Genomic DNA, 69285 nt, shown 5'->3' on the forward strand with positions numbered 1-69285 from the left:
AAGCCTCCTTATCAAACCACCTACTACAATTTCTTTCATGAATGTTCAAGTAGAAAAATTGTGTAAGAGAGTTGAAGAGAGCTCATTTAGCTTCACTAAAAACTTATCAAAATCAATGCCACAAAGCTCCATTTGTGCTGGCGTTCTTGAGTTAAAAGCCTTTTTTTGTTATCAGCATAAGGTTTTGTTGAGTTTAAATCTGACTGAATTATTGTCTTTGTAATAATTTGGCTCAAATTTTGTATGTCTTCATCAAACCAACTCTATTTTTAATTATTTGGATTGCAAAAAGATTCGTGAATCACTTTATCAAATTATACAAGTGACGTGATATACAACTAACTTTTCTCCTAAACGACATCATTGTAACCAAATTTAATTTAAGAAAAATACCACTTCACAATACTGAAAACAAAACCAACCAACTTAAACAATAAATATCACATTGTAATAAAGCAATTCATAGTTGTGTGTAATAAAAAGAGAAAACCAAATCAAAACACCACCAGAGCTCGATCGTCATTGCTGGAGCTGGAGTCGTCATCATTGGAGCTCGAATCATCATCACCAGAGCTCGAATCATGCATCATCGCCGGAACTCCTTATGTTTTCTGAGGGAAAAATCACAAGAGTCGCTTTTTTCCACTCTCTTTCTCGTGTCTTTCAGGTAAAATTAGAAATGAAGGAAAAATACGGGTCCATATAATCCTGCATGACCCGTTTCGGTCCATCCCGCAAAAGACCCAGTCCCGCAAAGACCCAATTTGCGGATCTAGAAAATCTCATCCCAATACCGTACCGCAACAGTCCTTTACGGGCCAGGCCCACGGACCAGATCCATGATTGCCATTTCTAACCAAAACCGGTCCACCTGCAGTAACGTATGGTAAAAAGCTCCCTCTAACAAACCGGTACAACAAATTCAATGAAGGCAAATGCTCTTCTACTATGTAGCAAAACCTCTCCCTCTAACAATCCATGCAGATTGCAGCGCCTACTAACTTCTGTTTCTTGGACCATGGTATAATCCTAAGTTACATTCCCTCGTAGTCTGTTCATTGATACGGCACTCCAGAGCTGTGAACCATTGGTTACTATCTTCTCAACACTATGCAACTGTCTTGATTGCTAAGAAGCTCTCTCTTTCAAACAAAAACAGGTTCCTGTTCTTCTTAATAATTTTCAAGATCCACGGAAAAGCATTGTCCTATCTCCACTAAGACAAACGTGTTGTTTACATAACCCAAAAGGTAGCTAAAATTATCATGGAGTCAATAACAATAATATTAATCAATAAACCTGATGATTTGATAAGATCATGGCAAACAACGGGATAGGGATATGGCACGTTGGCTCATGTATTAGTGGCAAGTCTCCCACTTGTTCAACATGTTCTCTAGTTGTTTAGTTGGAAGTTATTTTGTTAATACTTTTATTTGTGTATTTAAGTGATAGAGTGTTTTATTCAATGGGATATGAAAAGAAAATCGCAGTGAACTTGTGTTCTTGTTCTCTTAAATCTTTGGGACCTAACATGATTTTACAAGATTAGAGAGCAAATCCTAGAAGGAGTATCCACAAAATGTTTTGTGCTTTTGAAATTCCTAATATGAAAACCAATCAAACATATATTTCTTCTTCACCTCATTAGATAAGCATAAATCTTCATGGTTTCTTCTTTGGTAAGCCTAATTAGACCCCACATCTACTACTCTTGTTGAAGGTATACCAAGCCTCAAGGATAAATCGCGTAGCCTCTCTGTTGCTTCTTCCGGTGCCTTTACACCAATAGGCATTCAAATGGTTATAGGCGTTTCAGGAACTCTCAAAGACATGTCCTTCAACACAAGGAGGCAAGAGCACAAAACACACAAACTTAGTTATACCACCTTCAATGTAGTGTATCTGTTTAGCAATTTTCTTACAGTGCCCTTGTTTATTTTAGTAGATTTCTAGAAGAAAGGCCCAGTTTCAGTACTCTCATCTCTTCTAATAATGGTGTCAATGGCATCATTAACTCTTATTCCACATAGTATGATCAGCATTTGTTCGCAATTCCAAAGTCAGGAAGATTTGATATGAAACAAGAAAACAGAAAAAAATAAGAACTTGTAACAACCTTAACCGGAAAAAGATTTAATTTTCAAAATAAACCTTAACCGTTGAGCGGGTATAGAACTTTAGTAACCCGGAATTGAAATCCAAAATCAGGAAGAAATCATTAAAAAAAATACCGGGATTCCAAAAGTAAACCGATGGAATACCAGATTAGACCGATATTTGGACAAAACTGAAAACGACAACTGTTGTCGAATCAAGTTTATGTCTACCACATCGATCCCGCAATCAGGGTCGTCTCCTCCTCCATTAAACATCTCTGCTAGATAGATAAACTCCGATCTCTCTCTCTCTATATCCGACGACTTGTTGTTTTGTAAAGATGCAAGCTTTCTACATATTCGTCGTCTCTCTGCTTCTCACCCTTAACTACAGGGTTCGTTTCCTTTTATCGAATCTGAATTTGCGTGTACAAATCTATGACTTATGGATCTAATCGAATGTTTGTGATAGGGAGAAGCTAGTGGCTCTGTTTTCTTCATCGATGGATCCAACAACCAGTATCTTCGTCCACCATCAGCCGAGGTAATCATTGGTCTTTGTTACATCAATAATAAGATCGCCATTGTTCTTTGTTAGATCAATTAAGATCCCGTTAAAGAAGTAACATAAAGATCCATTCTTTGTTCCAAGTCTCACCATGTTGGAGTTTTGTTTTTTGTTTTTGTTTATTTGCTATTCATGTTTGTGACTTGGTACTTCTTTTGTATTGGTTTCTTACATACTAACACATGGATGAATCACTTTTGAGTGTTTGGGGGTAGAATCAACTGGTGGTTAAATACATTTATTTATTTTCTTCGTTTTGAAATGAAATCTACTACAGGCGCTTCCCATGTCGCTCTCTGAGATATCTGCATCAGTGTCTGCCTTGTTGGGTTTTGCACCTCCATCTACTTTGACTGCTCATGGCTCTTCCAAGGTTTTAAAGTTTGCTTCTTTTTCTTTTTAATTTTGGTTTAAAGTCATGTACTTGATCATCTATTTTTTTGTTTGTTATATAGCTGAACAAGATTCTGAAGCCTAATCCATTTGAGAGGCCACGTGCTGCTTTTGTGCTAGAAATCGCCGGAGCACATGGTATGCAAAGGAAAGCTTTTACTTTTCTGACATTAACCAACTTTTTTCTTATTTCTTAAGTGTTTGTTTTTTACTTGCAGATGCGCTTGTGGAAGACCATTCTTTCTTGGGAAATGCCATAAGAGGCAGTATCAGTTCTGATTCTTACAATGCTGATATTGAGCTTCCAGGTGCCCTGATAGCTTTAATACAACAAGTTTCTCATAAGCATTACTAGTTTTCTTCATTTAGGTTTAAGTCTTGCTTTGAATATATATTACTTTAATAATCTTTTCAAAACTCGGCAGAAAGTGGAGTGGCTGTTGTGTCTGTCAATGAACCCTCGTCCGATGTGACTGACAAGGACATGAATGAGTTTGTAAGTTCAAAATTTCTTTTCTTCTAAGTGCAGAACAGATAACACTATTTGTTGGTCTTTCTCATTTTATTGTTTTCACTAGCTAATGGTGTTGCTATATTATCCCTAGGCATCTTGGTTGGGTGGTTCGTATGTTACTGGCTCTGCTGAACCATTGACTGGATTGTTGAGTATTCCTCTAGCTGGTGCTGCTAATGTGGAGTTCCATTTGGAGAAGGTGACATTGTTTAATCCATACAATTTTAGTTACATGTAGAAATTGTGATTTGTTTGAAGAAGGCCTTTTGACATTTATTACCGTGGGCAGGAAGCAGAGAGGAAATTTGCACTGAACCTTTTGGATTTATATAAGAATATCAGAGGAGCAGTCAATCTTCATGGTATTGAACAAGCTGCTGAACTAACGATTGGACGCTTTGGCGGTATCCATGTAAGACCGTTCACTAAAAGTGTCTATATTCTATCATCTTGTTCTTCTACTTGTCTTTTATTCTGCAAAAGCTTGTCCATATGTCTAATATAATGGAAACTACAGGCTTTAGCACAAGAGTATGGACAAGGTATGGCTAAGCAAGGGATGGATGTATTGCTTGCCACACTATCAAAGCTTTTCGATCTGTTAGAGACATCTCACAAAGGTAAATTGTCTATGTGATTTGATAAACTCATTTTTTAAAAAGAAAGTAGTTCTAGACTGTTTGTATGTAAGCTTAAGATATGTTATGGCTTGTTGCAGGCCAAATTGTTGGAGTGATCGTCCTTGATGAGAGAGTAAACCAAGAATCAGCTAATCTGCTGAGCGTTGAGTCTTCATCTCGTTCATCTGCAAGGTCGATGGCTGAGGTAGAGGGAGTTCCAAGTGGAGCCATTATCGCTCAAGTTATACTTGTTAGGCTAACTCTTGCATGGTTAACTGGAATCATCCTTCTCATTGCAACTCTCCTTGGGGTAAGTTCACATAACTCCTCTTCTATCAGTGGACTACCAAAGCAGATTCTCATCCGTTCTTGCTATTCATGGCTGTTGCAGGTGTACTTCCTTATGTACATGCCTTTGACCAAGGACACGCTCCTTTATTCAAACGTGAAGCTCGATTAAGTCGTAAAATAGAGCTCAAGTGGACACCGATGAATCTTCAGGTTGATCACTTACATCTTTTTGTGTGTATTACTCCTTGTTTCTCACTTGGATGCATTTGAAACCAGTATTATTTGAATGTTTTAAGAGAAGGTTGTCACTTTTTTGTGGCCGGACCAGTGGATGTGTTATCTTGTATATTGTTGCAATAAGGTTTCATTCTTGATTTGTTATTTGTTTTCTTCTTTTACATACAAGCGAGTCTCAGTCCTGATATTAATAAAGCACGATTTGGACGCATTTCATGTAATCTTATGTTTCCTGTAATAACCTCTGATAATGGAATATGAATAGATATTACATGTATCACTTGTAAGTTTTTTGCAAAGATCTTTGAATGTTCTCTTAGAACCCAGGGAAATATATCAGGTAGTCCCAAGTATGAACCTTCACCTCCATCCTTCTCTATTCCAAGAACACTTGTAGAATCCTGTTTTGATCCAATTTAGTATGACACGGTTCTTATTTCGTTAAAAGCAACTACAAGAGGTTGTTGCATCATTGAGACAAAAGTTAACAAACCACCTCAAGAACATGACACGACCAAAGAGAAGAGTTTCTTTATTCAAAGATGATGCAGATAATTGGTGATAAAGGTCTACATCAAACAACAAACAAAAACTACAAATAATTTATTGGGGACAAAAGTATTTGATGAAACTCATGTTTCTGTCTGACTCTCTGATCAAACTAAAATGTTTTATGCAAACTGTCTTTTAAATTTTGGAGGTTCACAGACTCGTCTTGGGTTTGGCTTTGTAGGCAATGCGTCTGGTCACAGTGCGCATTGTCACGAATTCCTCTGCAGAAGACGGATGTATCCCAACCTGTGTTTTGTTCACAATGTCAAATTTAAACCTTCAGTTAAATAAAAAAACATAAAACTGGTTGAAGTGAAAAGTGTTTTTATTTTACTTACAGTGCTGTCAAATTGTGCTTTGGTTGCTCCACACTTGAGCGCAATTGCAATCCCCTGACATTGAGGAATACAAGACATGTTTTAAAAAGCATGAGACACCACTGGATCAAAGGTCTAGTCGATTCACAAGCTTTAAAATCTGTGCAAGGCCCAGTAGTGGCTTATAATATAGAAAAACTTGCCTGCATGATCTCAGCTGCATCTGGACCGCACATGGATGCTCCAATAACCTTGTCAGTCTGCTCATCAACTATTAGCTTCATCAATGACTTCTCCTGCCGTCTATCAACCAAAGACAAATATGCAGAACGTTGAAAACCCATGAGAAGATTCTAAAAAATGAAATCAAGAACTGTCTTGGTCGACTTTGTGGATTTTTCTATGAATTGCATAGAACTTTAAATGCTTGCATACCCAGAAATGGTGTTCTTCATAGGATTAAAGCCTGAGGTGAAAACCAGAATATCCCCAGTCGCTTTTTCTACTGCCTCTTCTTCGCTGAGACCCACCACAGCTAATGGTGGTATGCTGAAAGACAGAAGACAGAAAATGTAAATAAAAAAAACAGCGAAACTTCATGGAAGCTTCAGACTGATTTGGTACCACTGTGAACACATATGCCAAAATGAGAGAGATATATTGTGAATACTTTTCAGTTCTTTCCAGAGTTCAATATTCAAATATAGAGTGCAGATAGTAAACACAACTGATATTGGTGTACAACACATAACACTACGGTAATGAGGCACTAGTGTCTTTAATATGAGACACAGTAAAATATCCTCCTATGAAAAAGAAGGCTTACCAAAATACAGCACAGGCTACATTGCTGTAGTCTGCTTTAGTAGGCTTCCCACCAAAAACAGTGTTCTGCAAGCATCAAAACATATCCCACTTAACAAATAGATTATAGAATTAGACAATCCCAAACACAAAAGCTAAAATATTGGCGGTGGTAGGAACTCCTCAAAGGGTTTGTGTAGTAAATTATAAGTGCAAGGTTAGAAGCACAAACCGCAAAGCAGGTGGCCTCCATTAAGGCAACAGGCGTTAGGTTGATCCGGTTTGTAGCATCTCCCACAGCCCATATGCTAGGTATGTTAGTGCGTGAATACTCATCAACCTGAGGATAATTTACTGAATTAGTAGCTGCAAGAGTATAGTTTTTACTTAGAAAGTCGAGGAAAAGTGTTCTTTAGGATAATATGAACCTTCACAGCTCCAGCCTGATCAAGTTCAACACCAACAGCTTCTAAGTTCAATCTCTTGGTATTAGGATTTCTGCCTGTTGCATATATAAACAAAAGATACATCCTTAGAAAGCTCCATGGAAAAATGCAGGGACAAGAAAATTACTCTTGACATATACAAACAGAAATTTGAGAATCTCATAATTATTGATAGATAGAAAATTTACCAGTGGCAAATAGCACCACATCCGCCATGAACTCTTCCCCGTGAGAAGAGATTACTTTGATCCCCTCGTCTGTTTTTGTCAACTAAATTGAAAGATGCAGTAAGTTCAGAAAAGGATGAACTGTAAATAGTAAATGATGAATGAAAAGTAACAATCATGCTAAGATACCTGAGTCAAACTTGTTTGCGGATGCAGATTAACACCCCTTCCTTCCAGATTTCTAGCCACAAGTGCCCTCATTTCGTCATCAAAGCCCCTATGAAAGTAAAATTCAGAATAGTTACGACTGCATTTTCCCTGAAAAGAGATTGCAGGAGACCAAAAAGAAAAAAACAGAAGCTTATGGAGCACCTTAGTGGAAGTTCCTTCCTAAAGAATAGATCCACTGTACCACCCATTCCACGCCATATTGATGCAAACTCCACAGCAATGTACCTAAGTAAAAATGGTAAACAGAATCGGGATCTGAAACACTGATACATCAGGTTGAAAACATTGAGGGAGACATTACCCTCCTCCAAGCACTACCGCACGCTTAGGAAACTCTTCCAAACTTAAAGCTTCATCAGATGTAATAGCCAGCTCCTGTAAAAGACAGTTTATGTACAACTATCAACGACTTTCCTTACATAGCAGTTCATAGTTATGTTTTTATTGAAGATAAGAAAAAGATAAAAGACAAAAACTCACATGTCCAGGAATATTGGGCTTCTGTGCCCGGCTGCCAGTGGCGATCAAAATGTGCTTGGCGGTGTAACTTATTTTGGTACCATCGATCTGCCTCACCTCAACTTCGTTGGGACCAACGATTCTTCCTTCACCTTCATACAACTTCACAGCAGCATTCGCCAACAAACGCTTGTAAATATTGTTCAGTCTCAAAATCTCATCAGTCTGCAACACATATGAAAATTTACAGACAGGTTAATACTGCTGTTACCACCAAACAAAGTCACAGGACACTAGTGCAAGTGTATCATGAAGTATAGCAATTCAGTGGATATACCTTCTTTTGCAGAAGCTTCTTCCATGTGAAATCCACATTCTCATTGATTTCCCATCCATAGTTTCTAGCATCCTGACAGAATATTCCCACCAACATATGTCATCAACCAACCAACATACAATAGCCAAAACGATAACTTGGAAAGGCATAGAAATGATGGATAAAAGGAACAAAAAAAAATCAAATTTGTTGAGTAACCTCAAGTTCACCACCATAAGTAGCACCATAGACGAGAATCTTCTTGGGAACACAACCACGAATAACACACCTAAAGATTAAAAAGATGTCGTCTTTATAACAGAAACAAACAACCCAAACACAACTAGTAAACAAAGTAGGTCACTTACGTTCCACCAACACCACCAATCTCCTCAGAGCTAATAGGGTGAAAGGGAAGCTCACATATACCAACCTATTAATATCAATATATAATTACGGATTATTATTATTATTATTATTATTGACAATAACAAAACAGATGTTATCACTGTTCCTACTGATAATTCACCTTAGCGCCATTATTAGCGGAAAACCTAGCTGCACGAACACCGCCGCTCCCCGCGCCGATGACAAACAAATCGAAATCATAGTGAGCCTCCGTGGCTTCCTCAGCCGCCACCGCCTTGTCAAGCTCTCCGTCAGCAAGCATCTTCCTCCCCATGATTGTGCTGCTGAATCAGAAACCCAAACTGCAAACAAACAAACAAAAACGATGATCAATCAGAGTATCAGAACGAAATGAAAAAAAAAAACGAATCTCGAATCAGTAAAAGGATAGATCGAAGATGTGTACATCTCTAAGAAGAAGAAGAAGAAACTAAGATCGTCTAGAGAAGAGAGAGACACAGACACGATTGCCTTTTTGTACTGTTTTTAGGATTTTTTTTTTCCTTTTTTAAAATCAAAATCATTTGATGCTTTTTTTCCTCGAGCGTTCATACGTTATATGATGACGTGGATTTAATATCTGAAAATCTTAATTATTTTTTTTTTTTGTCACCAACTTACTGCTCTGACCAAAACATATGGGAGTGTTTTGATGATCTATCGAAAGCGACTTCCAAGTGTAAAAGATGGAATCTTCAACAGTCAAGGGTCGAGATTGAACGCTGCAAAGGCGTATAGGTGTTGTCATTGTATTTTCTGACGTGGCTTTTCTATAGCCAAATGGAGTTTAGTGAGACAAGAATATAACAACACCCACAAATTATTCTTCTCATCATCGTGTTACTACTACTAAAACTAAAACAAAACAAAGACAAGACGTGCTACTAATTCTGCAAATCATAAATTCTCTCTCACCAAAATGATTTCTATGCTAATGTTGTGGAAAAGAACATTTGTATTGAAATCAACAAAATATCTTTTGTGAAATAAATGTAATGTTGATGCTTCATATGGGCTGTGCTAATTGATAGATATGGGATGATACAAAAAAATGGTTAGATGGTCATCAGGTAATGTGCACACAAGAAAAAAATTATAAAGCTGAAGCTATATAACATTTACATATTAATATGTTTGACATGTACAACTTAGCCTCAGCCTCAGCCTCGATCATGTCTTGACAGTGTGAATCTTCTTTTGACCCCTCTTAATAGAGTGCCACCAATTCACTTTGCTTTCAAAAGCCGTGAACCTTAGAGTACGTCAATTGCCACATGTCAGTCAAAATAATTTCAGTTGTGCATTGTAGCTTGAGGTAATTTCAGTTGTGATCTCTTGATATCTTGCACCTGGTCTTGTCTATTATCTACTCCATATGTAACATTTTAAGAAGATGATATTTATTGTTGCTTTTTCTGTTTAATATGGAAAATCTGAATTTAGGTGTTAGCTTTGTTGATTAAAAATGCTTTCTATATCTTTTAAAGACTTCTTAAGATGCTAGAATTAAATTTGGCATGTTATCATTAGACATAGTCCTTGTAATTGGTTTGTTGCCTAAACCATTGTTGGCCATTTTTTGTTATGTCTGAATGTGATCCTAATTTTTTTTGGTATGGTCGGATAATACCAACTGTGCTTTTGATTTTTTTTAAATTTTTTTAATAGTTAGTGTGGTAAATTAATTATTTTGAAGAACTATATGTCTATGTCTTAAACTACATCCAATAAATGATTCATCTATGTCATATCTGTAATTGGTATGCGTGTGGATAATATACATTTCCAAAGTTACTTTGGAGTACCTGGATAATATGTAGTTTGATAAGAAGAAAAAAATGTAATTATGATAAAGCCATATAGTGTTTGTTTGAACCAACTGAAACAATGAATGATTTTTAAAATAAATTTTGTTCTATGCTACGTAATGATTTGATTTTATTGGATAAGGGATGTTTTACGATATCTTTGCTTTGAATCCATGGATTGTTTTACTATTGTTAGAGCATGGTTTATTTATTCTTTCAATTTGGGTGAAAGAACATGTTAAACACACTTATTTTATCATTTGTGAGGTTGAGTTGTTAAAATCATGTTTCCTTAATTGAGTATATATAATTTAATTTTTCTTAAAACATTTTCCCTCTATTTTCTTTCCTTCTTCAGCAATTCACGAGCTGCTCTCTACTCTGCCTCTCTCTCTGTCTCTCGTTCTCATCAAATCTTAGTTTTGGTAAAGTGAAAATCTTCGATTTAGGGTTCTGATCCGATCGCAAATCTTGAACCTAAATGGATGATCAATGGCGTCCAGGATCACCGCATTATCACTCTCCGCCGCCGTGTCAAGCTCACCACGGAGACCATACTGCTGAGGATTGTCACAATGAAGCTGATCGGCTCTATACGAGAGCTCGAATTGATGTCATCGGACGTCAACTTAGTGGTGTACCGCCTCTGCCTCCATTTTATCATCATTCTACTCGTCCTCGAGGTTGTTTTCCCGAGCCATTCTATTTGCTTTATGCGTAAGCTGGCGAATGATTTTAGTTTCTTTATCATATAATTTTTTGCTTTCTTTAGCGTATAGAAGGTGTTTGTATTATAGGTCTTACTCTTACTGCATAATAACTCCATTTTGTATAATATTTTAGCTAAGTGGAAATAGTTTTTTTAGCCAAGTTGTTGCCTAGGAAACATATATTGATTGAGAACACATAGGTAACAGATAATAGATTCCATTCTATTGATTTGTATGCTTACATTCAACTATGTGCAGGATTACTAATGAGGAACTTGTACTTTTATGTCTTGTGCTTCTGCACATTTGCTGTGGTGAAGGCCGGTTCGAGTCCACAGAACAACACTGGTATCAGACTTGATGCTTTGTTTGCGATATTGGGGGATTTCGGCTACCACCCTGTACTCGCTGAGACTTGGAAAGGGAATAGCCCTTGCGACAACTGGTTCGGGCTAATCTGCGTTGAAGGTCATATCAAGTATATATTTCTCATGTCCATGAACTTGACTGGCTCCATCTCTCCACGGTTTGCGGATCTCACATCAGTACATGTAATCGATCTGTCTCAAAACCTTCTCACTGGTACCATTCCCTTCGAGCTGACCAAGATGAAACTGAGGTTCCTGGATCTTTCCCACAACCAGCTACACGGGAAAATTCCTCGTTTTCAGACACTAGTTCCAGTCACGGAAGGAAATCCAGAGATTGTGACTGCGGCGGGGATCATTCGTGTTCCTTTAGGGAGAGGTGACAAGGAAACTGCAGGCGTTGGGGGATTTTACGTTTGGATTATGGTTCTTGGTTTCGTGCTTATTGGAGGAGCAGTCTTCCTTTTCTATCTTGCTAAGAAACTAAACCACCCGGTCTGACTGATTGTGCTTGTCAAGAATGAAGTCTCCAACTTTTATATAGTGTATGTTATGTCTAGTGTTGTTGTTGTTTAGTAAGAGATACTCTTAGTTTGACAATGATACTATCACTATGTCATTACCCAATATAAGATTAAAATAATTTTTGGATCGCTTCTGTGTTTCCTCTACATTGTATGTTATGTCATAGTATCATATAAACAGGTGGAAAGGAGCTTATCACAAATAAGCAGCTCCAGTTTTGAATAATCGCCATGCTCCAGATATGTTCACATAATACGTTTCAAGAACTTTTAGTTTAGAACTCAGAAATCAGAAGAAGGTTGTTACAGCATGAAGACTAGTTATGTTAAATAGCTACGGCATGGTGGTTTTTTGAGGTTTTGACTGGGTAACAACATATAGTGAAGAATGAAGATTAGTGAAGAGTAAGAGCACGAGTTTTTCTTCTCTGCTTTACTCTTGTTCATATTTGATTGGGTAATCTAGGGTTAGAAGATTACGTGAGAGGAAAGCTATTTCTGTGTTAATCGCTCACTGGATGGTATAGTACTAAATACTTATACTAAGAAAGCTAGAATATAGTCTCTTCAGGCATGAACTATACAGTTTGATATTTATGGATGGAATCAGTTTATCCTAAAAGTCATATACATATGTCATGTGGTTCTTGGATTAATAATTTCATTTTCTATCCTTACTTTCATAGTTTCCTCGCTGAATAAAACTTGACCATTGTTAAGAGGTACAGGAAATGTTATAACAATTTTGTTGATCTCTTACTTTCTTGTCATAATGTATGTATCCTTTCTTTGTGTAACTGATTTTGTTACAGTGGACACACTTACAGTTTTTCTTTTCTTTGCATTTTGTTTCACCTTTAACCTTTCATATTAGTATGTTTTTATTCATATGTCTTTTGTCTTGGAAGAAGATGGAAGTGAAAAGTTGACCAAAGTAAAGAAAAAAAACTGTTTTAGTAACAACTAACAAGTGGTTTATCCAGTGTGGCATTGACAATTGGCTATGGATTGCACAGCACGATTAGCTCAGGCTTAGAACTTTGATTGGCTCAGGCTCTGCTTTTCACCCAGACCGTTTTGGAAATTGTCTTTAGGAGCTTTAATTAGAGTCATAATGTCAAAGTCAAACAAGTAAAAGTGATTTGTTCAACGTATTAAAAACCCCATAGTTATGTTCTCGTTAGCTTTTAACAAGTCGTTAACGAATGAAACATAACTTCACATGCATCTTATTAAATTTAACCGAACCACCCAAGTAACCAACTTCATAGTTTCTTGTGAACGGATCAAAGTCACGACACACGAAGCCCATGCATGCACATAACCATTACATGTTCCAATAAAAGAGGACAGTATCATCACCAGTGAACTTTTGAGGACAAGGCATTAAAACTGTTTCGTCTTGTTTAAATTACGTCTCTTAATCCAATTTATTATCCTCAACTCTCAACTGTACTCTGCCACTTTCCTCCTCTATATAAACCATCCCATTCCAAGCATACATGCTATCAAATCAAACACAAAACATCACATTTGTTCGTGGTAATAATACAAAATGGCTATGACTTTCTCATCACTCACCAACCTAGTCCTTCTGGTCTCTGCAGCTGCGTTGCTTGTGTCCCACTCAAGTGCTCGCAACTTGCAGCAGACTCAGACACTGCCTCTTCAAGGAGCTGTTTCTCCTACCAAAGCTGAGGCTCCTACCGTCAATGCCCCTCTCGACGACCAAAAGAACTTCATTGTCGGTGGTGCTGCTGGAATAGGCGGATTCATGGGGATGCCAGGTGGTGGGACCGGTATGACGTTGCCTCTCCCATCCGGGACACCGCTTCTTGGTGGGTCTGGTGCGTTTGGTGGTTTGGGTGGTGCAATGGGGTTTCCTGGTATTGGAGGTAATGGTGGCGGTTCTGTTCCCAGCTCAGGAGGTGGTTTGGTGTCTCCATGAGAGAGTGTCTGAGAGAGATTAAGATCCATTGTCTCTAGCTTTAAGATGTGTTTGGTTTCTTTTGCGTTCTAGTTTGGATCATTGTTCTTGTTGTTTCTGTGTTTGCTTGTCTGTTGCTGCATCTTATCATCACCTGTTTAATGTTGTGTTGTGCTTGCATGTTGTTTCCTTTCCTTAATGAAAAATGTTTTCTTATTATTCAAAATCGCGGCGACATCAAGTAAAAAGTGTAAAACTATTTACTGTATTCACTAAACCGACGAAAAGATAAATTTGGTAGGATTGAAACTTGAAAGGTATGAGTCTAGCTCTGGTTCATGGAGGTCTATTGATGTCGCCGCGAGCATAACTCAACGTGAAGAAAGTGGATGTGTGCTCTATTTGTATAATTTAAATTAGGCAAAAGTAATAAACAGATCCATATAGCAAAACAGGCAAATGACCTGTTTAATTGTTTTTATTGGGCAAACACAGGCAAAAACAGACTCCTACAAGAATTGTGTCCCTCCTCTCTCTCAAGTTAAGGTGATGATTGGTGAAAAGAAAAGACGAGAGTTTTAGTGATGTAATTAATAATCCATGCCTCCCATTCCACCCATGCCTGCTCCAGCTCCTGCGGACTCGCTTTCATCTTTAGGAAGATCCACGACTACAGCTTCAGTTGTCGTCAACAGAGATGACACACTAAAAACAACAACCACAAACAAGTATGTTTACAGACTTTTCTTATGACAATGAGAACTGAGTATTGGCAGGGCTTTAGCTTTTGATTTACCTGGCAGCATCAACCAAAGCGGTCCTGATCACTTTCAGAGGATCAATGATACCAGCTTTCACCATATCCACATATTCACCTATTTTTCATTTTCTCCAGTGTTAGGCTGTTAGCTAAAAGATAACCTTCATATAGATTAAAAGTGAAAGTCATAAAGGACTGTTAACTTACCTTTAGCAGCATCATAACCAAGGTCTGTGTTATCTTGCTCCAAGAGCTTGCCAACTATAACAGCACCTTCAACTCCAGCGTTTGAAGCTATTGTGTGAACAGGAGTCTGGTCAACCAAAATCAGTTAAACCTCTTCTTCTTAAGAATCATCAGAAGATCAAATATGGCATTCGTTTTAAATATTTGATTACCTTCAAAGCGTTCTGAATGATCTGCACACCAATCTTCTGGTCAAAGTTGGCTGTTGGAAGTTTCTCTAACTCTCTCGCTGCGTACAGAAGAGCCACACCTCCTCCTGCAAGTGTTTTCATTTGTTTCTTCTCAGTAAACTTTTTAGCTTTATGTGAAAGATGTGTTTCTCACTAGGGGAGACATACCTGGCAAAATACCCTCTTCAACAGCTGCTTTAGTGGCATTCAAAGCGTCTGTCACTCTGTCTTTCTTCTCACCAACCTCAGCTTCACTTGCTCCTCCAATCTATACCCAGAAATCCAGAATTTATGTCAAGAAACTTGCAATTTAGGCTTCTATATGTAAAGCTACAGAAACATTTTAACATGATATCACCTTCAAAACAGCAACTCCTCCAGAAAGCTTAGCTAATCTTTCTTGCAGTTTCTCCTTGTCATAATCCGAGGTGCTCAGTTCAATTGCTGATCTAATCTGTTAGTTGCAATACCAAAGCAATTAATTCACATCTTGCAGCCACATCATACTTTCTTGCACACTAATTCTACCATCTAGATTTATCAGGGCACAAGGCTAACAGTTACCTGCTCGCATCTTTCCTCAATGGCCGTCTTGTCGCCAGCCCCATCAAGAATAACAGTGTCATCCTTGGAAACAGTAACCTACAAATAGCCAGACAAGTGTCAACTACACTTAGAAGTCCTTGTCAAGAAGGATATGCTGGCAACGCTCGGATCAGTCTGACTTCATACAAGGAGCTACATCTATACATCATAAAGATTTCAAAGACTTACCCTTTTGCAGGTCCCTAGCATGCCCAAATCCACCTTCTCTAGGTTCATGCCAAGCTCATCCGTGATAACCTATATCGATCCAAGTAAATACTCTGACCTTTAGCCAACCCTTTTGCATTGTAGATTTCGAAATACGGACACATAAGATAATGCAACTTCACCTCTCCACCAGTAAGGGCAGCAAGGTCTTGCAAGTTGGCCTTCCTGTTCTCTCCAAACCCTGGGGCCTTGATGGCACAAACCTATACGAAGGTAGATTATCAGTCAGAAACTAAACAAGATCATAACCTCTAAACACTTAAGACGTTTTAGTTGTTCAAATTCCATACCTTGATTCCAGCACGTAGCTTGTTAAGGATAAGAGTTGCAAGAGCTTCACTTTCCACATCTTCAGAGACAATCAACAGCGGTCTTTGTTTCTACAAGTTTTCATTTGAACAACAAATTAGATACCTTTCACACAGCAGTTCCAAGACATAACGATTCCAAATCTACTAAATGGAGATATAGCATACATACCTTCATAGCCAACTCCAACACTTTCACTATAGAGTTGATGGAGGAGATCTTCTTCTCATGGATAAGAATGAGAGGCTCTTCCAGTTCCTACATATTGAACCACAGCCCTGTAAACTAAATAACTGATTCGAAGCATCACGTAACTTGATTGAGTAGTGGGAGTAAAAAAAACTTACACATTTTTGAGTTTTCTGATTGGTGATAAAGTAAGGGGAAGTATAACCTCTGTCCAACTTCATCCCTTCTACAACTTCCAACTCATTAATCAACGTCTTTCCATCCTGCAAGTCACCTTACCAGCATAAGTGCCTTGACCAATCTACCAGCAATCATTCCAGCGAGAGTCACTTACTTGGATTGTGATCACACCTTCTTTGCCAACCTTCTCCATAGCCTTTGCGATAAGTTCACCAATCTCCCTCTCTCCATTCGCAGAAATGGTCCCAACCTGAGCAATCTCCTCAGACGTGCTGATCATCCTCGCCCTGCTTTTAAGGTTTGTCACCACAGCATCAACCGCCATGGAGATACCTCTCCTCAGGTCCATAGCGTTCATTCCTGCTGCAACTGATTTGCAGCCTTCCGTGAATATCGCCCTGGTGAGCACAGTAGCACACGTAGTACCTGCACAACAAGTTAGAAAGAGTTCACAACTGACTCAAAAAGAATTTTCAATCAAAAGTGGATAACTTACCATCACCAGCAACATCATTAGTAGCATTAGCAACCTGCTTCACAAGACTAGCACCAACGTTCTTCACTTTATCCTTAAACTCAATGCTCTTGGCAACGGTGACACCATCTTTAGTCACTTTAGGAGCACCCCAACTTTGCTCAATCACAACAGTACGTCCCTTCAAAGTTACAGGATCACATTAACGATTCAACTGGCATTTAGATGAAGCTATAGCCAAATCCACGTGTATAGATAAAGTACCTTGGGACCCATAGTGACTCTAACAGCATCAGCAAGCTCTTCAACACCTCTAAGCATCAAGGCACGAGCTTCAACCCCAAATTTAATCTCTTTCGCTGCATAGTTCCTGCTCCAGCTCATTCTGCTGGAAACCTGAGCACACGCGAGACTTAATCAGAGTTACTAATAAGACCAAAGACAAATCGAGTTGCAAACCAAATGCAAAAGTACCTGTCTTGTGTTACTTGCAATCCTGAGAGCACAGAGAACAAGAGAAACCCATTAGAAAGCAAGCAAATTTAGAGATCCCAGATGAAATTAAGCAAACCCATGAGAGATCTAAATCAATAAGAGGAAGACAAGTGAGTTGTTACCTAGCCTTGGAGGCGAGACTGGACACGAAACGAAACATGGCGGCTGAGAAGGAAGAAGATGAACGATGGAGAAGCTAAGGAAGAGATGAATGGGATGAGCAAGCGAGATCGATGGAGAGAAGCGTCGGACTTTTAATAAACGAAGGAGAAGACTCTAGAAGCAGCAGCTGCTACTTGTTTAATGCCCTCCCTTTTAGGGTTTTAGTCCTTTAGGGTTTTACTGCATTTTCAATTTACGTTTTGTTACTTCCATTTTCCAAATTTTTGGTTTGAACTAGTTTTTGATTTTTGATTTTCAGCTTTTTGGTTTTGGATTTTAGTTTTCAGCTTTTGATTTTTTTTTTATAGTTTTGCTGTATTTTTAAGTTTTCAAAAACATAACTAATAGTTGTTTTAAAATAATACGAAAATAGTAATAAATTTTCAAAATATAATGACTATTATTTATAAAAAATAATAAATTGACATGTTTTATTTATTATATTTTTTTAAATTATATTATGCTACAATATGAAATTTAAATATTTTGAAATTTTGAAACTATTTATATATTTTCACGTATCATAAATATGATTAAAAGTTACATCATAAGTTCAATAAAATTTCAAAATAACATCAAGTTTTCTTTAATTTTATCGAGTCAACCAGTATTAAACCGTGAATTGAAAACAAAATTTTATTACTGAATTTTTAATTAACTCTGAAGTAGATTATGTATGGAATACTAAAATTGTTAGTCCGATCAAGAGTTTGAATCGAATATAAAAACATTGTATCTAACTATTGGCTTTTCTCCTGTACAAATTTAAATACACATAGCATATCATATAGTTATGAATTCTCCAAAAAAAAACTGTCAATAATTTAATTATTTTATGAAAAACTATTTTTCAAACATAAGAAACCAATAACTTTTTAATGTGTATGCAATTATAAAATTCGAAAAAAGTTTCACCTCTTTACCGGAATACAAATATTGTAACTTGCAAGTTTTTTCCAACATTCTAGCATCATCCGGCTAAAAAGTTTTTACCAAAAAAAAATTCAGAAAAAAGTACATGTCAATGCATCATTTTAGTTTTTGGATAAATGTGAATTTTACTGCTAAGCGTGTGTCAAACTACCTTCATAAAACTGAATTTCACAACTTCAGAAAAAAAATAGAAAGAATTTCACAACTTCAGAAGAAAAAAAATGAATAAAGCATTTCAAAAAAATTTAAACCAGCAAAAAAAAAAAGAATGTAATGTAATTACGAGAGAGAGAGAGAGAAGAGATCTGGCGTAGAAGGAAACAAACCAAAATTTGACATAATAACTCCACCAACGATCCTCCTTCAGATCGAAAACCCTTTAGAAAAAGAAAAATCAAAAATTCCCTGAATGATGATTCTTCCCAAGCTGCTGTAATCGGCGATTTCGAATGGCAATTAACAAGACAAGGGGATTGAATTGAAGTCGTTGGGGACATTGTGTCAATGGCATCAGCAGCTCAGGTTAAGCCTAGTTCCCGGCGGCAGGAGGTCGCCGAAGCTGGACGCCGTAAGGTATATCAATCATCATCATCGTTAAATCTGAACATGATCATTAGAATTGGGATTGATCTGTGATACAATGTTCTTTCTTATAAAGGCTGTGACTTTCTTTCTCACATGTGTCTTAATATCTATGGTTGGTTCAGCTTGAGCAGTTCCGCAAGCAAAAAGCAGCAAAAAAGGCATCACAGAGTAATAATATTACACAGCAAACTCTCCCAGATTCAGATGGACATGTTGTTGCATCCACCATGTCTAATGGACCTCAACGAGTTCCCTTCAACGAAACCCAATCCAAGTCCTCATTCTCTGGAGATGTATATAATTTATCCTTTTCAAATGTAGCCCCTAAGGATGGAAGCCAGAGAGATGGGTCAGTGGGAACAGCTGGTTTCTCTAGTAGCTTAGAGCTGAAGGGCTCATCGAATGAGGGCACAGTGAACAATATGCCTGAAGTTGTACCTTATAGCAATAATATATACAAGCAATCGAGGGGTAATTTGGATCAAAGTGATGGGTTTCCCAAAGGCACATCTCCTTCTTCTGGAAGCACTCTGCTTCCAACCTCGATACAAATGGATGGTTTCTTGCATGGTAGTGGATTAAACCCATCCAGAAAAGGTACGTTTTTTTATCCTATGAGATTGGTGAAGCAATGTAGTGTGTTCCTTAAAGGGAACAACCTAACTGATATTTACGTTTTTTTTTTGTTGGTAGACTCTCTACAACCTACTACCAGGATGGCAGGGTCTACACACGAAGTTGATAAAAACCAACAGGGAACTGGTGAGGTAAGAGGAGGTAGCAGCAGCATTGTGCAGAAGCCAACTTTGTCTAGCAGTTATTTGTTCAGTTCTCCCGAAACATCATCTCGACCGTCTGAATCTTCGGATTACAGCGTAAATATCGCAAGCTCTTCGCCCTTGTACTCGGCTATAAATGAAGCAAGTGTGAAGAGAAATCGTCCATCTTTCCTTGATTCCCTTAATATTTCAAGAGCTCCAGAGACTCTGTATCAACACCCTGAGAAGGAGGCGGATCTGGCTACGCCTAGTGGTTCCCAACTAACTGGCGGTGATGGTTTTGGACTATCTTCACGCCAGCATGGGAAAATAGACAGCAATGGACCATCATTTACAAGTGAATCTCCTTATCCATTTGAAAAATCCAGGAGTCCTTTGTTTCCTGTTGCCAATGGAGTAATGCCAGGTTTTACTGATTACTCCATGCCAAAACAAAATGATGATTTTAGTACTCTGGAACAGGTAATATACTTATTTCTTGCACCATCTTTTGTTTTGTATATGTATTGTCGATATGCTACTAAATAGTTTGAAAGTTATGTTTTGATAATGAGCGAGAAAGGGTATGCTTTTCTCATTTAGAATAGTTAAGTGGGAATTGCTCACACGATAGATGAAGCAATTTGTCAAAGATTTGTGATTGATGCCTCTCACTTGTGGTTTATGTTCTTTTTAAATTGTCTTGCATTTTAATTTTATGTTACTTCAGGATCCTTGCTTCACTATTGCTCTTTCTACACCCTTTGACCTACGGTTTCATATTTCCACTTGTAGCATATTGAGGATTTGACACAAGAAAAGTTCTCATTGCAAAGGGATCTTGATGCTTCACGTGCTCTGGCAGCATCCCTAGCATCTGAAAATTCTTCGATGACAGACACTTATAATCAGCAGGTACTTGAAGAGTTATGGCATCCTAGTTTCATAGTGTCCAGCATACGTAGAGAACAAGCTTAACCGTTCCTAGTAGTTGACTTATTATTTACATTACTCATGCTTCATTGTTCGCCTGAATTTTCTGTCTTGTGGTTTGGGATTTATGGGAGATGCAAAGAGTCTTATAGTTCATGATTTGGACGGATGTGAATGAGTCTCTTTTTGAAGTGCCATGCTCTTAAACCATTTTAAAACTATTTAATCATTACTGCACTCACAAGTGAGACAGAGATGGTTGTTAAACAAATAATTTTGAGATTGTTTCTTCAGGATGTCTACTTATTTAGCATTTACTAGGCTTATCTACTACTGAGAGTGAACGATGTCTTATCTACTGTTGACTTGTGTCCACTGATCTTTGTAATAGTCACAAACCTCCATATGAGACAAGGATTCATGTAATGATTGTTCTCGCTTCTGTTTCATCCAGAGAAGTATTGTCAACCAACTAAAAGAGGATATGGAGAAGCTTCAGCAACAGATCCAAGAGCAAATGGTTAGTATCCTATTAACAATCTATACTCAACAAAAAAATTGGTTAGTATCCTGGTAACTACCTATACAAAATGCTAGTTGTCTATGCCCTAACAGTATATTTTAGCAAAAAATGATTTTGCATTTTGCATTTTGCTGCACTTACATGTTATCCAAAATGCTCAATGTTTACTTATGAGACTCGAAATTTGAGTATTCCTGAGTATGATTCTGGATGTGTGCATCCGTATGCCGTGTTCAGTCATCTGCTGTAGCTATTGTCTATATTTTTCCCAAAGCTGTTACTTAATTCAACTCTGTTTCCTTACAGGCGGAACTTGAATCCTTCAGAATTGAGTATGCAAATGCACAGCTCGAATGTAATGCTGCTGATGAGCGTTCCCAAATACTGGCTTCTGAAGTCATCAGTTTGGAAGATAAGGTAATAACTACCACATTAGTTCTTAAGAACGAAATAACATTTTTAACTTATTGCAAATGTGTGGAATGACATTTTTAGTTTAATTTTTGAATTTTAAGCTGTGAAGATGTTTGTTTCCTCTACCCTCAGATGCTCATATTCATCTGTTTAGCGGTTGACTTTATCGTGGAACATATATAGGTTCTCAGACTCAGATCTAGTGAGTTAAAGCTGGAGAGGGAACTGGAGAATGCACAAGCAGAAATGTCATCTTACAAGTATGCTCTTTACTGTATTGTTATTTACCTACCAGTAATTCCTATGGATTTTTTGAGATATATAATTCTCGTCTTAACTATCACCTGTTATAGGAAAAAATTACAGAGCGTAGAGAAAGATCGCCAAGACTTACAATCTACCATTAAAGCTCTTCAGGAAGGTAAGTACACTGCAAAGTAGTGTGATCCTACAAATTCTGTATAAATCTTATACTCTTCATCGTCCTTTTCAGAAAAGAAGGTCCTACAGACTATGGTGCAGAAAGCTTCCTCTGGTGGAAAATCCACTGACCTCGGTAAAAGCTCCACTAGCAGGAAAAACGCATCAACCTCTACCGAAGGTCTCGGTAATGGTCCTCCTATAAAATCATAGAAATATATGCCCATTATTATGGAAATGTGAAGCATATTTTGGATATCTAAACTCACATATCTGCATCTTTGTCCGTTCTTAGAAAACAATTTCAAGTTTAATGTAGACTCTAGTTGATGGTCTGTGTAGTCTTCTAAACCAGGATACTAGTATGGAGTTTTATATTTTATAATCCTATTTTCCTCTATGTTTTCTTGGTGCAGCCATTTCAGATGCTATGTCGAGGAGCTCCAACCAGGAAACAGATTCTACTGCGCTGCTTGAAAGTGATTCGTCTAATACAGCTATCATTCCTGAAACTGGACAATTAACTCTTGAAGGATTTTCATTGAGTGTCCCAGCTGATCAGATGAGAGTGATTGATAACATTAATACGCTGATTGCTGAGGTAGTATTCATGGATTATTTATGTGAAGTTATCTCAGATTTTTTTTTGTTCTTTAGCTGTGAGAATCAATACTCTTCAAGTGTTACGATGCTGCCATTTCTCAATGTGGATGACAACATGAGAGTTATTTTGCATCTTTGGCTGCAGTTGGCAATTGAAAAAGAGGAACTGGTGCAAGCATTGTCATCTGAGTTATCTCGAAGTGCGCATGTGAAGGTACATTAACATCAACTGAAAAGCATGAACTAGAGCGTGTCTTCTTTATATTAGGCAACTTGTAACAACATGCCTGACTGTGCTTTGTATATAGTTTCGTCCTCATAGGCTCAAAATCCCACGCCATTTATATATGTTCGTTTAATGTTTGTGTGTTTATTAGGTACATTTTGTTTCGTAAGGCCTTTATATTTTTCTCATGTTTGGTAACCATAGGAGTTGAATAAAGAGTTATCCAGAAAACTTGAAGTGCAGACGCAGAGGTTAGAGCTACTAACAGCACAGAATATGGCGATAGACAATGTTTCACGTCCAAACCAGCCAGATTCTCATGTAGATCAAGAGAGACCACCGATTGCAGATGAAGGCGATGAGGTACACACACACACACTCTCTTTCTTCTCTGGAAAAGATGAGGTACACACACATTAATCACTTTCTCTCTTTAGGTGGTGGAAAGGGTTCTAGGATGGATCATGAAGATGTTCCCAGGAGGGCCATCGAAAAGAAGGACGAGCAAGCTCCTCTAATGCACTACTTGCTCAGCCTTGACCCTTTTTTCCATTCTGTACATCCCGGCATAGCCATATACCGCTCGCTATTGCTTCCTTCTCCGTTTTGTTTTGGAAGACTTTTTGGATATTTGATCCAAAATTTTGGGTTTCATTGGATTTGAGTAAAATCAAGAAGACAGCAGAAATGGTATAGTGAGACAGAGACACGTTTATATGAGTGCGTTTTTGTTTGACTTGAATTTTGTAACTGTTTTTATAGTCCAAGGTTAAAGGTGTTCCAGCCAATATGCTAATTACAAAAAAAATTCGGTTTGGTTTTGGATTGCACTGTTTCCAATTTAGATTCAAGATTCGGTTAAGCAAATAGTATAAAACAAGATTAATTGTTTGTCTAATTTCATCCTTTACTGTGCTTTGATTCTATAAAGAGTAGACATGTTGATATACATTCTAGATTTCTAGTCTAATACTCTAGGGAAATGCAAAAATTTAGATCAATGCAATTGAGTCGGTTTGAGAATTGTGTTGGTTCAATGCTTTCTGGTTATTTTCGGTTTGACACTTGTAAACAAGTATGTTAGACGGATGAGAGTGAGAGTTGTTGTAGACGTCATCCGTTTTCCGAGCCATCTCTGTGATTGAGAGAGCTGGTTTGTTTACAAGTGAAAAGTCCAGCTAGAAAGAAAGACAATCATCCATCAAAGCAAAACACCACAAACAATATGCACACTCAAAGCAAAATAAAATTGATGTACCTTCTCCATGAATCATTTATCAATCAAACAGTAACTCATATCAATCAAACAAACAATTGAGAACATGCATGCACCAACTCATATGTTTTAGGCATTCTAAACGCAACAAAAACTACTTGTAATATTATCTTTTAATAGTAAAAGATTGAAATTTGTAGGTCATGCAAAATAATTGAAATTTGTTCAATAAAGGTTAGACCTACGTAATCATGCGATAATTGTAAGAAGAAACTTAAAAAAGATGGAGACATTTCTCAAAGAAAGACAGAAACATGCTCGTAAGCAATACTCCATCCGGTTCATAAAGAATATCACTTACACATTTTCACACATATTAAGAAAATGATTGAAATTTATTTATGTTTTCATTAATTACAATTAGTTAACCAATAGTATTTGAGATAAACAAATTTATTAATAAGATCAATGCATTTTGCAATTAATATTTGACTGAAATTAATTATAAATTGCATTGAAATTGTAGAATGACACTTGTTATGTAACAAAGAAAAAAATGCTAAAGCGACACTTGTTCAAAAACATAGGGAGTACTTGTTATGACCAAAATATAACTGAAAATTACATTGGTCATAAAAAACATATTTTCATCCATCTCTTCATACAAATGGAGATTAATAAACATTAATTATGAAATGATGGATTTAAAACTACCAATACAAATTACTTTTTATATTTGTAAGACTCGTTACCGAATTAATTGAATAATTTTTAAGACAAAAAGAAACTAATTGAATAATTCTAAGACTCATTTATAAATACATCTTTTAATATATAAACCAAAATTAATTATATTAGCATATTACAGAGTAAAACATCATAACTGAAAACGTTATAGCTACGTTTGAGCTATTATAAGTTTTTGTTCATATCCTTGGAAAATACATAATAGTGTTTATAAATGCTTATATTTGATCTAAAAAGTATAATATACTACATTTAAAATGAAACTACCAAAAGATGTCGTGCAAGATTTTGTTAAAGGTTTTCAACTATTCAATTAAAAATTTTGGGAACTGTATATTAGTAAATACAGAGACAAATGATTCTGTCCATAGTAACAATATTCAGGTTCTCATCTATTCAAGTAATAATTTTTAGCATTCTTAGAATTAGTGATTTTGAAAGGTTTTCAAATATTAATTAAGTTTTGTTTTAGACGATGCAAATATAAAGATTATGATAGATTAAAATATATAACACATTATTTTATTTTATTTTTTTGATCAAATATGTAGCACATTATTATTTTATTTTTTTTTGTCAATATGTAGCACATTATATCCATGCAAAATCCATATATATATCAGGTATATTTTTATTGGAGAGAGTGAAGGCTCTGAATTAGTTATGGATATATAGAATTGTAAAGGTTTATTTGAACCTAAAAAATGCTGTCAAATTCATAAATCTCTATCATTAAAGCTCAAAGTGAGAGAATACTTGTTGTTTGAAGTCATCCTCAAAAAATTCAGATAAAAAAAGATTGTGTGAAATTCTAACAGTTAATTTCAAGTTAAGTTAGACTAATTGTCCTTATGATATTTTCGTATTTTAGTCAAGTTAGACTAGAAAACTAAACAAAGATTTATTTTCCTTTCTTGATTGCATATATATATATATATATATATATATATATATATATATATATATATATATATATATATATATATATATAATTAGGTATGTAGACATGTAAAGATTTTACATTTTTTGCATTTACCAAAAAGCTATGCGTTGATGGATCAAAAAATTAACAAATCGACATATTTTATAAATTGTAAATGTATTTACATATATACTTACAAAATTTGAACTTACATTATATATTAATTTAAAAGTGGAATTACTAGTTCTTTTTAAAAATTAAATTATATATGTAGACATGTAAAGAGTCTTACATCTTTTTGCATTTACCAAAAAATTTATGCGTTGATGGATCAAAAAATTAACAAATAGACCTATTTTCTAAATTGTAAATGTATATACATATATACTTCAAATGTTTGAACTTACATTATATATTAATTTAAATGTGTAATTCCTAGTTGTGTTTTAAAATTAAATTATTTACCAGATAGCAAACTTCTAGATCCATCATAATTAAAATCATATCATGATCCAGTTAATTACATATATAATAAAAACACATATGTACACACACACACATACATATATATATGTATATAAGATTTTAGTCTTTGAATATCAAATATCTTGACTGAATTTTCTTTTGGTTTGATCCAAGGTGTAAATTACTTTCAAACAGTTGGCTCAATGTTCAAATCAATATTTTCTAGGAATCATAACATCATCTTAGACAAACTGTTTGGTATCTTAGAATCTGGTTTAAGGATTCCCAAAAACTTTGGTTTGGGTCGGTAACTAAGACAATCCTTTCTCTACATCCATAGGAGTCTTAAAATAAACAGTTCTGAGATCCTACTATAGTACTACTAAATGAATATGGTGACCACGCCTGGTAGACGAACCTCATACGTACTGTAGCACTGCACTTTTCTATAGAGTTTCGGGATACTAAAGATTTTATGGTGATATTATCTACCAACAAAGTAATCTTTATTTGAAAAACTATACATAAGCAATGCATTCAAGCATCTATACAATGAGAATATACTCTTTCTAAACATATCAATTTTTTTGAAAGATTGTGTTCATAGTAATAATGTTTAGGTTCTTTTTATCGCATGAATGAGTTTTAAAAGAGAAATAAAAAAATATGCTAGATTAAAACACGCAGCAAGTTATATGCATGCAAAATCCATGTATATATTAGGTATAAATCTTACTGGATATAGTAAATTAATATAAGTCACACATTAATTTTGGAGATATGGAATTGTAAATGTTTACTTGAACTTACAAAATGCAAAGTGTTAGATATATATCATCTCAGAATGAGATAATACAGTTTATACAAAGACATCTTTGACAAATGCGAGTGAATAAAAACTGTGAAAATTCTGATGCTTATAATCAAGATTGTGTAGTATACGAAGAACTTTTAAGATGCCTCGATTATTTTTTTACTTCATTTAAATTTTGAAACTCGGTTAGTTATTATTGAAGAAGTAGTATATGTTTGTATTTCCATCATGTTATTAATTGTGCTTACAATCAAGATTGATAAATATGTAATAATGTTATTAATAGTTAAAACAACTCTAAAATGTTTATTTTTGTTAAAATGTTTATTTTGTTAAAATGTTTATTTTGTTAAAATGTTTATTTTGTTAAAATGTTTATTTTGTTAAAATGTTTATTTTGTTAAAATGTTTATTTTGTGAAAATGTTTATTTTCTGCTAAAACTTTTATTTTCTGCTAAAACTTTTATTTTGTTAAAATGTTTATTTTGTTGAAATGCTTATATTGTTAAAATGCTTATTTTGTTAAAATGTTTGTTTTGTATTGATGTACCATATGTTAAAATCTGTGACAGATGAATGTAATAAACCAATATTAGAAATAATATGAGCAAAATTAATTTTATTGTGATTGTATATATTGTTTATTTTTGATAGCATTATTTTATTTGAACTAATAAAAAATTCCAAAACATGTTTAGACCCCCATTTGTAAAAAAACTCAGAAAATATAATTATTTTGATTGGATTATATGATTTTAAATCACATACTAAATAATTTAGTTATATACATTTAAATGTGAAGCTTAGAATTATGATAGGTTACAAATGTATTATTCAACAATAATTGTTTTTAAATAAATCACTACTTTTTGGAAAGACATAAATTTTCACAATGAATAGATATCTCTTTCACCAATTTTGTTAAATAATGTGACAATCAAACAATTAGAACTATAAACATATATAATTGCCATCTTTTATTTATAAAACAATCATTTTATAATTTCTTTTCTGTTTTAAACTTATTTTTCTTTTAATTGTTCTTATATACCAAAACCTAAAATGAGTAATTCATTTTGGTTTACGCTTATGAATGTTGTGGTTTCTTCGTTTGATTTGATGTTAAAAAATCCAAATAAGAAAAATGAGGATCAGATAAATGTTGAAGCATAAATTACCCAAATGGAAAGAGTCAGATTAACCATTCTACACATTTACCTTTTAAAGATTTGTTGATGAATAAGAAATAAGAAACATATATTTGTATTATTTTTTGATACACATGGATTCATAAGAATCTGAAAATACTAATAAAAAATATAATCATGGTTGCATCATACATGATTTTTCAGCGGCGAAGGATCAAATATTCAAATCAATCATTTTACAGTGTAATATTTTTAATATTAAAGATATATTATGTGTATACATAATAATATATTAACAATCATTGTATTACTTAGTTTTATATTCATCTGATGTTTTGAACGAATTTTAGTAATTAGAATTTATGTTTTTATTGAGGAAAAGTAAAGTTAATTTCCCACCAAAATTCTTGTTGTTTCATCGCTGTAGAAGGATTGGTTGAAAACAAGGATGCTGTTTTATTTTTGGGAGAACAAATTAACCTAAAGTTTGCATAGATAAGTCGAGTTCATAATATTAAGGGCAAATCCCATAAATATAACTCTAAGACATTTTCTTTTATATCACAAACTAGGACAAAAGGGAAAATATCACAATAACATCCAATAAACAATTAAAAATCAAAATGATCTTAAAACCTAAATCCTAACTAGACCTACCCCTAAATACTAATCCTAAATTATACTAAAACTTAAATCCAAATTTAAAATATATTTATCGTCTAGTTTATTATTTACATACATTCAATTTTTAATATATATATATAAAAAATAACAAATATGTTTTTCTTGTGTTGATGTTATTATCTTTTATCATAGTTTTGTAATCTACGGACATGGTTTTTTTTATAAGATCTTACATCATCAAACTATTTGAGCAAATGTTTTTCTCGTACCTTTTTACATGTCTCTTTAACACTCTTTCACACATTTTTTTTCTGTTTTTGAGCAAAGCACCTATTTACATGTCTTTTTTTAGTTTTTAAATGTCTCTTTTAATTTTGTATGTCTCTTCTTTTTTAATTTCTGAACAAATGCCCCTTTTCACACACTTCTTTTAATTTCTCAACAACGCATATTTTCACACAACTCTTTTAATTGTTGAGCGACCCACCCTTTCACAAACTAATTAACGAGAATTAGATTGACTCATCTCTTTATACTACTTAATAGATCTTTCGACTATTATGATCAGAGACTTTATTCCTAATATGCATTTTCAAGATGATGACTCTTTGACTATTATTCTTGGGAAATTATGGATTAATTTCTGGGTCAGATCAATTGTAGATGAATTGAATTATATGGACCATGTGATGATATCATGTTAACTTATATGAACTTTCAACTTAAAATTAATTGACCGATAAGTGAAATGAGTTATTTCTTTTACATATTATGTAGAATCTTTTAACTTTGAATGTGAGACTTTATATTAGATGTACTTTGTATTATGTTAACAAATATGCATTTATTTACACAAGTTTGGCCTAATCAAAATGCATTAGCTTCTTTAACATTCGGAACAAAATAAGATTTAATAAATAAATATTATCTTATACCTTTTCATGAAAAATTTAAGATATCTGCATAAATTTAGAACTTTAACAAGCTCCAGTATTTATGTGTATTTTTAACATGTTGATATCAATATACGTTTTTATCCGTCACAAACTTCAGTAATCACATTCTTTTTGTATGTCCATGTACATTATTTTCAAAATTTTAATATATTTAATCAGTATATTCTTTAATGAGAGTTATTCAGAAATTTATATACATTCTTGTGTGCTATTTTGAGATAAAACTTGTTATAGTGCAATTTTACTGTTTTTTACTTGTCTTTACAAAGTAAAATTTTTTTAATAAAAAGTCAGAAAAACATAGACGGCCACCCACACATCTCTCAACCGGAGTTTACTCCTTTCTTTAGTCACCGCAAAATCCATAATCCTGATTTTTTTTCGATTAGAACATAGTCCTGATTATGAAAAAACAATACAGATACACTACTCATCACAACAATAAACAACCAGTTGATCAATTGAAGCTCATTTATTATCCAGGAAAACAAAAACAACACTTCATATAAGATAGAGTTGTTAGAATCATGTCTAATTTGCAACAAGCTGGACAGACCAAGGGTCAAGCTAACGTCTCTTCTTTCATCCCATTTCTTGTTTAAAATAGGCTATCAAAAATAAATTATAAATTTGGTTATGTAATAATTTATATATTGGTAATATGCAGGAGAAGGCCGAGCAATGGACTGAATCTGCCAAGGAAACTGCACACAGCGCTCGTGACAAGACTGCTAACGCTGCTCAGTCCACCAAAGAATCCACCCAACATGGCCAACAACAAGCCTCTGGTTTCATCCAACAAGTAATATCAGTTAACCATTAGAATTTGTTCTCATAATATGAATTTTAGCAAGACTACAAACTTGTGTTAATCTAGACTAATGTTTAAAATATTTTTGGAGACAGACTGGAGAGTCAGTGAAGAATATGGCTCAGGGTGCGGTCGATGAATAATACTCACACAAGCACAAAAATGAATAACGAACCACTACTCTCTTATCATTTTTCACACCAAACAAGACATTCAAACACAATTCCGCGGCAAACAATCCAGATCTTCATCCATAGACCCACTACACAACAATCTATCATTGATTTCCAGCTCCCATGTATCACCGACCATCAAGGTAATATAACTAATTCAACAACTAAGGGCATGTAATTCATGTTATCATACCATGCCATTAAACACCTTGACTCCGCATTGCTTATTTATCACACTGTCCAATACGCGAGGAATGTATTCCCAACCAACATGAATTATGATCTTCAAATAACGGTTACCATCACGGACAACAATCCATACGCAACTGCAAGACTAGATGTCGACCTTATCATCACCAATCTTGAAGGAACTAATAGGCCTCCAACTGTGGGAGAAGAAAGTGATATGTGCACTATATGCTTCGGGAATTACAACTATGGAAACAACATATGCTATTTCCTTTTGCCGCCAGAATTTCCATTTTCTATGCATTGATCAATGACTTTGTAGTAATATAAGTTATCTCATATGTAAGGAAAGCAATCTATGATATCCAGATCACTTCGCTTTAATATGAGGTTACTTATGTGTTAATTCCCGGTTTCATTGATGTACTTTTTGGCTTTTGCCAATAATTTTGGAAACTAATTGTTTTCCATAGTTCTAAAATCTGTCATACTCACATATTAAAATGGATCAAATGTATCATTTCTATACTATTACCACTTACCTCTATCAAATGGATCAAACAAATCTTTTTCGACTTATTAAATAACAAAATATACGACTACACGCCGGAATACCAGTAGCTATTTCACAGTCTCAGTTTCTTCATTTTGTATCACTAAACAGTTTTATTGTTTCACTTGACAATTTTACAAACATTTTATTTAGTCATTAATATTTCGCATTATTCAAGGAAACCTTCAAATCTTCTTCAGAACATTATTACTAGAACAAAAAGAAGAAAATATATACATATTTTAGCATATATTAGGAGTACACTGCCACAAATCTGACCCCAAAAAAACAGAGCTATGGCACTGCCGATACATACACAACATCAGCCTAACATCTTTTCAGCATCAACATAATAATCATTGCATTATATAGCATACAAACACATATACCATCGAACCATGCCACAATCTCTCTACCTTTAGTGAGTGAGAGCCACTGCAGCTTCTTGAACCAGCGGCTGAGTAACATGCACAAAATGCTCAGCCTCACGCTCCACTTCTTCCCAACACCTATGAGAGTCTCTCCCTTCACCCATTCTCTTCACAAACCCTACGAATCTCCCCCAGTTCTCCGCCCTAAACAGCACCGGATTCATCCTCAGGTAAGTAAACGCGCACATCTCTCTGCTTTCTCCCTCGTTGTTCCGATCAAAGATCAGCGCTGACGCCTTGAGGATCTGCTCGTGGGCGTAGTCATCGTACCTAGGCAACGCGTTTTCACCAGCTAGAGGAACTTCCGAGGCTAGAGTAGCTAAAGCCACCTGGTTCACTAGCTGCTCTGGTGCACAAAGCGCGTCTTGCGGCTGCTCGTGGTCTCTCATCTCTATGCATGTGAAATTGAATACGGCGTTGTATCTGGCTAACATTTGAGCTATGGGAAGGTATCCGTTTCTGAACCTGGTGTTGTAGTATCCTGCTGTGAGCTCAGGGGCGTGTGAGCGTGTCCCGTAGTGCCAGTGGATTCCAGCGACTTTGGCTGATAGTTTGACACCAGTGTTTTGGAAGATCGATTTGGCTGAGGAAAGGATACGCTCGCCGTGATTCAGCAACATCTGAGAGTACCATGTGAGGAAGAACTCTCCGTACTCTGTGTTCCAACCACCGTCTTCTTTTTTGAAGAAGTGAGTGTCTTCTGGCCAGTTATTGTAGTGACCAGCATCGGTTGGGCCAGTACTGCCCCACTCTGGCTTACCGTACGCCTCAGCTGCAGCTTTCAAGCTGCTTAATGAGTACTGGCATCAATCATAGCAAGTAAACACAGTTCAGTATTATTACATTATTTGCAAAATGAGGCAGAGGCTGTTAATGAGTGGTTACCTTGTCATAGCATTGGAAGGCTCCAATCCCTGGGAACTTCCATGTCCCATCCTGCTCGGGGTATGAAGGGTAACGCAGCTCCCCTGCTGGTCCCATTCCCACTTGAATTTCCTGTAAAACGAATTCAACGGAAATTGAATCATTCAAACAAACATAGTACAGAAACAGAGGTAGTCAAAGAGGCATGTTTCTGATATGAGACACGAAATGGGTAAAAGAGAAGGTGCAGTTACCACAATGGTGTCTCCAAGAAGATGCTTGAAGTTGTCTCGGAAAGCACGCATGAAATCAGAGTAGCATTGCACGGGTGTTCTGCCTTTGAGAAGTGGGAGTGTATCAGCACCAAGAGATATATACTCGTGGTTCCTTCTTCCCCACTGATCAGTGAATGCAAGGTCTGGATCCTTGTCAACCGCTTCAACAACCCACTGAGGCAGAGGAATACTGGAGAAGACAATAAAAAGTTCCCAATAAGAACACACCAAAATCGCAATTCCCGTGCACGTCAATGAAAAGTTGAACACTTTGGCGTACCCAATTGATCAAAATCTGCTATTTTCCAAGCCTCTCTTCATTTCAATTCTAAAATCTTAATCAAGTTTCATATAGAGACTCATCCTAGTCAAACTCAACATTCATAAACATACACCAAAGCTTAAAGATGCAATCTTTAGTAATAAAAAACGTACAATACAAAGATCAATGTAGAGAAGAAGGTACTTACGTGACAGAGTCACCAACGTTACCACCACACTGATGAAAAGACATAACAGCCTGAACCTTGAGCCCAACCATCCTCGCCATCTCAAGCACCTCATCGTACCCTCCCCAGTTATAACCCCCCGGAGCTTCCCTCTCCACCAAACCCCACCACACATCTATCATGATCCCTTCCACACCTCCGCTCCTCAACGCCTGGAGACTCGCTCTCATCGCCTTCCTCCGATTCACCGCGTTCCCCATCGTCACGCTATCCAGCGGCATCATCACGAAAACCGGAACTCCTCCTCCTCCGCCGCCGACCCTTCCTTCTTTGTGCGTTCTTCGCTCCTCCGTCGTCTCCACCGCGAATGCTTTACACGCCACCGACCGATCCGCTCGCGCCGTCGCCAACACCGGATTCATTCCGTGAGCCTTGTGATTCAGATTCATCGCTTTATGCACCCTCGCCAACGGTGGTGAAACCGATAGAGATGAATTTACCGACGATGCGGTCGGTTCACGGGACTTGATCGGAGCTCCGGCGAGAGATCCGAGCTGATGCGGTAAACGAAGCGCCATTTTCTCTATATGTAATTTTCCCGAGAAAATAAAACGAATTTGAGAATCGATCGTTTGAATATAATAACAAATTGGATTTTCTGTTTTTGTTTTTGAAATTAGAAACTGTGTAACGGAGGAGGAGGAGGAGATCTGGAGAGGAAGAGAAAGGAAGGAAGTGTATTTATAGGGGAAAGCATTAGAAATGATAATAATAATAATAATCGTTGCTGATGTAGCAACACGTACGTGACGACGATGTTGGATAAAGACCACTCTTTTAATTAGATCTCGAGGATGGATGGAGTAGTAGTAGCTGAGTTGGCCACACCTGTGTCAACGTATGATGTGGATAAACAGTGTTTATAACTGTAACTACCGGTTTATTTAACTGAATCGGCTTGGTTTTTCTTCGACTATAGCTATTTCTTTTTAACCGAATCTGGTTTAATTCAATCCCTTATATATTAACCTAAACCTAACCACTAATTCCTCTTTAACCGTTCAAATACTTATATATCCATCTTCCTCTCACATGTAGAACCCAATTGTTAAACTCTGTCTTATGCGCAACAATGTTGATTATCCCAAAAAAAATATTTCCTATTATGTTCTGGTTAGATTGATAGAACCATCCAGTGACATTCAAAAAAAGTTGTGTAAAAGTTAACAACAAAAATATTATCTTTACATTATATATGTATTTAATGGTTATAAGCAATTTTAGAAACATATAAAACATAATATATTACCTTACACAATATTAGCAATTTTAGTTCCAATCGATTTTGGTAGGTAGGAAAAAATATGGATGAAAGACTCTTGTTAATTGACATTTCTAATAAAATTTGTTAATTGAATCGTGTCTTGTAATTATTAAACTCTTAATTTTTGGTATCTTATTGTTTAATTTCGTTAAACAAATTTAACATCTAATCACTTTTTTGGTGGATTGTTATCTCCAAATGTAAATGTTGTTAGTGAACAATCAAGAAGACTTATTAATAATATTGTAGGTCTCCATGTATTTGTTTCAAGTATTTTTAAACTAACTTCAATCCGGTATGTAATCGATAGAATATAGCATATAATGATTCAGAATCTATGTATGGTTTTATTTCATTTGTTTTTAGGGTATAGGTTTTTCTTTTCGGGTAGTGGGACAGATTTTGTTACAATTTTTTTATGGAATCTTATCTGTTGACGAGGTATAATTAAGATTAAATAATCATATCTTTTCACGTAGTATCTGTTCACGTATAAAACAATGTTTGAAATCAGAAAGTTGAGTGGAAGAAGCTCTAGTAAAAAAAAAATTAGAAAGAAGAAAAAAATATCAGAACCCTAATTTAGCAACCAAAGAAAAAAAATAGTAAACACTATTAATTTTTTTGGACATTGAACGAACTAATCTATTATTCAAGTTTGAGGTGGTACGGGAAACCAGACCGAAATAGAACAACTAATGTAATACATGTCCATATGCAGTTACAAAAAAAAAAAAAAAAAAAAAATACATGTCCATATGAAAGCATCTTATTATCTTAGCTAATGAATCAGACTATACATTTTTAGATCGAAGAATAAAAACAATCGAGAAATCTAGAAATATGTTCTTCAGCTTCTGCATCTCATTTAATTCAATTGAGAAGTTGGGCCATGCTCATAGGTCTTAAATCATCGAGATAAGATCTTTACAATCGGTGCCAAAATCCTAAAATCCTGACACGTCGATAGCTGAAGCATGTACTCCATTGCCCATGATAGGGTCTCAAGCTCCATGTGAAGTGGTGAGATTCCTCGTCGCTGGTTTTGTGCTCCCAAAAGCTGAGTTATTCCTTCTGAAGTTTTCCATGTCCATCCATAACCACTGAAGAGTTCGTCATGTGTCTATGATCCATCTATCATGCATCTTTCAGAATTTTTTTCTCTGTTTATGGTTTTGTGTAACTTCGTATTCTTGTTTGATGTTTGCTTCGAACCAAGCATGGCATTCTGATTCAGCATGTCAGCATGTCGGACAGTTTCCAAAGGGTCCATGTCTATTCCTCTATATAATTTATCGTTTTTTGTTTTCCAAATGTACCACATAATCCAAGATATGGGTCTTTATCCAGCTCAAGGTCTTATATATCATTCTTCCTCTAGAAAAGATAGTCTATGTTAGCATAGTGGCTTGCTCTAAGGAACAACAATGGTGGAGTTGGGGTTGCTGCATGTACCCATGTCTGTAATGTTGGGGGACATTAAAAGATGGCATGGTTTATAGTTTCATTATCTGATCCGCATCTAGGGCAGTAGTTGTCGCATCGCATATGACGATGTGTTAGGTTGCTTGTTAATGCTAATTGTCCAAAGATTGTTTGCCGGATAAAATGTTTTAGTTTTGGTGGAGCTTGTATCTTCCAAGCAAATGTTTGGAGTTTTGTAATGCTCGGCTCCATCTAAGTGTCAACCATATCTCTATTGAGAATGTTCCTTGCAACTCAGTATCCTGACTTAACAGTGTACATTCTATTTTTAGTATAGTTCCAGCAATATTTGTCTCGTTGATATCCTTGACTTATGGTCAAACATTATAACATAGGGATATCTTATGGGTCGACATAGTTTTCAAGCATAGTTTTCAAGCAAAGTCAGAGTTTCATGTTTTTGGATCATCTGTCATAAGATCATGAACTAACATCATCGGATAAACCACTAGTACTATTGGTCTAGCTGGTCTTACTGGTATCGTTGGTATCCAACGATCTATATAAGGGCATGTCTGCATCATTTAGCCTACTATATCTGAAATACTTTTTTCTTAGAACTCTAGCTACAAGAGATTTTGAGTTATGTACCAAGCGCCATAATTATTTGCTTGTTTGCCTAGTAAAGCTAGGTTGAAGTCATGAATCATCCAAAAACACTATTAATTGAAAGAAAGGGAAGTTGGTAAGGTATACATTATGTGAAGAAAAGCAACGGTCAGGCTCCAAGATTTTTAAGAAACTTAACGAACCCTCAGTGCAACTAAGGCCGTGTTCGTTTGCTCACCCAGGTGATCCATCTGGGTGAAGATGCAAATTGATGTTCGTTTAGTGCATTATAATGCTACATCCAGATGGATCACCCAGCTGAACTCATCTCAAATTCTCACCCAAATGAAGGTGAGTCTTGATGGTGCATCTGGATGCAGATGCATCTAGTTCAGTCCAAAATAATAAATGACAAAAATGATCTTTTAAAATCAAAATATTATTTTCAAACCGTAAATTCTATTTTTTTTTTGCATATACATTTTTCGCTATAACCAAAAAATGTATTTTCTCGCAAAACGGAAAAACTCACTTTCTCGCCAAAACCGCAAGATGCATTTTTCCGCAAAAAAACATAAAACACACATTTTCATTAAAACACATTTTTCGGCTAAACCAGTAAAACCACACTTTTTGACCAAAACCCAAAAAACGCATATTCCCGCCAAAACTTAAAAAGCATTTTCTGGCCAAAACCGCAAAAAGTATTTTCCCGCCAAAACCAGAAACAACGCATTTTCTCGCCAAAACAAAAACAAAAACGCATTTTCTCGCCAAAACCGAAAAATACAATTTTCCCGCTAAAACCGGAATTTTCCCGCCAAAACTGGAAAACGGAAGTTTCCCGACAAAACCGGAAAATGAAATTTTCCCACCAAAACCGGAAAAATGCATTTTCCCGCCAAAACCGGAAAATGTTGTATTTTCCCGCTAAAATCAGAAAACGTATTTTCCCGCAAAAACCGGAAAAATGTATTTTCCCGCGAAAACCAGAAAAATGTATTTTCCCGCCAAAACCGGAAAAACGCATTTTTCCGCCAAAACCGGACAAATGTATTTTACCGCCAAAACCGGAAAATGAAATTTTACCGCCAAAATCGGAAAAATGCATTTTCCCGCCAAAACCGGAAAAACGCATTTTTCCGCTAAAACCGGAATAATGTATTTTACCGCCAAAACCGGAAAATGAAATTTTACCCTCAAAACCGGAAAAACGCATTTCTCGCCAAAATCGGAAAAACGCATTTTCTCGCCAAAACCGGAAAAACGCATTTTCCCGCCAAAACCGGAAAAACGCATTTTCCCGCCAAAACCGGAAAAGCGCATTTTCCCGCCAAAACCGGAAAAGTGCATTTTCCCGCCAAAACCGGAAAAGTGCATTTTCCCGCCAAAACCGGAAAAATGCATTTTCCCGCCAAAACCGGAAAAATGTATTTTTCCGCCAAAACTGAAAAAAAAATATTTTTTCCCGCCAAAATCGTGAAAAAAACTTTTCCTGCAAAACATTTTTCCCGCCAAAACTTCAAAACACATTTTTTCTGTCCAAGCCGCAAAAAACGTATTTTTCCGCCAAACCCATAAAACGTATTTTTCCGCCAAAACCATAAAAATGCACTTTTTCGCGAAAACACATATTTCCTCAAAAACCGCAAAAATATTTTCGGCCAAAACCGTAAAAATGTTATTTTTCCGCCGAAACGTAAAAAATTATATTTTAGTCATTTTATTAACAAGTCCACCTAGATGCAGATGAAAGTTAAAAAATGACAAGCAAACGAACATAGTTGCATTCAGATGATTCATTTGGATGCATGGACGAAATGAAGAAACGAACAACACCCAGATGGAGCATCTGGATAAGACATCTAGATGGACCATCTGGATGCATCTTCGAGATGTACAAACGAACAGGGCCTAACTAACTCGTGCTCCACTTTGGTTCTATTTCGATCTCATACTCAGCTCGACAGCTCGTCTCGGCGACTCCGTCTTCAATTCTCTCTGCATCACCGCAATTTCTCTCTTCTTTCTTCCCCACCGTCACTTCCGGAGAGGTAACTAACTCGTCCTCCACTAAGTTCTGTACTCTCATACTCACGCCGTCATCTTCGTGAGCGACTCGTCTTCTTTCTTCACCATCGTCGTCTTGTTTATCAGATTTTCTCACGGTCGGTTTTTCCATCGCACGAGCATCGCGTGAATCTTGTTCGCCAGTACTCCACCTCACGTCTCTCTTCTTTAATCACCGTCCGTAAGGTAGATCTTCGAGGCTCTTCCGCCGTGAATCTGTTCTGACTTGTGTAACTCATGTCTCTCTTCTCACCTTCCCCTTACATATCTTTCTCAGCTTTTCTTGAGGAACGTAACGTCTCCGTTTTATTCTTCCTCCAGCGTAAAGGTAAGTAGTCTTACTCATTTGTCAGGGTTAGGTTTTCGTGTTTTCTTTATGAGATTCTTTTGCCAAGACACACACACACACACCACACTGATGTTATCCGTTGCTTCTGCCAAGAATCTAGGCCTTAGTTTTTCTTTAGGGTATTGTAAGCCTGTTATTGATTTGGTGCTTAATTACGAGTCGCATCATAAATCTAACTATGATCCAATTGTTAATAGGATTAAAATGGCCCAATACTATTGTGAACAATGCCCGGTGAATTCTCACGTGGCCACCGTATATTGCGCTACTGAGAACCGCTATGTCTGCGGGTTGTGCGGCATAAATTGCTTGAGAGAGATGCACTCAGTTCAGGAAATTGTTGAACGACCCGTGGTAAAACCCACTTCCAAATTTACATTTATAATATTCATGTTTTGATCATTTGCCTCCTATAACTGTTTTTTACCGTTAGGTTCATCAAGGGCAAGAGGAGCAAAACGTGGGAGGAGGACAACTAACACGAGCTGAGATTCAGAGGCAGAACAGAAGACTCGCTGCTATCAGGCTAGAACTTAAGAGACCCATACGCAAGAAGTACGTGCTTTCATTATAATACGACTACTATATTATAAAAGTTTTTTGCTTTATATCTACCTTTTGCACTCGTTGCAGGACTGCCCCAAAAATCAAAGGAGCAACTAAGGGGAAAATATGCGAAAGAGAGATTTGCAAGAAAAGATGATCCAAAAGATGATGGTGCAAGTGGCGCAGCCGCAGTAAACTAGTTATTTCACAAAAGAAGAAAGAATAAGTCTGCAGCGTTTATGTGGAGAAGAAGTACATAAGAAATTGTTGAAAATTACATTCTGATGATTTTTTTTATTTCATATCTAGAACCTATGCGACAGTTGAATTTGATTTTTTTTTTAAATTTGATTTAAAATATTCACAACTTGTTTTCAGAAATACGTATATAACCTTCACCGTTGTTTTTTTTATCGGACAGTAAAAACGAAATTTCAAAGGATATATATATATTTTTTCAATTAAGTTTCAAATCATGTTGTACGCGGGCAGTTGGTATGTGATAGTGACAATGATACAACGTTATGATATTTGATTACAAATTAATTGACTATGAAACTGATATATACTAATATATATTAGTAAGGTTTTGTCCAAATTGTTTTTTTCCAAATATAAATATATATATATTAGTAAGGTAAAATTATGAGTTTGTTTTTTATATAATTTTTAATAAGCGGATTTGTAAACCATGATTATTACGTTCATAAGCAAGATATAAAAAGTGGTCATGATTTGGTTTGTAATAAATACATTTGGAAATAACACTATCACTTAGAATGATTAATCGAACGCCTAAATTATTAGATAATCAGTATTGATGTTTACCAATTATAACAATATACTAAATGTATTAATATAGTAGCTTAAAATCATAAATTACAAATAATAATATATTATTTATTTTATTTGTACAACTACATATTAATTATTATAATTTATAAATAATAAATTATCTTTTATTTTTTATCATATTATAATTATCTTGTTGGTTTATAAGTAATCCATACGGTTCTAGAGTCTACAAGCATCCATACGAAGGCCGCTTTCATACAAACATTCATAAGGTGGAAAAAAAAAACATTCACAAGGTGTTTTGCCTTGAATAACCTTCCTCGGAGTCCTATTTAATACATGAACCACTGGAGAAACTTATTAATAATGGTGCCTCTAATTTAATAACAAACCCTTTCTCAATAATAATAACTACTTCGGGTATAACTTGCACATGTAAAATAATTAATTAGATTATTTATTTTACGCTGTAATTAAAAGTTTGTCGTATAGCTTTTTCAAAGTACGAGCATTCAGATATCCGTTTGGATTCAACTAATCTACTCGGATTTTAATTTTTAAAGTTAGAAATTTAAATATGATTGTAATATTTACAAAGTTTGGTTTGAATTTAGATTGGATTTGGTTCTAATCATTGCAAGTTCGGTTCGGATTCGAGTTCGGATACCTACTTTAATTATGTAATTTTTTAACAAAAATTCAAATATACGTAATCCTTAGAATCCAAAAATAAAAATAATATAAAACATAAAAATTTGAATAATTTATGACTAAATACTTAAATTACATAAAAAAGGTTCAATTTAAATATTTAGATGGAGACCATAAATATTTTCAGTATTTTGAACATATTTTGTTATTTTAGATATTTTCATATTAATGAATATCTTATAGATATAAAATTTAAAATAACTAATATATTTAAGTATAAAACTATGTTTTAGATTATTTCGGTATCAAAATATTCAGTTTTGATCGGATTCTGGTCTCGTTATCTGGATATTAAACTTTTTAGATCTATTTGAGTACTTAATCAGTTTTAGTTTGTGTCTAGTATTAGTTTCAAATCAAGTTCGGGTTTTCGGATCCACATATTTTACCAAGACATACTTTCTTCTTCAAATATAAAGAAAAATAAATAAATGTAAAATTAATATATTAAGCTTTTTTTTCCATGAATAATTATTGGACCATACTTTAAGAATACTAATAACATGTACTTTCTTATAAAAGTTATTGGTAAATATGATAAAAACATGATATAATCGAGTGAAAAAGGTTAGAGTTGCATCAAAAATAATGTGATATATTCACTCGGTACATGAATTCTCTTTTTCAATTGATTTCACGAATTTTCTTTTTATTTAAAGCTTTTTTATTTCTGAATTTTTCTAACAATCTAATTATGTTTCTAATTCTTAGTCTCACATGAAAACTTTGTAAAGAAAAAAAAATTTGGCTAAAGTAAAGATCCAACTTTGTGTGTGATGTTTTTCACCCTAATTTCCTTAGTTCATAACCAATCACAATTATTTGTTGCTTTTGTATGTATAAACCCCAATCATGATCAAGTTCGGCAAGATACAAAATTTTTAGTTTTTTAAAACATTTTCATTGCGGTATTTTAGTTAATGTGAATCTTAATGATTTTGTAATTTATTTTTTTCAATAATGATAGTATTCAGTACTTGTCTGGAGAGAACTTCAATTCACTACTACAAAAGTTAAAAATACGAAAACTAAAAATGAGCTGATTAAAAAAATTAATATGTAAATATATTAAATTATTTTCGATAGAGTTAAGAAAAAATTAATGTGCAAACACATTAATTGATAAATGACTGTGAAACTGACACATAAGCATTCTAAAATTGAAATGATTGTAACTTGTAAAGTTTACACGTGTCAATATGTACGTGAACATATTTATTGCAAATAATTTTATTTTAATATATAAAAGATATTCTGGTGCCTCTAATTAAAGGGTACTTTCGTGTGCGGTTAGTGAGAGATTCAGGTCTACTCAATAGCGAAAAACTCTGGAGGTTAAATTCTTCCAATAGTTTTCCCCTTTTTTGAGTAAGGGATAATTCTTCCAATAGTTAACCACATCTTTTGCTTCAAACGATTGTTTTCTACACATAGTTACAGTTTGGTTACAATCAATTACAAACCGTCGCATATCAGAATTTCCTTAGAAAATTTTTTTGAACAAAAAAAAAAAAAAAAAAAGCTACCAAAAAAAATATTGAAAATATTAATTGTTGAAAACTTAAAACAAAAGAAAAAAGCCTAAACTCATGATCTTATTCCAATCTGATAACTAATAGATAAAACACTAAAAACATTAACCGGGTATTAATCGTTCTCCTCGTCGTCTTCAGAATCAGAAAACGTTGCGTTGATCTCAAACACCGCCTGCGGTAATTTAGTAGGGACCTGCAATGGTGGCAAAGGTAGACAGCAATTTTCGACAAATATTTTGCGGCTAAAACAGTGACAAACCGAACACATCATCCTACGCACGTGCCTCCAAGCCCATATGTTGTTGTCGAAATTGTGTTCCCATCGATCGCACTCAAAGCAAAAGAAGTCGCGATGAGCATCACAGTAGAGAAGCACATCTGTTGTTCCACACACACCACACTTCGATGGCTCACTCGTTTTTTTGCAAACTGTCCTACAAATTAGACTTCTTCGGAGTTGTTCTTTCTCTCCCAAGTTATTATTATTAGACATCTTTTTTCCTTACCTCTCTCTCAAATCCCCCTCCGCTTTTATATATATATATATATATATATATATATATATATATATATATATATATATATATATATTTGTTCTTCTTGTAGATAAGCTTTTTAATTTGTATATATGGCTAGGATTTATCCCAAACAGGATCGTGTAACAAAATTAAAGCAGAAAGGCAAAAAGAAAAACAAATACTGCCAACTAGTTTATTGTATTATTTAATTAATGAATATTGAAAAGAACAAGATCAAAACGATATGCATGTATATAAGATTTATATAAACATTGACCTTTATATTATTTTTTAGACTTTCAAACGGAAATTCATCTCTAATTTGTTAATTGTTTCAAGATATTTTGTCACTATTTTGCTAAATTGCATCTAAACTGCAGAAAGTCAAATATATAAAATAATTAATATATAAAATTATAACATTAAATATTTGTAAATAACACATATACTTGATCATTAAAAAAAATATAATTTTACAATTCTTTTAAATTTCAATATCGTACAAGAAGTAAAGTCAGACATAAATTCTCATAATATAAGTAAAATTTTAACCGTAAAATCTATACTATTAAAAGGGAAGGAGTCCCAAAAAATCTACTTATGAAAGGTTATTGGACTTATTCACTAAACTTAACTATTTTTTTTTGTCTCACCTTATATTTCTCTAACTATACACTAATCAATTACCTTATATTTCTCTAACTATAAAATAACCAATGCTCTTATTTAATACTCAACTTACTATAATACACCAAAAATTTATACATCAATATTATTAATTCAGAATCATTTATATATTTTACCCCTATTTTTCTTTGGAATATTACTTTTGTGCCACTAAACCTATTAAAAAAACAGATTATTTTATAATTGATTTAATAATCATACAATCTACGATCATTTTTCTTTAACAAAAGCAGTTACTATAAAAACATTTGAATTTATTGGTAATTAAAATCTGAACAATACCATACTTTTAATTTATATTAAATATTTTATGACCCGAATTAACATAAAAACATGATGCAAGTACGGTTAACATAAAGTTAAAAACATGATACCATTCGACGGTCAAAACATATTAACTTCCAATTACGATTAGAGAAATACTTCACAGTACAACAACAAGCTTAATTATATTTCAAAATTATAGCTTTTTCTTTGAAAACCTTCCTAAGTTATTTTTGTGATGAAAATCTTTTACAACTGGGTTTATTAGGAGAAAGGTTTTGTATAAATATTTTCTCAGGAAATTATAGCATTTTTAGAATGTTTTTATGTTAAAAAAAATATATTATTTATTTTTAACATTTATAGGTAACTCAACTATACTCAACTTAATAATAATTTTATTTCTAAAACTCAAAAATTTAATCTTAATATAGTCATTATAAAACCTATAAACTAGAATGTATAACATAAAAAATGTAGTTTATTCAATTTTATATCTTAGTAAAATTTATATGAGAAATTTAATAAAAATTTGAAAAATATTATCATGTTATTTTAGATTTTTACAATGTCATCTGGTATAGATTCACGAGTTAATATGAGTTTTAGATTTTAAAAGATTTTAAATAATAGATTTTTATTAAATTAAAACTATATTATATATGGTAACTGCGTTTACTGGTTTGACTGTGGATACCACTTATTGGTGTTTTGGTTCATTTTAGTGGAAAATTAGACTGAATGTTCAGGACTTATTAAGATATTCTTTTTAATATTTGAAAAAAATGTTTGAGTAATTTGTTTTTATTGGATAATTCAGCTTATAAATAGTATATTTAAGATATTTGGTTATTTAAAAATTACATATAATTAATATTTGTAGGTATATAATTTGTATTTTAAAAATTCAGGTATCTATTTATCTTGGTTCTAGATATATATGATATGTTCGGTTATTTATAAATTTTGGTTCAAGTTTAGTTTTATTTTTTCAATTTGGTACGGGTTAAAAATTATTAAATTTAAAAAACAAATTCGCGCTTTCTAAATGCGGATCAAAATCTAGTTTTAACTTAAAATATAGATTTAGCAATTTTAACACCGAAAAGATACTTTATGATTTGGGGAAAAGAGATACTGGCTTCTTTTTGAAAATCTTATATAATATTCTTTTGGAAAGTCAGTAAATGATAAACTTGGTGATATGTTATTTATACTTATGGTGAAATAAATTTAATGTAAATCATTCATGGAAATTGTGCCTTAAGCACATTCATCGTCTAGAGTCAATTGATAAATAAAATTAACAACCTCGTATTTGATAATGATCAAATGAAATCAACAAAAGATTCATGTCAAACAATATGCTTTTTTTTTTTGAACAAAGTCAAACAATATGCTTAAATTACCCTCATTGACCCAAAAACAAAACCCTAAAGCTATTTTCATCCACTTGTTATAATAAAGAACAAAACAGAGTATTAATCTTCATCGGAATCAAGAAGATCGCTTGGCTCATCGATTAATTCAACTTCGGCTTGTGGTACTTCAATTGGGATGGTCAACTCTGGTAAAGTGTAGCGGAAATTTTCGATCAATAAAGTGCGATTGAAACACTGGCAAACCGTACAAAGCATGCGGCGCACGTGCCTCCAAGACCAATAGTTAGAGGAGTGTTCCCTTATGTCGCATCCTTGGCAGAAGAACTTGGCGTCCGCAGCACAGTAGACAAGCACATCTGTTATTCCACATATAGAACACCGAGTCCGGTAAGTCGGTTCCTCGCAGAATGTTCTGCAGTCTCCTCTTCTCTTTCTGCTTCTTCTTATTTTCTCTTCTTCCACGTTACTACTGCACATCTTAAGCTCCCCTCACACCCCTCCCTACGTTTAAGGTTTATATATAGATATATTTTTTTTGTCAAAGGGTTAATTATATATATATATATATAGATATAGATATAGATATATATTGTTGTGACTTTTTATGGTTATTCTCTGTAGATAAGTACTCTTTTAATTTGTATATATGGCTAGGATTTGTTCTTATTGTGGGTCCCACCAACTTATCTATACTCATTAGTCTATTTTGGTATTCTATTTTTAATTTTTGAAATATGGTAATACGCGTGAATTTTTATAAGTTATTTTGTAGAAATTCTATAATTTATTATTACATCCAATATGTTTTAGATGATATATATTTAAGTACATTAAAATTAATTTCTAAGAAAGATGCTTCTGTTTGATCGGAGGTTTGTAAATGTTGGTGGCCATGCGTTTCTATTCCACTAATACTTGATGACTGCAAAAAATTATAAAGCTTAAATTATTATAATAGGGGAACTTTAAGAAAAAAAGAGTGAGACTCAGCTACCAGCAATGGGGAGGCACGAGCGAAAAAGTTATGTCAAGTTCCCCTTTTCTCTAAGTGGAGGCAAAAGAAGAAAGAAACGCATAAGAGTTAAAAGAAAAACATGAAAATAAAATTAGTATACATGCAGAGGAGAGAGTATTCAACGTACGTGGGTAGTTTATCTTTTTTTTTGGTAAATAATTTTTTTGACCCAAACTTCTTTCTATTGTAGCAATGGTCGTGTTCATCCAGTATTAGTTTCAAGAAAGAGAAAAGCATTGAACAAGTCAAATAATAATAGAAATCGGAAAACGGAACCGAAAGAAGAAACATATAAACACATACATAGATAATAGATCACTCGAAACAAAATAGATACAAACAAAGCAATTTGTATTTCAAATGCAAACCCCCAAACATCTTAACGGGAATAAAATTACAAAAAAACATGAAAATCAAAGAGCTGGAGGATCAGAACGGCGAGGTAAAGGAGATCCAGGGGTCATTCCCGGAAACTGAATTGACTCATCATCATTATCATGGTATATATAGGCAAAACCACCGTGACGTGCTATATCCATTCCTCTCATCTCATCATTCGCCGAGATCCTTAGCAAATTGAGCTGTTTAAGGATGAAGAAGAGTGTTCCCATTGTGGCACTAACCCATCCCACAATCACAACTATCTGAACCAGCTGTGCTCCCAATAGCTTCCCTCCTCCACCCATAAACAGTCCGTAATGCCTTCCTGGGCTGGCTCCGTATACCTCGTTTACATATTTCTCATTTGCAAAAAGTCCTACAAATATCAACCCCCATGCACCGCACCCTCCGTGTAGCTGTGCGGCCTCAAGCGGATCATCATACTTTAAGAGCTCTGCGAGCTTGTTGCATCCGATAAGGACGATGGAAGCAATGAAGCCGCAGACAATCGCTGCCCATGGCTCTACCACAGAGCAACCTGCGGTTATGGCCGCAAACCCACCAAGTAACCCGTTGCAAACGTCAGATACCATCCAGTGACCTGATAAGAAGCGTTTGCCGAAGAGCGTTGTTAGAGCCGCAGTACATCCGGAGAGCGTGGTTGTAACCGCTGTCCGGCCAATTCCGCTCCACTGGCCGTAGTTGGAACCAGACTCGTACGGAATAAGGATCTTGGTGAAGGAACCGGGGTTGAAACCATACCAACCGAACCAGAGTAAGAAGGTTCCTAAGACGACAAGCGAGGCAGAGTGGCCGCGCAGAGCAATAGCGCGGCCCCCTTCCTCGAACCGGCCGATTCTAGGACCTTCAATAAGGGCACCCCATAATCCAGCAATACCACCAACCATATGAACAACACCGGAGCCAGCAAAGTCAATGGCTCCGGTACCAAACAAGCGGTTTTCTGAAAGGAAGGGACTAGCCCATCCGTCCGGGGACCAGAACCAGTGCGCCACGACCGGGTAAACAAAACCAGTTAAAAAAGAAGAGTATATCAAGTACGCCACAAACTGAGTCCTCTCAGCTATTGATCCGCTTGTAATCCCAGCGGCTGCGATTGCAAACGCCCATTGGTATAGGAAGAAGGAGTAGTCCGAGGTAGAAGTGGGGTAGTTTTTAAGACCAAAGTTGTGTATTCCAATGAATCCACCGGAGGACTCGCCAAAAGCGAAGGCGTAACCAAAGAGATAGTAAGAGATTCCTCCGGCTGCAGCGTCAAGGACATTGGTGAGCATGATGTTCATTGTATTCTTGGCTCTAACGGAGCCAGCACATAGCATGGCAAAGCCGAGCTGCATGGCGAAGACGAGGTAAGCCGAGAAAAGGAGGTAGGTGTTGTCTATAGCGTAGGCTGCATCGGTGAACTTGTTGTTGACGGTGCCTAGTTGGCCGCAGATGTAGTTAGCCGCGGCCGTGGCGTTGGGGCCGAGCAGAGCGGAGAGTTCGGCTGCGGAGCATGTTATAGCTCCAGACATGTTGAGAGACCTTAGAAGGAAAGCAAGATTCGAATAAGAAAAATTGTTGTCTCTTGTGTCTATTAAAAGAATGAAGAGGATGCTTAGGGTTGACTTTTGATTCCGGCTTAACCAATTAAATTCGTAGTTAATTAATTACTATAAAAGTTGTGACGTAATGTTTAACAACATTATTGAATTAGAGACGGAATCTGCCAAATCTTTTAACTACTTGCAATATGCGGTTACGGTTTTTAGTGATTGGCATGTACTTTGTGAATACAAAAATGCAAGGGAATATATAAATGGAAAAATGATTGTACACCAAGTATAAACCATCGTATAATCATATATCTAAATAATATTATAGCACTTATAATTACACGAACTGTATAATTAATATGATCACATATTAACTAACATATTTTACGTTTTAACACCATAATCATATATTTTTTGCTGGAATGGTGAAACCAACGTAGGGACTTGGCAGTTCAATATTGTAAAACAGACCATTACAAATAGAAAACAAATTTAACCGATATATGTTAACTAATTCAGATTTTTTATTGGTTCTTTCCAATTTTTTTTTAATTTAATCAAGTCTATTTTTCAATACTAAGTTACTAGGTTTTGAAACCAAATTTTCTATCTATGTATAATAGCAATCTCAATTAATGTCAAAGGTTGTGTTGTTTCATCCTAAAAATTGCATTTGTTGAAAATAAATTATCAAATTAGATTTGTGTCTTTTCAACATCATCTCTAAAATCTATTGTTCTAAAATTTGTGTTTTTTAATTAGTTTTAAAACATAGTTAAAATATTCCAAAAATTTCTTACTAAAATTGAGTAGTATTTGTTAAATAATATATGTGTATGTTAATTTTAGGGGATACTAGATCTTTTTTCCGCGCTACGCGCGGATAATATATTTAAATTTGTTATATTTATCATTTTTATTTGTATGTAAATTTTTATATATTAAATTATATATAACTAATTTTTAAATTTGATTTTTTTATACTTTTAGTTTGAAATAAGTATTTCTACTATATGTAACACAATTAACTAATAAAATATGAAGAATCAAGTGCGAGATTTTAGAGTTATGTAAAAAAATATAATTATGGCTAGAACATATATTATCTTAGTTTAAAAGATCGGAATCTCATCTCGAATAAATTCACGAAAAGAAAAAGTACTCCATTAACCTACTTACAATATAAAACCCCCTTTTAAAAAAAGCGTACTTACTAATATTTTTTTACGTGTAATAGTTGAAAACTGATAATTGAATATCGATCTAGAATATTATTTTAATATATCTAATGGTAAAATATTAATTGTAATAATTTTTTTTTGAATTTTGTAATATTACATGAATTAGAAGTCTTTAAAATCTAAAATCTATTTTATTAACATAATATATTTTTTATTCATTTATTATTTTGACGTTACAAAATATTGCTTTAGTTTTATTTGTATATTATTTTTTAATAATTTAGTTTCTTTTTAAATAATTTTTAAATTATCAAGAATATAATATATTTAAAATTATTTATTTACATATATCCAAATATGATGTCTCATTTTTATGTGTGTTTGCGTTGAGCATATTTAATTTGTAGTTTGTATATTTAATAACACCTTGTTGTGTGTCGTTCTATGGTTTTAATAAATGTGTTGTCATTTCATTTTCATTACTACTAACATGATTTTTTAGTGATCAGTGATAATGTATATTTAGCGTTATGTATTATATTTTATCATATATTTTCTAACTCTTCATGCTGGCATTTGTTTTAGAATCAATTTAATTAGATAATAGGTTTAAAGATGTAAATAAAACTGTGTATGTTGTAAATTTAAACTTTTTAGTGTAATTGAGCACTATCAGTTATGGAAATTATATTATGAATTTATTTTACTAAATATTTCTTTCTGTGTATATTTTTTGTTTTATTTGTATTTTTACAATTTTATTGCCTTATTTTTTAATTACAGAGAATTGCTATTTCTAATTTTTGTTTCATATACCTTAAAAGTCTTCGGTTGATTTTTGTTTGTTTTCTTTCTCCAATTACAATGTACAGTTCGACCGTTTCTTTTTTTTTGGATCAAACTACTAATATCATCAGATAGAAAAGCTTAAACTCCAAGAATAGAGTGAGTATTTGTGCTAGAGAAAACTGATTTAACCACTAATATAGTGAGATATTATAATATTAAAGGCATGTAAACTCTTCTCTATTGTCTTACGCTGGACATAATTAAGTTGTTGTCAATTGATTTTATATTTGTGATAACTGAAAATACATATTTATGTCTTTCTTACATCATCCTTAATTGGTTTACGGTTCGACCATTTCTAATATACTGAGAGTAACATAATATTAGATGTTGATTATCTCTTTCCAATTAGGAATGCACAAAATAAGAGAAATTCAAGGTGAGACCACTTTACAATTTTGTCCTCATATCTATATAGAGTTAGTTTATAGATTACTCTATCTGTTTCAAAATGTAATCAGTTTTAATTAAAATCTGTAATATTTAAAATTTTTACTTTATAAAACTGTCATTTAATATATAAATTTAATCAATTACACAGTATTTACATAATTTAATTAGCAACACAATATCCAATAAATATAAAGTTACAAAAACAATTTATATAGTGAAACAAAAAATACTTTTAAACCATTATATTATAAAACAAAAGGAATATTTAAATTATATTGAAACATTAGAATAGTAAGAATCAGAAAAAAACTGAAATCTCAACGTCGATTATTTACGTCGGCCATGCCTTAGATCATCTCCAATGTATTACTCTATTTTTTTTAATCTACAATAGAGGAATTTCATAATAGAGATGGATTTGTCTCCGATGTATTTTTCTATTTTATCTCCAAAAAAATAATATTCTTGATATATTCTTTTCTAAGTTTGCAAATAATATTTTTTTATTTGTGAAAGTTGAAAACCAGTCCAATTTATTTTAGTATTTTATAAAATTATGATATCATTTAAACTAAATATTTCTTTACAAACTATTATGTAAATAAAAAATATAATTATATTTTATATAAATAATATATTTCACTAAAAAATATTTTTGCTTATAATTGTTTAAGTAAAAAGTTAAAAAATCATTTTGTAAAAACAAATAGAGGATGTGACATGACAAAGTGAGAGACAAATAGTCCAATCTGTAGTACTTTAGAAGGATATGATGGGTTGATGGGGTTTTTATGTTTAAACGAACTATTCTCCCGTGTAATAACAACAACTTAAGGAAAGATTATACAAACACAGCAGCATAACATACAACAAAATGATCATTCTCACTGACCAAGCATACCCAATATTAAAAATTGTATCTATGTTTGCAAAAATCTATTGATTATAAAAGAAGCCTAAACACATGCCCCAACAACAATAACCAAAACCCTAATTTTTTTAATTGGTATTGCTTTTGCACCAAGGCAATGAAACTGATGTACAAACAACACAACATCCACTTATAACTATTTTTCTCTGTTGATTAAAAAATAGCTCTATTCCCCTTTTTCTTTTATGAGGCTGCCGTTTTAATTGCGGTTTTAGACATCAGTTAAACACACTATTTGGGAGAGCTTGTCTGATCTTGAAAAATGTCCACTCCGTTCTAAGAGCATGCCCTGCTGCTCCAAGCCATGCGTTTGTCTGTTTGTCGCCTATGCTGTATTTGCACCGTACCTACAAAATCATATCAGAAACACGGAACACAACAATTGATTTTGTTCTTCTTAAATAGACTTATATGCGATCGATAATTTCAGTAGTGAAAGTTGAAAATGCTTTCATAATGTTCCTTCCCTTTACTTCAAAGCATCACAAACCATATGACACGCAAATGATAAAACAGAGTGCAGTTTCAAGATGGATAACACTCACGCTAACAGTTGTCACACTCATGTGTAAGAAAAGTGAACAAACAATCATTGATCACACACATAACTAAACCAACTTCTACTGATTAACTTATATATAGTGCTTCATATGTAACACACCTGTCAATATTCAAGTTAACCATGACGTTTCACTTTCTTTATGTGTGTTTTAGTATGCATGTGGCAGTATAATATTATATTATATGGATCAATTGAACTTTTGAAATAAATAATTTCTGAAATATGAAAACAGAAATGTTGACAAATGTGTTAGCGGACAGATGATGGTCTTCATCATAATAGCTAATGGAAAACAATAAGAAAATAGGGAGTAGAATTTTTACCAATATTATGCTTGGTACACTTGAATACGATATACGCGTCGAAGTTTAACATTCTTCAATAACACATCGGCCGCTTCCACTGCAATGAAAATGATACAGAGAGCAGATCTGGGATAAAATACCAACAAAACCGATTTAATCTGCAGATCTGAATCAAAATTATGAACTCAAGCGGTTTTAATTTGTCCATACGCGCTGTCTGAATCAGAGTTATGAATTCAAGCGGTTATAATCAGAAACCCAAAATTTTTAGAACAATCAATAAACGGTTTTAATTAGTCTTATTCAAAATATATTAAACAAAGATATAAATAGGAAAACTGGAAAATAATGATTCAACACACAGAAACGTTAAAAATGTAATGAAAAAAAACTGTAGTTTTGATGTATGAACTCAAGCGGAGGAGCATAATAAACCTGTGAATCCAGAAGCAGAATATCCACTCCTATGAATTTGCCACCGCATCGGACGTTTCTGGCCTCCGAGAAACAGAGCACCCTCACATGAACGGTGGAGGACCATCATCTGGTCTTCAAGTCAGACAAAAAGATTGTTGTGTTAGGAAGTAAGTATATTGGTGTGTGTAAACCGAATAGTGGATGGTTCTCATAGAAAGAAAGCTTACATTTTTAAAAATAGATTCCACCGCTTTGGATGACTAAAGCTCTCTTATTCATGGTGAATCGTGGAAGAAAGATTTAAGAAGAAATTAAAGAGGATGGATCTGTAACTGGTAGCTCCTAGGACTGTTGGGAAGAAGACGAAAGAACGTAAACAAAACTCACGCTGTGACTCAATCAATAACAACGACGGAGATGAAAATTGGTTAACCCTAATATCAAAACTGGCCAATTCTGAAAATATAAGGTCATATTAGAAACGAAGCCCATCAGACTTGGAATTTAATAAAACATGGATCATGGATCAATCATTCAGAGTCGGTGTTGATTATTACAAAGTAACGGAGAGCTGAGGAGAGTGGAAACGATCGCCATAGAGAAGAAGAATCGGAGCCGCGTGTAGAGACGAAGGAGAAAGGTAGGCTTTGGGCCATAACCAAAACTGAAGAGCCCATATAATTCAACCCAATTGCTAGTGTGGAGTGATGACATGACATAATAGAGACATATGATTGGTTGATTTTTTATGCTGAGGTGGATAGGCTCAATGGAGCTCATATATCCTTTTTAATATAGTATAGATATTGTTTTAAAATAATTATCAAAATAAAAATATGTATCTTTATTTTTTCTGATAAATCTGTTATATTGATATAAAGAAATATTTTTCATCATAAAAATTGTATTGGTTTTAAAAATTTATTTAAATGTCTAAAATGTAACTTTTAATTCTAATATTGTGTTGTGTCATTTCATCTTAAGCGTTGCATCAGTTTTAAATAAGTTTTGAAATGTATAAGTATGTATCTTTTCATCTTATAACAATATATCTTTTCATCCTAAAATTTCATAGTTTAAAAACTGATATTAAAAATGTCTAAATGTAACATTCATTTTCACATTATGTATTTTCATCTTAATAATTGCACTGGTTTAAAAGAAGTTGTCAAAATGTATAAGTTATACCTTTTCATTTTAAGAATTTATCTTTTAATCCTCAAAATTGAATTAGTTTAAAAAAGTTTATCAAAATGTCTAAATATATGTGTTTTCATCCTATCCTACCCATTGCATGGGTTTACAAGAAAATGTATGAGGATGTGTCTCTTCATCCTAAAGATTGAATTTGTTAAAAGAAGTTATCAAAATGTCTAAAGATGTATTCAACTAAATGTCAAAGGTTGTAACTTTTCATCCTAACAATGTGTCTTTTCATCTTAAAATTGCATTGATTTAAAAATTGTTGTCAAATATATGGCTATGTATATTTTCATCTAAACATTGTGTCTTTTCACTATAGGAATTATATTGGTTTAAAAGAAGTATTTAAAATGTATAAGGATGTGTCTTTTCATCTTAAAATTTTCATTTGTTAAAAGAAGTTATCAAAATGTCTAGATGTATCCACATAAATATCAAAGGTGTAACTTTTCATCTTAACAATGTGTTTTTCATCTTAAAAATTACATTGATTTTAACTATGTTCTTAACATTTTAACATTGTGCCTTTTCAAAAAAAAAAAACATTTTAACATTGTGTCTTTTCATTTTAAGGATTACATTGGTTTAAAAATGCTTGTCAAAATGTCTAAAGAAGTGTTTTTCCTCCTAGCAATTTGTTTTTGATCCTGAGGATTGCATGAGATTAAAAGTTACCTAAATGTCTAAATATATATTTTCGTCCCAAAATTTCCATTGGTTAAATCATTGTAACTTTTGATGTTAACCATTATAACCCTTAGCTAAACATTACAGTGTTTGGTTATCAACAATTGCAATCATTATTCATATATATAAGAAATTGTGGACATTGACAAATCACTAGACTAAAAATTGAAGAAATTCATTGTTAAATGATTTTCAAATATATATATTTTTAAAAACACATATAATGATGCATGCCTGTTTTACTTCGAGTTGGAATTCAGTGGGAGAAATTTCAACAAACTGAAATGGTAGAAATTTTCTAGAAAACGAAAATGGCGATTTCAACTCTATAATCAAGGCAGAATGCAGGGAGGAGAAGAAAATAGAATAGAATAAATTATAGACGGCGGACCGGACCCATAACTCTATTTGTTATTTTTGATTTTAGCCTAAATTTAGAAATTTTCATTGAGAAACCTACAGAGTTCTAGAGCATTTATATCTCAATACCACATTATCCTAATTACAATTTAAAGATCCAATAAAAGCGATTAATAATTTCAAAAAAAAAAGTAAAACCATAATTTATTGTTGATTTTATTAAATTATTGTGTTTGAGTTATATAAAACTCACCTGGAAATTCAAAAATAATATTATAAATGAGAAATTTCATACAACATAAGTCAACATATATTTATTACAATATCCAATTAATGTTGCATTTTTTTTTATAAAATGAGTTGCACGGGTTATTTACCTATGATATTAGAAAACATGGTTATAGTGTTTAGATACATAACTCATATTAGTTAACGTATATTATCATATTAAACATATAAATGTAGTTAATTATATATTAGTATTGTGTAAATATATGTTTAAGTGTGTATAATTGATGTAGATAGCAATAATTTTTTATGTGAACTGGGAAAAACTATTGTATGTAATGAATTTATAGTTATAACATTGATCGTAATTTGTTTGTGATCAAATGATATATCGTAATATTTAAATCACAAATATGATTTTGCTATTGTACTCCTCAAGGTTTCTTCGACAAACAAACTAACAAAAAATGATTAAATTATCTGGTTATACGTCATTGAATGATTAAGTTAATTAACTTCCACCAGAGAAAATCAATGACTTTTGGTGAACAAAAAAATCGATGACTTTTCTTTGTCAAATTTTTTTTGAAATGTTTCTTGAAGAGATGATCTGTCCAAGTGTAACATACGTTATCGACCAAGGAATCTCGATCTAGATTGAAGAGGGAAGAATATTCTCAAACAAAGTGGGACCCGCTAGTCATTTTAGATTCACACTGTCACGGAAAAGGAAACTCATTGTCCCTTTGTTTGATTATAGAACCCAAAAAAAAAAAAGAATTCTTAGCAACAAAAATTGTGGAATTACAAAAGCGCATTAATATTGGAACTAATTATTATTTTTATAATATGATTGTGAATTTTGTCTCCACTGTTTGTGTTACTCTATTGTCAATCGAAATCAAACTAAATTCAAAAGTATTGATATTAAGTTTCTTTTTAGTTACACAAAATTTAGTATTAAATTTCATGAGTTTTAACTCCAAAGATCGGATGCCTTACGTAGAAGTGAGACAAATCCTCTCATACCCCTATATCTCATAACACAATCTCAAAAGGACCTTTTTCTTCTTTTAATTTTATATGTCAAACGAAAAATCATTAAATTAAAATGGAAACGTTAATATTTTTTATTTGATTTATAGAATTTGATAAAAATATTTCAAAAATCCAAAAACGTTGTTTTCCATATTTTCGAAAAAATCATCAAAATATAATTAAAAACGATTTTAAAATATTTTTTTCTGAATTTGAAAAATATAGAATTTAAATATTTACCCATGGGTTCACTAATCCATAGGGGGGTTAGGATTTAGTTTTGATAACCGGGAAGGATTTTATTTGGGAGTTTGGATTATAATCAAAAAAAAAATTATGAAATAGGGGTATAGAAGACTCTAGAAGCCCATAGGAGATTTGACATTTCATATTTGGGGCACGCGAGAAGTTGACTCAGAAGTCTTTAAGTCTTAGTTTTTTTTTCTTGAATACGACATTTTTACTTGTACATGTAAGTTCAACCAAACCATTCCGATCTAGTTACATAAACACCTAACTGTTTTATAAATCGAATGCCGATTGACAATTGGCTAACTCAAGATTACGTTTCTCTATATACGAAAATTTTAATATGATGACCTTGCAAGAAATTAATATGATGACCTTGCAAGAAATTAAGAAAGTTTATTTTAATTTGTTAAATTTCTAAACATTCATCTCAAATCTGATTAACAATTAAAGAACTAATTGAAATATTATATTCTAGGTTCAATCAAAACTTCAAAGTGGCTTGCAAAACAGAGATTATCTATTAGTCCAATGTAAATGATAACATGGGTTATCAGGAACCACGATTGATTTGTTTGCTTTTTACGACAAAGTTAAAATTTATATTTATCTTGGGAAATCAAAGTCAGGACACATTAATGTTATTTTGAGTTAACTAAATAAGTATAAAGTCAATAGACAGAATTTTCAAAAGAACAAATTATTAAATAAGCAGATATATGCACCATATAGTGAACAAAAAAAATTAAAAGTGATATTTAACGATGTACCGAGGTTGAGACGCATCCGCTAACGCATGAATCACGTTTGATTTTTTTAAAATTGCACTTAAGCCCTAAATCAACAAATCACTGGCATTCAATGTGACTCCATTGGCGAGCCTGATAACGCTCAACTATGCCTATACGTAAACCTGATCATCATAGCACACACTTGTAATCTATATTCACTGATATAAATACAACGGAAAATCAATGAGCTCATCAAATTAGAAACTACCTGATAAAGGACTACGAAAAAAAAGAGTATATATATTGTAATGGGGCTTGATTAAAAAAACTTTTATTATATAATGTCGACGAATGAAAAATTAATCACATATTTTAGTACAAATGGTAGCTTTTCAAATCGTATGACATCATGGATTATCACATAGCACATTGATTTGTAAGCAATTGTAGTAACTAGTGATTAATTATTATTCATATATTTTAATTTAGGTCAACTGACAATTTTAAAAACTTAAACTGTTTGCTAATTAGAAAAGCCATATCACTGGTTTATGAAATTAGACTTTATCAAACAAGTCTCCCGTGTAAGTCGGGTCAGTCCACGGCTCGGCGTCATGGCCAGTGGCGGATCCAGAAACTATTTTTACCGGGGTCATAATATATTAATATTATAGCAAAGATATAAAAGTAATTTTTATTCTACAGAAAATGTATTGTTTTCGTTAATATATAAATACAATACGTATTTCAAATGTTGTGTGGGCTGTAAGTCTACTCAAACATTGCTCTATGGGCCGTAATTTTTATAGAAATAGGGAAAAAAATATTCATAACGGGGTCAACTGAAGAATTGAACCTGAGTTCACTGGTGTCAAAACAGCAACTAACACCACTAAAACTGACGATTTTCTCTTGTTTATTAAACAAAACAAATTTTATGTATATTTTAGTGGGGTCAGCTGACCCCCCTGTGCCCTTAATGGATCCGCCCCTGGTCATGGCACATTAGGTTAAGTGTCTACAGCTGCCTCCCTCTATATATGCATATCAAATTTGAAAATTTCGTTAGTTAAATTGGTTTTATATTTTCATGCTAAGAGCATCCACAACCATAAATCCTTAAAAACAAATCCTTAACAACAATTTTTAGAATATTTTATTTTTTTTCTTTTTTTTTCATCCAAATTTAAAAAAAAATAAAAAAATAAAAAGATTGGCCAATCGCGGGCTCCCACGCGGCGGTGGAGCCCGCGCACAGTGAAGAGGCTGTCAGAAAAGAAATCCTTAAATTGGGACTTCAAGAGACAATTGTAGCACAAATTCTTAAATATTTGGGCCCTACATATTATTATAATAATTTATTGTTAAGGATTTATTGTTAAGGAGCTGTGGTTGTGGGTGCTCTAACTGGATGTTAACAAATACAGGCATCGTAAGAAACTTACAGAAAATCGATTTTTTCACATTAATATTTTTTTTGCCAAAACCGATTGACTTTTCATCTATAGAACTATATATTGAAAAACTATTGCTTCCAGCTAATTTATATATTTTAATGGAATATTTAAGTATTAACTGGAAGACTAACTCAAATATTCGTGGCAAACTTATAATTTTGGTTCTTAATTTCGACGTATAGACGTTTTTGTGGTTGGAAAAAGACGCATTTTGTTTGAATATATAGACATTTGGTGTATATATGTATCCATAATATAATAAATCTTCAGTTACAAAAAAAAAAAAAATCTTACGGCAATAGTATCTGAAGGGTTTCGTCCGTATTTAATTGTTTTCTATTTAGAACCACCCACTTCATTATAATCGAAATTATTGTACACTATCATTGACAGGTACATTAATTAATACAATTTATATATGGTCCAAATAAAATTTGACTAAGATGGGGAAACAATTTTGGTTGTGTGAGGGAATAGCTGACGGAATCGCATTAAATATTGTGATATCATTATTCTACAGTGTTTCCAAACTGAATCTAAACAAGGAGAAATTATATTGTTTTCTTTTTAGATACTATATAGTATAGTTTAGGGAACTTTTGAATCTTTTATTACAATGATTTAAAGGAGTGTTGTTAAAATTTTAGGCGCCAGAACTAAGAAAATTTTACAGTTACACATACTTTTTCCTTCTTCCATATCACATAGACATACTCTCTACTTGTAGAGTATTTTATTGGGCTAAAATGACTTAACTACCCTACAAACTGAAAACCCAACTCTAGTTTAGTACCTCTAGTTTAGTTAACACTTTTACACCTCTAGTTTAGTTAACTTGTATTAACGGCATTTTTTCTAATTTTTTACCTCACATAATTTTATCCTCTCTATCCTAACCCTAGATGTCGTTCATTCATCTCCCAAATCAGTTTCACGGCGTAATCCCCTGAATCTCCGATTACTCATCCCACTTTCATATTCTCAAGCTCTCCATTCCAGGTTCCTCCTAACCCTAATTGTTTGTGTTCTCCGCGGCTCAGCTACAGAACCACGCTGTCTTTGTCGCCGCCTCGACATTGACCCATTCTCCGACGAACAATGACTGGTACGTATCTCCTACTCTGATCTCTCGCATTTTTTTTGAACTAACTTTAATTCTAACTAGTTTCCTTTAACTGGAGGTGGAGAAACTGGTGTGTGTTCCCGGCCAGAGCGCCGGCTTCCGGAACGGCTCTTCGCAACAAACCGTTTCCCAATGAAACGTTTAAACGTATATTCCAAACCCGACATACTTTGTTTCCTCAGTCATGTCCTTCGCGGCTCAGACGAGTTTGAGATCATAAGGAACTCTTGCTTTGGTCGCCTCTTCGAAATCCCTGCTCGCCAGTCCCCTGTCTCGCACAAGCTTCTCCACAGCCTTTTGTGCAGACAGATTTTGCCCCTTCAGGAGTATACGCTCTGGCCAGTTGTTGGTGGATCTCCCTTCCGGTTCTCCCTTGCTGAATTCCACACTGTCACAGGTCTCCCTTGTGGTCCTTTCCCCGCAGACTATGAAACACCTTCATTCAACATCAGAAACCCTGCTAAGGACCCTCTATGGCGCAAACTACTTGGGACTGACTCGCACATTACTATAGCTGACATTGGGCACATGCTTGAGACTGACCAAACCATTCCCAAAGACAAGAGGCTTCGACTCGCACTCATCATGATTGTCGACGGTGTGCTTATCGCTCACAAACAAGTTGCCAAGCCTACTCTACACTATGTGCGTATGGTCGACAACCTTGAAGACTTTTTTAACTTCCCCTGGGGCCGTGAGTCTTTTCTCAAAACCATTACCTGCATGAAACCACCCACAAATGCTGAAAACCCCGTGGCAGCGCTAGCTCAGATTCTTCAACAGACAACCTACAGACTCACGGGATTCCCTCTAGCGCTCCAGCTTGTGGCATTTAAAGCAATTCCACTGCTTGCGGCCAAAATACCAGCACCACACTACACCCTCAAATTGCTAGACCTAGAAGAAGGTCACCTACCACCACATGGCTCTATACACCTTGAAGATTTCCTCACAGTCGAAGTGAACCCACAGGTTAGTTGTGCAATCTATGCTTTTAAAAACTAGTAATTGTTCTGCACTGCAGACACTAACCGTTTGCCCAATGCAGCTGTCTGTAACATCACTGATACCACTGTCTCCAAATGCACCATCGTGGGGAGGCGAAACTTACGACGAGCGAGTCTGTTATATGGAGAACCTGATCGCATGTGGCAATAAATTCAAGCCCACCGACTGGCCTGGCGGCGATACATCCAACCCTGAGTTCTTTTTCAGCCCTGCGGTCCAAACGGTTCACAGGAAGCAAACAGTCCCCAGGAAACATGCTCTCAAAGTAAACAAAGCTCCAACAAAAGGACCATCATCATCACGCAAACAAAGGAGGATCTCAAACTACTTCAAATCTGATGCTGCCGCGGGGGCACCTACGAACGAGTGGTTAGCAGCCAAAATCAGAGAACACGACAGTTTGTTAGCTCAGCTGCAGTCAGATAATCGGCGTCTCAAATTGAAACTGAAGAAACGCCACAGGAAGCCGGGCTGTAAATTGACTTCGATGACACCAACGCTGCGTAAAGGAAAATCAAAGTTTACTAAGGTACACTACAACCACCGTGCACTTTTATGTACCCCCAGTGGCCACTAAACATACTACGCTTTCGTATAGGACCAGGACATGAGCCCGCAAGAAACCAACAATGGACAGCGGCCAGCTTCTAGCCCTACACAACCAGACAAGAACACTGCAGATGATGAAAATCAACAGGTAGAACATATATTCCGAATGGCCAGTCACATACATTGCCTACCGTTAACTCCTACAACTTAATCTCAACATGCTGTGTTAGGTAACCACAAGCTCCCAACCATCTGGGCACGACCAGCTCTCCGCCGGATACGTGGAAAACTCTACTCAATCACAAGATCCTCAATCACCGGCCCTCACCAACTCAAGAGAAGCAACCATTGCTCAAATGCTACAGGTAATACTAAGTCACGCAAGTATGCACGTTCTAGCGCTTCCTAACACACGAGACCGTTTACCCGTTTCAGGAAATCATAAGCTCCCGCCAGCCAAAGCAAGGCGCTTCCTCGGAACAAGCAACCAAGGTAATATAGTTTGGAAAAACATACCCAAAGTTCTGTCGATTCCTACAACCACCTCATAATACCAAAAGCCTTACATTTTTTTTTGAAGGTACTACCACCTCCCTGTCGACCACAAGAACCCATCCACTCCTTCTCTCGATCGCCACCTCCAACACCCATTTCTCCAGTTGAGAGCCAGTACAACGCCCAGCGTTTTTCAGCAGGAATTAATGAGACAACAACCGATGATGCAGACTTCATCATCAGCAGCGTCATCGGCTCTATTGAACCAGCAGAAACAACCTCAAGTCCTCAACGTCCCCACCAAGCCTCTAAACCAAACCAGAATCCTCTTCACCAAATAACTGCAAACAGCTCCACAGACAAACAGTCTACTCATACCAAAACCAAACTCCAAATAACCCACAAAACACCTACAAAGCCCTCACAGACCCACGAGCTACAAGTTTCGTCCGCACCTCCACGACTATATCCCTCCACCCAAAGCGCCCTACTCATCTCCTCTAAACCTACCAGAATCAACGAAGTTCGCAAACCGGCCCCAATGAAAACCCCCTCCCAGCTAGGCTTTACTGCACACGCATCGACTGTGAATGCGTTCGCCTCACAAGCCACTTCCAACCATACTACCACAAGCAGCCAATCAGTTCAAGTAAGGATCAAAACAATGACAATTCTTACGTCTACAAAATGTCTTATCCTACTAACCAGTTTGGTCCTTGCAGGCAAACTCTGGAACGTTGCTTGAAGCTACGTCTGATCTTATATGCGTCAGCGACTCCTCACCCTCTAAACCAAAACCAGATCACTCCCCCTCTGTGCAAGAGCAAGAGCTGGCACGCCTGCTGAAGAACTCACCCACAGTCCCCGCCACAATGCTTTTCCCTCCCATTCAACCACAACTATGGGAGTTCTTTCTAGAAACTCTTCATAACCACAAAGATATGAAAGTAACCTGCCTACGACTGAAATATGTTATCGCTTTTTGCTTTACAACATTGACCACTAAACACGTGACCGAAAAAAATGCAGCCTCCACATCAACCCATACACAACAGCCTTCACAAACTCATCACTGATAGAGCTAGCAACTCCAGGGCAATGGACAGACAGCACGGTACGTTATCTTGGACTGCAACTTCAGCTTGTTTTGCACTCTATATCTAACAGAGTAAAAAAAAATGTCTCGACAACAATGTTTGCAGCAAATGGAAGTCCTAATGTACATGACTGGTGTGTCGCACAAAAACGTTTTAGCCAAGGAAAACAGCCTCTTCGTTACCCCATGGCTCACTTCTTACATACAGAAGAAATGGAGACAATTCAATGCCGCTGTTGACAAGGATATGTTTCGCTGGGATTCACAGTTGTCCAAACTTGTTCTACTACCAGGCCAGAAATGGGTTAGCAACATCCACACCATCTACGCACCAATGATATGGGATGACAGACACTGGGTCGGCCTAGCTATCAATCTCCCATTGAGCCATGTTGAGGTCCTAGACCCATTCTTAACTCTCTACAGCGAAAGAAAGGTGAAAGTTGCCCTACAACCAGTTCTTGAGATGCTCCCATTCGTCATCAGCAAACTGACCACCAACTCACCTTCACAGTTCGATGGTTCTCGCCCATTTACATATCAACGCCGACAGGAGATATACATCAACCACAGCGGGGGGGATTGCGGGCCTTTGAGTGTCAAGTTCATGGAAATGCATGCTAATGGGGATCCAGACCCGCATATGGCGGAGCTGACGGACGATATGGTCGTCACCGTGCGCAAACAATACGCTATCGACATCTACCGCAACATTGTCATCCCCACTTACTTTAACCATTAGCCTCCGCCCACTACTACTTAACCACGCCATCGTCTTTTTAGCTTCTGTAGACTCTACAATCTTTTGTTATCTAACTGTATCGAAACTCGTTTATGTTTGGGGTATCGCCACCGTGGCTTCTTCTTTACGACAAACTCTTGCTTAAAATTTTTTAAACGGATGCGTACGCCGTCTAAAATCAAACAAAAACATACAGTAAGACCAGAACTAACGTCTCTGACCACGCCTAAAAAAAAACATAGAACAAAAATGATCGGGAATAACAAAACAAACAACGATAGCCAAATCAAACGTCTTTAACCACGCTTTCCCAGAGAAACAAAACACAGCTGATTGGGATTAACAAACGAAACAGTGGCCAAACTGCCACGAAAAGATCAACATATAGAAATAAAGTGACACGTGGTCGAGTTCGTCGCAAAAACCATTCTACTAAATTAAAACCTACATCCTAGTCCAACAAGATGTTCGAAATTACAAAAACGCCTTAGGTACGTTGCACGCTACCCACAAAACATATAACCGCAAATCAACGACCACACAAACACACACACCTCCCAACAAGCTACCCGCATAAAGCTTTGTACACCAAAGCTAAACCACCGGCAACAAAAACAGCAACCCCAAGATGACGATACGCTCCAAAAACGGCCTTCCGTTTGTTGCTACATTCCTCTGCTTTCCTCAGTTTTGCGTCATTCTCTAATTGACAAACACGGTCCTCTAGGCTTCCAAATTGAGACTTCAGGCAACGACCCAATGCAATGCAGTCACCTCCCATCCTCTCCAACTCAGCAAAAGCCTTCCCAATTTCCACTTTCTGTTCCTCGAATTCCTCGGCCATAGCTACCTCTACCCACTTGAATAGGTGTGACTCAGTCTGCCGCTGTAGTTGTTCGTTCGTCGTAGAAAATTAAAAAAAAACATTACTTACTCTACCCATCGTAAAAAATCAATCAAATCCATCTCCAAAAAAAAAAAAAACCTGCAGCGCGCCCTGGCAACGGTAGAACCTCCGATACGGATTCTCATTGGTCTTCGACACCAGCAAATCCACCTTCCTCCCGCACCAGCAACGCTGAGGGACTCCGATTGACTTCTGTCGTTCTTCCCGATTCACCGAACTCCCAGTCGTGCAGCTCATCGCTCCCCTGCTACCAAAACCAAATTTGCCCACGCTCAGATCTACAAAACTAAAAAAAATATTATAATATTTGGTCAAAAAGAAGCATAACCCAAAACGACAAGAAAAAATCCCGTTTGGTTAAGTTTTCAAACATTTCATTTTCGCATTCCCACCATTTTTAAAGATGGCCCGCCAACCACATAGCTCACATACATATGGTCACATCGCCGACCATACAATCTGACCATTACTACGTTAACCACACCATTGCCGCAAACGCTGGTGGACCATAACCACAAACCACGGGTTACTGGACCAGTTAACTCCTGTTCAGTTAGCAATCTCTAGGCTGATACTAACAAATTCATTAATTGACGTTCTATAACCATCCGTTTTAGCGTTCACCAAACACACATATTCATCGTATCCACATGGTCGCAACGCGAGATGCTATCGCTGACCACGTAAACAACGACCACGTAAATAAACACATTTTTGTATGGAGTGTAACAAAGCAACAGATACGCTAAATACAAACCCACAAAACAGTTTTCATAAATCCAGATGCATGCCAAAAGTGAAGCAAATGTGAAGTGCGACACCACACAAAACAAAAGGCCATCCTTGTCCATAACCAATCCAACCACCCCGCAAAAAGACGTTTCCTTTCCGAAATACCCGAACAAAAACACTACGAGGGTCACCAAAACAACGATGACACCACGGAAACGAAACAAACATGTCAGGAACGTCACCGCAAACAAAACTTCTTCCACACCGGTGTTGCAAGCCCCAAAAAAAAAAAAAAGCTACCTAAGCTCGGTAAATTGATGGCTCATATAGGATTCTGACAACGTGTCCTGTTATGTCCCTCCATCTTGCAGCGACCACACCTTATCGTCACAACTTTGGTCTTCTTCCCCACCTGGTGTTTCAACAAATTGCACTACTAAGAAACATTCTCACCAAAAAAGAGTCGCACGGGACAATAAATATATTCGCACTTACTGGAAACTCGCCGGTTGATGGGATGCGCGTCTTCCTACGCCTACCAGCCTGACGTTTGGTTATTGGCGGGTACAGTATTCGTTCGCTGATATCTTCTGGAATCTCTACATCCTGTGGCTTCTCCTCCGGGCAGATGAGACCTGCATACGTCTCTCTCCAAGCAACGGTTTTGTACCAGTGACCAACCAATGACTCGTAAGGAAGCCCTAGACGATCTGCAGCAAGCATGGCGTGACCACATGGGATTTTGATCCGGTCAAAATACTTGCAGGTGCACCGCTTCTCCTCTAACATGACATGGTGCTTTGCGCCAAACTTTCCAACAACTTCGCAGCTCCAGTTTGAAATGGGGTTAACCTGAGTTCCTCGCATTGTGGCCATACTCTTAGTCATGACTTTGTCAACCTCAACTGTCACGGTCCCGTGGTGTCGCTCTGCCTTTCTCCTACGTGCGTTGAACCATCTAGTCATCATCCTCTGGATGAAGATAACAAGCTCCGTAATTGGCGATCCCCTCCCTTCTCCAAGGGCATTGTTGAGCTGCTCTGCTATATTACTGGTCATTATATTATACCTTTCACCCCCAAAATAGAATCTTGACCACTGCCCAGCGCCAATGTTAGTGAGGTATATGATGCAGGCACTGTTAGATCCCCTGATCTTGTTGAAGTATTCCTTGTAATCAGATAACCTGTAAGCAGTCGCAGCTTTCGTGACGAGCTTCGCCAAACCTTTGCTAGAGAAGCGGGAATTGACGTTTCTAGCTAGGTGAACAATACAGCACCCATGATGCGCCAGAGGGTAGATGCGTTTAACTGCGGTGGCAATGCAAGCGGCCCTGTCTGAGATTATGGCCAGGTTCTTGGAGTCAGCTAAGATCCTTTCTACCTTTTGAAGAAACCAAGTCCAAGCTTCCTCGTTCTCGGCGTCGACTATAGCGAATGCAAGTGGAAAGACCTGAAAGTTAGCGTCTTGCCCACTAGCAGTCAGCAAGACACCTTTGTATTTTCCGCTAAGATGAGTACCGTCAATAACCAGCACATGGCGAAGCTTCTTGAAACCTTCGATTGAAGCCCCAAATGCCAGAAACAAGTACAGGAAGCGCTCGTCACCGTCGTCGTCTACCTCGGTTTCCAAGTCAGCAATTGTTCCTGGGTTGGCGAGCTTGAGCATGTAGAGGTACTCTGGTAGCTTTAGGAAGGACTCCTCGTCAGTCCCGGTAACCTCAGACGTTGCTATATCAATAGCACGATAACACTTCATGTACGATGTGGATAGCCGTAGATCCTCCAACACTAGCCTCTGCAGATCTTTTGCCTTCGGGTTCCTGTTGTGCTCACCAAATCTGGATTTGTAGACAGCAGCTATAACCTTTGAGGTTGCTTTCCCTCTGTATCCATTTCTGGTCTCAATGGGGCAACGGTGGTCGAGCTGTGCCTTCTTGATCTCGTAGTAACCACAACCACGCATCTCGTGAGCCGTTACCCTCCAGTCACAGTGATCGTCAGGGCACTCCACTACAAAGTAATTCAACTTCGTAACAGTCTGCGTAAATTGGAACTGGTTTTTGATAGCATAGATTGCTAACGAGATCTGACAATCTTCTTTGCTCCCATACATCTTTCCAACATAGACACGACCATCGTCTTTATCTGAATCAATGTCTGGTATTTCTTCAACCTCGTATGTGGTGTCGTCGAAGAGTGGCGGGATGTCGAACTCCTCTTCGTCGACCTCTTCTAGTCTACGCGTCTCCCTCTGAGCCGGTGTGACCACATTACTATGACCAGGGTTTGCCGACCATGGAAACTTCACGTCTTCGGGCTCTGATGTTGTTTTGGCATTGGAGGGACTGGAGCCGCCTGCGACGACTGTATGGTCAAAAGCGTTGTTGGTGGTGCAGCTATAAGTTCTACGGGTAGTGTCCTCAGCATTGAAGACCTTATCCACAACATCAGAACCACCGTTGTCCTCTCTTATGAACGGGGCCCAGAACTCTTTGTCGTATCCTCTAGGACGAACATCTCTGTCATCTACCTCATCAGCCAAACTGGAGTCGCTATCGATGGTTTCGCACGGCTCACCCTCGTTGCTCCTCAGGCTTTCGCCCCTGATTTTCTCTTCAACCTTCTCGACCTCGCGTAAGAGCTCGTCTTCCTCAACAACAACATTGTCGATTTTAGAGGCCGCCGATGAGACATAACCACCTTTACCGGAGCTCCAAACATCGTCGAACATCTTTCTCTTCATTGCCTGAGCTGGTGTGCGGTAGCCTTTGGCCCTGGAGTCATCTCGGGAACTTTGATTCCCACGATCAAAGGCGTCGAATTTGGCAAAGAGATTCATAGGGGCGCCGACCTTCAGGTGTCTGCTGAAAAACCCTACCGCGCCGTCGTTGGTGAGCAGAACAGGGGGGGTCCTGATGCCTGTCGCAAGTTCTATGGATGACGGTGGCCAGTAACTTAAGGCTACACTCCCCAGATTCCCCCCGTAGCTGAACTCTTTCATGACGTTTGCCTCCAACTCGCTCAGTGTAATGCCTTCTCGGAAGGGGACCATGCGAGACATCTGCTGTTTGTCAACGAAAAAATTCCACTTCCCATCTTCTCCACAAACCCAGTCGCCGGCCATCACCATGCAATACTCGTCCATGTCGTGACCACAAGTTGTTACGCCTGAAAAACAAAGATGGTCAAAAAAATCAGAACAACGACATACATTGCAAAACCCAGAGGGAATATTGATGCATCTAGATCTATAACTCCTAAAAACCTTACTCTCAGATTTGG

General features: G+C 35.5%; 10 protein-coding genes and 1 long non-coding RNA gene across 13 annotated transcripts; 5 read left to right on the forward strand and 6 right to left on the reverse strand.

Annotated features, from left to right (window-relative positions):
* Positions 1–2296: 2296 nt before the first annotated feature.
* LOC106389673 lies at positions 2297–4933 on the forward strand. Its single transcript, XM_048776586.1, has 11 exons — positions 2297–2494; positions 2572–2643; positions 2945–3040; positions 3123–3198; positions 3279–3368; positions 3486–3556; positions 3666–3773; positions 3864–3986; positions 4092–4194; positions 4293–4504; positions 4586–4933. Exons 1-11 carry the CDS (start codon positions 2441–2443, stop codon positions 4652–4654), a joined length of 1074 nt encoding a protein of 357 aa, XP_048632543.1. The 5' UTR covers positions 2297–2440; the 3' UTR covers positions 4655–4933.
* Positions 4934–5234: 301 nt separating this feature from the next.
* LOC106389672 (glutathione reductase, cytosolic-like) lies at positions 5235–9014 on the reverse strand. The gene is made up of 17 exons (XM_013829995.3): positions 8829–9014; positions 8544–8724; positions 8383–8447; positions 8234–8303; positions 8036–8107; positions 7720–7923; positions 7541–7614; positions 7381–7464; positions 7198–7285; positions 7030–7111; positions 6824–6897; positions 6628–6735; positions 6418–6482; positions 6027–6140; positions 5795–5894; positions 5613–5666; positions 5235–5520 (listed from the first exon to the last, which is right to left on the reverse strand). The coding sequence occupies exons 2-17, from the start codon at positions 8694–8696 to the stop codon at positions 5425–5427; spliced, it is 1503 nt and encodes a 500-aa protein (XP_013685449.1). The 5' UTR covers positions 8697–8724; positions 8829–9014; the 3' UTR covers positions 5235–5424.
* Positions 9015–9234: 220 nt separating this feature from the next.
* Positions 9235–11961, forward strand: LOC106384589 (receptor-like protein 5). The gene is made up of 2 exons (XM_013824530.3): positions 9235–10913; positions 11199–11961. Exons 1-2 carry the CDS (start codon positions 10712–10714, stop codon positions 11807–11809), a joined length of 813 nt encoding a protein of 270 aa, XP_013679984.2. The 5' UTR covers positions 9235–10711; the 3' UTR covers positions 11810–11961.
* A 608-nt stretch (positions 11962–12569) lies between these two features.
* LOC106415391 (glycine-rich protein 5-like) lies at positions 12570–13985 on the forward strand. The gene has a single exon (XM_013856082.3). The coding sequence runs from the start codon at positions 13388–13390 to the stop codon at positions 13778–13780; it is 393 nt and encodes a 130-aa protein (XP_013711536.2). The 5' UTR covers positions 12570–13387; the 3' UTR covers positions 13781–13985.
* Positions 13986–14203: 218 nt separating this feature from the next.
* On the reverse strand, positions 14204–17784 carry LOC125607041 (chaperonin CPN60, mitochondrial-like). Its single transcript, XM_048776585.1, has 17 exons — positions 17519–17784; positions 17376–17397; positions 17166–17297; positions 16923–17082; positions 16581–16852; positions 16405–16509; positions 16229–16315; positions 16039–16128; positions 15871–15951; positions 15710–15778; positions 15500–15577; positions 15294–15389; positions 15104–15203; positions 14918–15021; positions 14727–14832; positions 14556–14634; positions 14204–14464 (listed from the first exon to the last, which is right to left on the reverse strand). The coding sequence occupies exons 1-17, from the start codon at positions 17554–17556 to the stop codon at positions 14350–14352; spliced, it is 1734 nt and encodes a 577-aa protein (XP_048632542.1). The 5' UTR covers positions 17557–17784; the 3' UTR covers positions 14204–14349.
* Positions 17785–18768: 984 nt separating this feature from the next.
* On the forward strand, positions 18769–23851 carry LOC125607042 (protein BLISTER). Its single transcript, XM_048776587.1, has 13 exons — positions 18769–19064; positions 19199–19673; positions 19770–20317; positions 20630–20749; positions 21222–21287; positions 21597–21707; positions 21888–21964; positions 22058–22125; positions 22198–22311; positions 22541–22725; positions 22873–22941; positions 23158–23316; positions 23391–23851. Exons 1-13 carry the CDS (start codon positions 18996–18998, stop codon positions 23469–23471), a joined length of 2142 nt encoding a protein of 713 aa, XP_048632544.1. The 5' UTR covers positions 18769–18995; the 3' UTR covers positions 23472–23851.
* Positions 23852–30373: 6522 nt separating this feature from the next.
* On the forward strand, positions 30374–31938 carry LOC111208093 (late embryogenesis abundant protein 1-like). The gene is made up of 3 exons (XM_048776589.1): positions 30374–30418; positions 30514–30648; positions 30753–31938. The coding sequence occupies exons 1-3, from the start codon at positions 30374–30376 to the stop codon at positions 30798–30800; spliced, it is 228 nt and encodes a 75-aa protein (XP_048632546.1). The 3' UTR covers positions 30801–31938.
* LOC125607043 (beta-amylase 1, chloroplastic-like) lies at positions 31763–34302 on the reverse strand. The gene is made up of 4 exons (XM_048776588.1): positions 33613–34302; positions 33122–33332; positions 32889–32999; positions 31763–32803 (listed from the first exon to the last, which is right to left on the reverse strand). Exons 1-4 carry the CDS (start codon positions 34167–34169, stop codon positions 31991–31993), a joined length of 1692 nt encoding a protein of 563 aa, XP_048632545.1. The 5' UTR covers positions 34170–34302; the 3' UTR covers positions 31763–31990.
* An 11603-nt stretch (positions 34303–45905) lies between these two features.
* LOC125607184 (B-box domain protein 31-like) lies at positions 45906–46283 on the reverse strand. The gene has a single exon (XM_048777020.1). It carries the CDS (start codon positions 46281–46283, stop codon positions 45906–45908), a length of 378 nt encoding a protein of 125 aa, XP_048632977.1.
* A 794-nt stretch (positions 46284–47077) lies between these two features.
* LOC106414281 (putative ammonium transporter 1 member 5) lies at positions 47078–48906 on the reverse strand. The gene has a single exon (XM_013854963.3). It carries the CDS (start codon positions 48735–48737, stop codon positions 47235–47237), a length of 1503 nt encoding a protein of 500 aa, XP_013710417.2. The 5' UTR covers positions 48738–48906; the 3' UTR covers positions 47078–47234.
* Positions 48907–52046: 3140 nt separating this feature from the next.
* LOC106446702 lies at positions 52047–58307 on the reverse strand. 3 transcript variants are annotated; one of them, XR_007338300.1, is made up of 4 exons: positions 53624–58307; positions 53415–53528; positions 52998–53105; positions 52047–52459 (listed from the first exon to the last, which is right to left on the reverse strand). It is a non-coding gene; the product is annotated as an uncharacterized LOC106446702 (long non-coding RNA). The 3 variants fall into 3 exon arrangements; XR_007338298.1 differs by having other exon boundaries at positions 52998–53076; positions 53415–53523; positions 53624–55539; XR_007338299.1 differs by having other exon boundaries at positions 52998–53076; positions 53624–55536.
* Positions 58308–69285: the final 10978 nt, after the last annotated feature.

Source organism: Brassica napus, chromosome A3 (genome assembly GCF_020379485.1).
Source record: "Brassica napus cultivar Da-Ae chromosome A3, Da-Ae, whole genome shotgun sequence".
Classification (NCBI taxonomy): domain Eukaryota; kingdom Viridiplantae; phylum Streptophyta; class Magnoliopsida; order Brassicales; family Brassicaceae; genus Brassica; species Brassica napus.

What these genes read in the sequence shown, in the direction of transcription:
- LOC125607184 (XM_048777020.1), bottom strand. Translation starts at nt 46,283, where the DNA reads ATGTGCAGTAGTAACGTGGAAGAAGAGAAAATAAGAAGAAGCAGAAAG.
- LOC125607043 (XM_048776588.1), bottom strand. Translation starts at nt 34,169, where the DNA reads ATGGCGCTTCGTTTACCGCATCAGCTCGGATCTCTCGCCGGAGCTCCG. An exon ending in TTCTTGGAGACACCATTGTG is followed by an intron (nt 33,000 to 33,121) that starts GTAACTGCACCT and finishes TTCGTTTTACAG; the next exon opens with GAAATTCAAGTGGGAATGGG. An exon ending in CCTTCCAATGCTATGACAAG is followed by an intron (nt 32,804 to 32,888) that starts GTAACCACTCAT and finishes GATTGATGCCAG; the next exon opens with TACTCATTAAGCAGCTTGAA.
- LOC106384589 (XM_013824530.3), top strand. Translation starts at nt 10,712, where the DNA reads ATGGATGATCAATGGCGTCCAGGATCACCGCATTATCACTCTCCGCCG. An exon ending in TCATTCTACTCGTCCTCGAG is followed by an intron (nt 10,914 to 11,198) that starts GTTGTTTTCCCG and finishes AACTATGTGCAG; the next exon opens with GATTACTAATGAGGAACTTG.
- LOC106414281 (XM_013854963.3), bottom strand. Translation starts at nt 48,737, where the DNA reads ATGTCTGGAGCTATAACATGCTCCGCAGCCGAACTCTCCGCTCTGCTC.
- LOC106415391 (XM_013856082.3), top strand. Translation starts at nt 13,388, where the DNA reads ATGGCTATGACTTTCTCATCACTCACCAACCTAGTCCTTCTGGTCTCT.
- LOC106389672 (XM_013829995.3), bottom strand. Translation starts at nt 8,696, where the DNA reads ATGGGGAGGAAGATGCTTGCTGACGGAGAGCTTGACAAGGCGGTGGCG. An exon ending in AGCCCAATATTCCTGGACAT is followed by an intron (nt 7,615 to 7,719) that starts GTGAGTTTTTGT and finishes TGTCTTTTACAG; the next exon opens with GAGCTGGCTATTACATCTGA. An exon ending in AAGCACAATTTGACAGCACT is followed by an intron (nt 5,521 to 5,612) that starts GTAAGTAAAATA and finishes AACAAAACACAG; the next exon opens with GTTGGGATACATCCGTCTTC.
- LOC125607042 (XM_048776587.1), top strand. Translation starts at nt 18,996, where the DNA reads ATGGCATCAGCAGCTCAGGTTAAGCCTAGTTCCCGGCGGCAGGAGGTC. An exon ending in TTAATACGCTGATTGCTGAG is followed by an intron (nt 22,726 to 22,872) that starts GTAGTATTCATG and finishes CTTTGGCTGCAG; the next exon opens with TTGGCAATTGAAAAAGAGGA. An exon ending in CTCGAAGTGCGCATGTGAAG is followed by an intron (nt 22,942 to 23,157) that starts GTACATTAACAT and finishes TGGTAACCATAG; the next exon opens with GAGTTGAATAAAGAGTTATC.
- LOC111208093 (XM_048776589.1), top strand. Translation starts at nt 30,374, where the DNA reads ATGTCTAATTTGCAACAAGCTGGACAGACCAAGGGTCAAGCTAAC. An exon ending in AGACCAAGGGTCAAGCTAAC is followed by an intron (nt 30,419 to 30,513) that starts GTCTCTTCTTTC and finishes GGTAATATGCAG; the next exon opens with GAGAAGGCCGAGCAATGGAC. An exon ending in CCTCTGGTTTCATCCAACAA is followed by an intron (nt 30,649 to 30,752) that starts GTAATATCAGTT and finishes TTTTGGAGACAG; the next exon opens with ACTGGAGAGTCAGTGAAGAA.
- LOC125607041 (XM_048776585.1), bottom strand. Translation starts at nt 17,556, where the DNA reads ATGTTTCGTTTCGTGTCCAGTCTCGCCTCCAAGGCTAG. An exon ending in AGCTACGTGCTGGAATCAAG is followed by an intron (nt 15,952 to 16,038) that starts GTATGGAATTTG and finishes ACCTTCGTATAG; the next exon opens with GTTTGTGCCATCAAGGCCCC. An exon ending in GAGGAGTTGCTGTTTTGAAG is followed by an intron (nt 15,204 to 15,293) that starts GTGATATCATGT and finishes TTCTGGGTATAG; the next exon opens with ATTGGAGGAGCAAGTGAAGC.
- LOC106389673 (XM_048776586.1), top strand. Translation starts at nt 2,441, where the DNA reads ATGCAAGCTTTCTACATATTCGTCGTCTCTCTGCTTCTCACCCTTAAC. An exon ending in TTCTCACCCTTAACTACAGG is followed by an intron (nt 2,495 to 2,571) that starts GTTCGTTTCCTT and finishes TGTTTGTGATAG; the next exon opens with GGAGAAGCTAGTGGCTCTGT. An exon ending in CTGCTCATGGCTCTTCCAAG is followed by an intron (nt 3,041 to 3,122) that starts GTTTTAAAGTTT and finishes TTTGTTATATAG; the next exon opens with CTGAACAAGATTCTGAAGCC.